The following is a 72,089-nucleotide window of genomic DNA, read 5'->3' on the forward strand; positions in this document are numbered from 1 at the left end:
TCATGAAAAACAAGAGAAGTCTGAAATATGTGCATTCAATTTCTCATTAATAAATATAAAATAAACAGCTTGAAAATGTTTTTTCAGGGCAAAAAGCTAAGTATTACCGGCAATTTTGCTTAAAATTATCTTTGCAGGTTTATGTTCACTTTCTCGTATACGAAGTGTACAAGGATCAAGTATTTCACTTGTCAAAAACCTGACCTCGAAATTTTGCTAAATCTTCAAAGTTTTAAAACCTTTTTTATGAAAAACATGTTTTAAGAATTCTGTCCATTTGCCTGTCTGTTAGAAGGATAAATAAATTGAGTTAGGAATGAAATTTTGTGTCAAGTTCTGATTTATGGGTTTCAGTCAAATTTTCACGAACCAAGACTGGAAGTATTTTTGTCAGTGCATGTTCATATAAGAATGATAATTAAGTAAAAGCAATAAAAATTGCACAAAAGTTAGATAAATAGATATGTCAATGTATATCAAATATGTCAATATCAATGTATATCAAATATGTCAATATCAATGTATATCAAATATGTCAATATCAATGTATATATATATGTCAATATCAATGTATATATATATGTCAATATCAATGTATATATATATGTCAATATCAAATATGTCAAATGGATGACCCCTGCCAAATTATGTAGGGGTAATTATTAAATTCGATAAATAAGTAGAACCAACGACAGAGGGGAAAAAATCGCATGTTGATTTTTAATGCGAATAAAAAATTATTGATTCTTAAAAAAGATTCAACCCATTTGGTTAAAAGGAAGGCGCAGAAAGTTTGTATTCGGTATTCTTCTTTAAATTACGAAATAGAAATTTTTTCACTACGTCGACGTTGATTACGAGAAAGACACTCACTCATATGGATTTATCGAAAATCTGGAGTACATGCTTCTTTCCCCTCAGCGCTACCTTAAGAATACACTCAGGGGATAGCGAGAAGAAAGTGCTTCACTGTCTGAATTTAATAGAAAATAGAGAAGAAGGAAGATACTCTCAGTGGTTTAAAGAAAAGTCTAAGCATTCACAGTTTCAATTATATAGCATACTTTTATTAAATAAAGTGACGGCACTCATCATTAATACATGATGAATAGCGCCTCTTCACTCTCTATATTATCTGATTCTATTCCTAATATATTTTTCAATTAACTGAAAATGCTTTGAATGAGGGTATCTTAACTTGAAAACGACTTGCATTAACAAAAATTTGATTTGTAAAGAAAATTGATTTCATCGAAGTACTTTTCATTTTATGATATATAATTATTATCCTAATATTATTTTATAAATAATCGGATACCACTGAAGTAATTTTTCTACAACATATTTATCCCCAATTTCGCATCACTTTTAATACGAAATTAGGATCACGGTCGCTCGGTAGCAGGTTCCGTCTTTTAGGTTGAGAGTAAGAGGCTCCGAGTTTAAAATCCCAATTTCATCCCGTACAAAGATTCGATGCATTTAAAATCCATTGTCCTAATTGGCCCTTTAAGTTCCATCAGCCAAGGCATCTGCAACATTAGACCCAAATTAGGCTGCCTCACTTCCTCTGCACTAGAGAAATGAGTTAATGTTCACTGTCAACCATGGCCCTTTTTCTACAGGCCTCCATGGATTCCAGTTTAGAACAGATGATTCCTGCTGAGACCGGCTCTTCTCTCGACTACGCAACTAGCTGACCACTAGCAAGAATCTACCATTTCACCAATCCATCACAGCCTAACGAAGTTCAATGGTGGGAAAATATTTTCATCAACTCTGCCTCAAGATCTAAAGCAAGATAAACTTTAAATTCTTAATACAGTATGAAGAGTTGGTTTCTCCCTCTTCTTAATAAGCTTTTTCTACTCTCAAAAGAATAATGAACTAAGAAAATGTTTAATATAAACTCTTCTTTTAAATAGCTCTATAACGAACCGCATCTGATCTTCCACTATATGCTCCATCTTTCGAATATTCTCAAAATATTTATATAAACATGTACTTTTACCTGAACTAAGTGTATTCAGAATGCAAACTTTTCTTAGCTTTCACAATCTCTATACTAAATGTTCTTATAAAATCTCCTTTAACAAAAGTTTTTTTTTATCTTAATATTTTATAAATTTTTAACTATCATATATAATATGCAATGTCTTAAATGCTCCCAAATATTCTCTATCAACAACTGAATTGTAAAACCACCAAAATCATAGCTCATGACACAACATACCAAAGTTTTTTTAGCACAACTGTACTCCATCTATGTGCACTTTATATTGAAAATTCTCGAAACGTAATCTAATCATGTACCTATCACACCTAAAGTTTGCATAAATTCACAATTCACAGTTTATAACTATGTTTTCTGTTTCATTCTTTGAAAAAAAAACTTATTTAGCAAATAACAAATTGCCATCTTGGCACATAATTCCATAACTGTTATGTATATAATGCAAGGTCTAGATATTCCCAGGAAATTATTTCAATAATTAATTAACCAATAAAATCACCAATACTTTTATACAAGAAAAATGGCCCAGAAGTTAATCAGATCGCAACAGTAACCCTGCAATGCACCACATTTGTCATAAAACCACAATCAATTTGCTATCCATATACCACTAGTACCAGTTATAAACTGATCATGAGGAAAGGTCATTTAGATGTCAAAAGGACCACATCTGTTCAACAATGTATCCCATCTGTCACTTAAAGCCATTAATATTCAGAATCACATTGATCATGATTGTAACTATACTTTCGGAATCTGAATAAAGTTGTTCCGCTGGGTGACCGGCTTACGGTTTCATGAGAGTGTTCGTTACTTTTTTTCTACTCATATGATCATTCAAGCTTATGGGAGATCAAGGAGACTTCAATATCGGAAAAAAAGCATTGTGGCATTTCATGTTGGTGCACGATGGAAGTTTGTAGAAGTTGTGTTTGTTTAAATGTCCTCTTTGCCATTTGACCATAGCTGAAAATTAAGAATTCCATTTCACAACGGCCTTTTTATTGCATCGGAGAGGGATTTAATAAATTGAACCTTTAACAATGTGAAACACGACATTGATATCTCATATTTTTATCAAATTATTTGTTGTTGTTATTCAAATAATACGTTCATAAGCCAATTAATAAATTTAATATGTTTTTAAGAATGCTTCACATGATTTGTGAATAAATTTAGGAATCAAAAAAAATATATGTAATTGATGTAATTGAATGTATGTAATTGAAGTATATGTAATTGAATGACTTTGCATGACAAAAATAAACAATTAACCAATGGCAAGCAACCAGGGGATTAAAAATCCTCTTAAAATATTCGACACCAAAATGAAAGAATTTGGACTTAAATTTTAAGGAATGTTAAATTTTAATCAATAACTAAATAGTGCAAATTCTTATGTTTTGTGGTTATTAAATTTTTTTGGTTGATATTTGTAATAGCAGAAGGAAAATTTCTTGAAATAAAAAAGAGCAATTTAAGAATTTCCTATAAATATGAATGCTTACAATATGGCATCTAACGATAACTTTGGTATTGAATCATCAGTGTAAATGACAGTTTTCTTTAGTACATATCTCTTGCAAAGAGATAAGAGGATATGGCTTACAAAGAGATAAAGGGATCAACGATGCTTGTATAATGGCTGGCTCTCGTTCCTCCGAGTATGTACATAAAATAGGGTCGAGTAACCTCTATTTCCATGACAGGGCGTGCATTTTATGGAAAGGATTGTATCGTTGTTTTAACGGTATTTGGCTTTAAATTTAATTGCATTTTTAGCGTAATCAAGACGATGATCATTCCATTGCTATAAGTAGGAGTATTTCAGACGAGAGCTCACATAAAATTGCTTAATACGTTTTTATAATTGCTATGTTCCAACTTTCCATTCTATATGTCCTTTTCCATATTATTCAAATTAAATTTAAAGAGTCAAGTTATATTATTAAAATTTGCTGTTTTTATATCTCCATTTTGTTCCTATATATTTATTCAAACAACATATATAATTCTTAAATATAAAATAGGAGATAATAAATATTCTAATTAAAATGAATCTGAGCTCTGAATCCGGATTATAAAGCTGTATGTAATGTCAGTGGCTACTGCATGATTCACTGAACAAAATATTACTCATTTAAATAACATGGCTGGTGTTACAAATTATTTCACATCAGTAGTTATTAGAAATGCTGCCAGAATCCTAAAATTCACTCAGTATACGCACTTGTTAATCCAGTTTCAAAGCTATAAGGGTTCACACGCCTCTGAATGAGATACAGCGAGGTTGCATGTTATTTTAGATATTACTAATAAATTAATTTCGATTCAAAGCCTTAGAAATCATTTTATAAAGTAGATTCATAATACTAATGTATCTGAAATTTCTAGAATATAATAAAATCTCGTATATATCTGTATATATTAAAATATATTTCAATATTATTCTAAAACTTGGCAATTTCATTATTGTCAAAGATAAGAATATTTATAAGGAAAAGTCAATTTTTCAATATTGATAAAATATTTCTAATATAGGACTGTATTTCATTTTTTCCTCAGAACTGCAATAATGCTTCCATTTTAAAATGAATAACTTATTTGTAACAATAAATTTGAGATAAAACAGCATGGAAAAGATAAAAATATTTTATAAAAGCTTTTAAAAAAGAGTATCTGTCAAATAAATATTTCTCGCGAGCATAATAAATTTTCTAACTCGTATATTTTGTTTTATCCCAATATTTTTTCTTAGTACCTTTCGATAGAATTGAAAAGTCAACGACCTTTCAAGGGTACTTCATAAAAGTACCTTTAAAAGGAAATACTTAACTAAACTTATTTATCGCCTTCTTAAACTATATTTTTGCTTGTTGCTGACAATTTCCAAAGTTTACCATATTGAAATGACATCCTAAAATCAAGTATCAGTCATTTAAATTTTTGGCAAAGAATATTTTTACATTTTTAACGTAATTTTACGCATTCACTTAAGCATATTTATTTTTTAAGAATATCATGTATCAATAAATCAGAAATTTCTAATCATGGCAAAATATTGATAGTAACATCAAGCTCATAAATATCAGTCGGTTTAATAAAACATAAAATTTCTAGATATATATAGCGTATAACAACTAGTAATATTTAGAATGAAGCAGAAATATTGATGCGTTGAGTTATTGGTGTTTTATTAGTTATTGTAGTTTATACGGATAGACAGAATTCTATTATTGAAGCTGGCTATCAAATTGAATTGAATCCCAAAATCAAGTAACTGCCGTTTAAATTTTTGACAAATATTTTTTTTTACAGAGCCTTTATTTCGTGAGATGAAATTTGTATCACTTTATGTTAGATGCTAAATTTATTTGTTGGTTTAAATATATGCATTTGAAAAAATTCGATTCCCCAATAAATAAAAATATTTTCTCTCACGGCAAAAATCAAGATCAAAGTTACCCATTAATTTAAAGAAACATATGATTTTTTTTTAAAAAAATATAACGCATGTAGTGACTGATATTTTTCAGAGCATAGAAGAAACTCATGCAATGAATCATTGGTGTTTTATTAGTTACTAATCGCCTTTGACAACCGGCTCGTTCGCTCTAAGATAATTATTTAATTAAAATGAAATTAATTTTTCTTACTCTTTCATAATGTGCTTATATGCTTTTTAAAATTAATTAAAAAAATAAATTTGATGCATAATTAATAGGTTAAAAAATAAATATCATAGAAAAAATTATTTTTTAAACTTTAATATCATGTAAAAATCAGATTTGTATATTGATATTTTCAGAAGTTATAGAGAAAAAACGCCAAAATTGCTATTGATTTTTAATTAATTAATATTATAATTAAAAATCTCTTGGAAGACGCCATGTACACATTCCATCTTCCGAAGTATATATGTACCAAATTTGGCAGCTGTAGGTCAAACGGTCTGGCCTGTAGTGAGCCAAAACACGCAGACATTCATCTTTATTACAGTTGGTTGGTTGTTCGGTTTTTTTGGCTCAAGAGTCATGTTTGGCTATGCTGCGCCAAGCAGATATCATCTTTATTACAATTATAGATATAGATTGTTGCTTATTCAGACATTATAAATGTTTTTGTCTTAGACACTCATACAACTACATTGTTGACTTTATTCCAAATGTCTTATTTAATTGACATAAATTTCTTTTGATTCAGGAGAAAAAAATCAGCAAGCAAAACCTTCCGCATTGAAGCACTAATTCCTTTTAAATAGGACAATTATTTTGGTTGGATCTCATTTTTTGAAAGTGTCTTCATTTCTTTTAATAATTGTTTAAAATTAAAATACACATCTGAAATCAATTGGTATCATTCATTCATTAATATCATTTTGGCATTTTCCATACTATTAAATTATCGATACGTTTTCTACAAACTGACTTCCAAATTAAAAATGTGCATTAATAAAGCATATTTTTGAGAAGAAACTATTCTATTACATTTGAAACATTCACTTTAATAACTATTATGAAAAATATTGTCGCAAAAAGAAAATCTACACATAGTCAGCGAACCTCAGAGGCTAAGTACGCGCTTTGGATGTAGGACTGCAAACTCTCAACCACGGTTTGAGCTCGATATTTTAATTGCTCCTCGGCTTTCTTCTTACATTTCTGCTGATCACCGAAAAGCTAAGCCAGTCCAGTTTTAAATGGTTCCCAAGAATTCAAGGCATCCTCATGGTTAGCAAACTGCTGCTTTGCTGTGGCGACAAGGCAGAAGTAAACATTTGCTAAACACATCATGTCGTCCCATTTGTTAAATTTAGCCACTCTATCCAATTCTTTGAGCCATTTGCTAGGATCTTCTCCAGATTCTCCCAGAAATATTGATGGGATCCTTCCAACTAGTGTTGGTTGCGTTTGCGTCACTTCTTCGGATATTTGCGCTCGTTTTCTTGATTTTGGAAAATACAGTCCAAATTCAGGAGGTAATCCTCTTCAACGATGGCTTAAACGAGTACTATCACCGGAATCCTCGGTTAAATGTTTTTCACCCGACCCCTCCACCAAACGTGTCACGAAGATGCATATAATAACAATTCACAAAGTAACACAATATCAAGTTTATTAGTTTTAAGCAACTCGTAACATGCAGGCGAAGTATTGATTCCAGTGATTGTGGAACTCAGAATTTATGCCTTTACAGAATAATCTAGAGTTATAAAGAAGGTTATAGAAAGTTTTAGAAGCTTCTAGAAATTAAAAAAGGAATAATAAGAAATTCAAAATATAGTTCGCCCTTTAAATTAATGTGACTCGGCTGGGATTCGACCCCTTAACTTAGTGCGTTGGAAGCGCGTACTTTACCTCTGATCCACTCTAACTATGTGCAGTCCTTTTTTTTTGCGACAGTATATTTTGTCAAGAAATATAATTTTCATCGATAAAATTATACAAATTTTAGAGCATGCTGTCAAATTGAATTTAAATTTAAGAGTGTTTAGCTAGAATTCGAAACAGAATAATAAAATCTGCATAATTACAGTTTTAAAAAAGCAAATTACATACAAAAAATTCGGACTGATTATGGAAATATTAAAATTAACTCGCATATATAGGGAAATTGTTACGAATATTTTGAAATTAATTAGAACAAAGGAACTCATTTTTAATAAAAGTTAATTATATTTTGTGTATAAAATTTTGTTAGGGAAATAATAAAGAAAATATCTTCCACTATATCTAAAAGATACATTCAGAACAAAAAATATAGTGCTACAAATTATTTTTCGTATAATTTCCATATAAGAGATTTTTTCAAAAATAAATTTAACAAGCCCAGAATATACAATTGCAAACAAACAAGTACATTTCAGCCCATCTATTCTAGCATGCAGCGTTTCAACTGAAAAAAACTCAATATTGCTCAGTTAAGCTTTATTTAAATTTAAATTTATTTTCTTTATTTAAAAATAATTATTAGTCATTTTTTGTGACAAGTTAATTCATCTGATATATTTACTAACCTGTATGTTATACTATTTACATAGAATAAATGAGTATTCAATATTCCTCTCATAATAGGGCTAAAAAATATCACTTTAAAACTAAAAATAAATTTTTGCAAAAACGATTTTAAAATCTCCATGCATACTTTAAAAACAAAAATATCATTATTAAATATTTTCAGTTAAAAATCGATACATTTTCAGTATTGTATCATCACTGGTAGTATAAACAGCATAAAATCAATAAAATGTTGTTGAAACTTTAGAGATCAATTTATTTTTATCTAATAAGTTTTACTGTCTTTCGAAATTAATTTTAAATGTAGAAAATCAATATTTTTTGTATTGAATCAAATTTTTCAAATCAAAAGAATTTTGTATCGTTTTTTTTTTAAAATGTATACGGTTTCTTATTTATTTATTTATCTTTTGTGTTGAAAGTAGAAAAAACAGAGAAAACAAATTATGCTTTATAGAACGTTAAAATAAGATTTTTAAAAAATTATATATTACTCAAACTAATGCAACTCAGTCATTTATTTTATTCAATTTAAATCTTAACTTATTCCTTATATAAGTAATCGCTACTTGCGCACATGGTCTTTGATCGAAATTTAAATCCGAAAATCCTTTCAATTAAAAAATAAATATGTTAATCTAGTCGCAAAATTCTCTTTACAATAGTATAGTATGTAAAATTGAGGAACAAGTTCTTCATCATCTAGCCAATAAATAAATGCAAAAATAATTTCATTGTGATCTGAAAAGTAAATATTTCCGTGGCATTTAAATATTTTTCATTAAAACAAACAATACTGAAGCTATTGATAACATCGTATCATTTGGAAATTACTTCCAATAATACACTAAAGGAGAAAAATTATTAAATGAAACACAAATATTTGGATTTCTTTTAATTACTTTGCATTTACATTTAAATATTGTGCATCCATCCAAATTTAAATAATTTATTTCATAATCAAATAACCACATACAGTTATCATTTCATAATAACATTTTGAATAGTTTACTGTTATTCCAAAATTTATTTATCCATTTCTTTTCTTTTCGCATTTCATCTTTGTTGCAAAATAAACAAAAATACTTTTTGGCTTTTTTCGCAAAAAATATTTGAAAAATTCTTTTTATTTATTTATTTATTTAATTTGAAATGCAAATTCTTCCTCCGAACTGTGAATGGTATAAAATTAATTATTATCTTGTTATTGTATCTAATTTTAAAAGTAGTCACAATAGTTAGATAATGATGGGAAAATTTGTAAATTTTGAATCAAGATATATACTTTTAGGAAATTCAAATAAATGTAACCCATCACTGAACAGAAATTAAAATCATCGTATAGCTTTGACTTGCTTTTAAATAATTGAAACTTTATATATTTCAATATATATACCGATGCTTATATAATAAGTCTTTATATATTTCAGCGTAAATGAGCATTTCATTCTATTTGAAACATTAATGATATATAATAAAATTATTTAAATCTCCTTAAAATGAATAATAATTATTTAAACATTTATAATAAATATTTCATGTAATTAAAATACAGAAAAAAATTACGCCAGTATTTGAGTTAATTTCAAACAAAATGCTAAATTTCTCAACTTTACTTTTTAAGAGAAATATCAAAGCAGGATTGCTTTTCTTTATAACGGAAACTCTTTTTGAAATAAATATGATGAAGAATGGTGGTAACAAAAAAATTACGCCATAAATTTACGAGAAAGAGCGAAATAAGTTTTTCAAATGTGCTAACATTTTAAACCAAATGACTATTTTTTTTTTTAAATTAGTGCAAGTTCAATCTTTAAACAAATGTATTAAACAAATGTATGATTCCTCTTTTTTCTGACGAAGTTACAAAATAATGTAACGTAATTCTATTTTTTTCCAAAAATAAAATATATTTCAGGTTACCTATATTAAAATCTTTATATATCCTGATATAAATCTTTATATATCTTTATATATTAAAATCTTTATAACCCTTATAAATCTTTTAAAATCTTTACATATTACTATTACTCATAATATTATTCCACACGCTATACAGACAATGAAGCTATTTAAATAGAAGAAATGTTTCGAAACGGCATTTTTTTATATTAAACTATTTGTGATTACGCTTGTTCTAAAAATAATTTTTCTAAACTAAAATTTCTGCATTTCTAAACTATATTTGCTTCCTTTTTTTTTTCAAAATTAATATCTTACTTTTCATTTGATAATATATTTTCATCATATGGATATCAAAGCAGATGAGAATAAATAATAAACTATTATTATTTATGAATATAGAAACTGAATCTTAATATTACATTTTAAAACATCATATTATTAATTGAAATCGTTAAAATTTTTTATGTTCCGAAAATTGAATCGATGTTTGAAAATATCACTGAACTTTTCTAACTGTTGTAAACTTGAACAAACTTTTTAATAGAAAACTTTTAGACGAAATCTTCTTAACAACTTTTAAAGTCGATAAAATTTTCTGAGTTTCACCTACCTGGAGCGTTAGCCGCCTAACATCTTCACCGACAGAAATTCAGCAGCCAGATTTAGCTAGAAGAAGATCAGAAGATGCCAGGTGAGCAAGACAGAAAGTTTCCTATCCGGCATCTCGAGGAATCAGGGTACCAGTGATCCGGTCATGAGCAACAGCTCAATCCTAACTAAAGAGGAAAACGCTTCTACCATTTTTACACACTCTCCGAGAATTCTATAACAGCGCCCTCACTGTGACAGACCCCTATAAGTTGCGAATCTTCCTCCCATTGATGGTTTTCTGAAACTTCGTCATACAGGAGTTCGGCGAGATGAAGTTTACTTTTATTTTCTTTCATGCATTAAAATTTCTATCCGCTTTATCCTGCCGTCAGGGGCTTCATTTTTTTTTCTGTTGTTCCGGTTGCTTTCATTGTAACATTCATCAAAGTGATTAATGAAAAAGATATTTTTAGAACAATTTTAAGAATTTAAGAATAAATTGTTACGCTGAAAGTTTAAAGCTTGTCAATTCACCAGTCTTAAGCAGGATGTGTTATTTAATTTTAAATAGGTATTAAAGGAAAAATTTACCCATTTTTGACGCTGAAAGTGACTAATAGACGTTGCCTGTTTTAGCGAAATTAGACATAAATTTCTAACTAGTTTTGTGCTTTTTTATTATCTGCTCTGATAATTAATGTCCAATTTTTATGAACAAATATTCTCTTCCTAGGCAAAATTAGAGCTTTAAATATTTAGGAACATTTCCTATTAATATTGTTTTTAAAGTAACAGGATAAATATTTCCCACAGTAACGCTCATATGATGATGCTATTCTGAAGAGAACTACTCTATTAATTTTTATCTGAATAATGGGAATATTTTTATAATAACTCCAAAAGTAGCTTATAGCGAGTAGGATTAGTATGAAAATTTCTCCCTAAAATTAATTAACAATGAATATTTATCTTTGACATTATAGTTAACAAAAACACTTAGTTTGAAAAATGTAATTATTACTGTGTACAAGTAAGAGAATAGAGAGAATAAATGCGTTGGTTAATATCACTCACATTTTAATTTAAAATTTGGGTCGTCCAAGATTTTCACACTGAAGTCTTTTAAAATAACAATAATTAATGAGACAATAAGATGATAACAATAATTAAAATAACAATAATTAATGAGAATAATTAAAGAAAATGTAAAAGTATTTTTTCACGTAGTTAATTAATAGATAATACCTATTAAGAAATGTTATTTCATATATTGCGGCATGGCGGGACCTGTTGAAATGATTGATTTTTTTTTTGATTATTTTTTGGATTTTCCTTTTTATTTCATTTTTTTATCTCTTAATAATCCAGATTGTTATTTAATATTTTCTTCATTTCCTCTTTAATATGTAATTATTGATAACATACAATAAATATCGAATCTTTCTTCGTATCGTTTTAAAGTCATTTTTCAGAAACTATGAAAAGCGAACTGCATACTTATCTTATAACGTTCCTTTTATAGACACCATTATTGTTTTTAATAACATAATTCCATTTAAAAGTGTATTAATGATGTATATAATATCAGAAAAAGTTAATTAATTATGAGAAACAATTTATTATTAAAAGAGCATTATTAGTGGGAAATAATCGGAGAAAATACGATGATTATATAGAGAAAATAATCTGAAACAATCAATGGAAATTTGCAACTAAGATACATAAATAGATAATTACAAATACTGATTAAAAAATCTACAACTTAATCGTATAATTAATAATAATATACAATTAAGTAAGATAAATAAGACAGAAAAATTACTTCAATGTGATTCCATACTTCTGAGAAAAAAATGATGCATCTTATGGGAAACCTTCTGTATGTCAATTTAAAACTAACCATTTTTGAGATTAAAAAACAACTCTAAGAAATCAACAGTATTGAATATACTAGATTAATATCCAACTTTATTTAGTAGAAACGCTTTTAGCTATATAAAAATGAAAGATTGGAATTTGTAGAAAATATATGGTGTAATTTCCCATAAAATGGAGTGTAAAAAAACAGAATATCTATAACTGAAAAAATGTTGAATTTTAGAGTCATCTCCTCAAATAGATTGTTATCCTAAACAAAAATAAAATACGAGTCTAAAATAGTTTCAAAAAGAAGTTAGCTTTTACAATAAAATTATGTTTTAAAATTATGAAATAACCACGAATGTAATAACAAATTAAACAGGACATACAAGTAAAGTAGCAAAAAGGATATTTTTTTTAGAAACATTTTAAAAACACCACATATTAAAAAAGTGCAATCCTTTTGGTTTGGTTTACATGTTGGATAGAGCACACACACTAAAAGAAAATTGTTGATTCTAACTCTTGTGACCCAAATTATACTCTTCTCACACAAACTAATTTTAAGGGGTATTTTTTGTGGGGTGGGGGGTGTATTTGGAAAGAATTCATTTAGTATAAAGGGCCATACCAAATATAATAAATCTCATTTAGATCCATTGTCTTTATTGCGTGTGGTGTTCGGCAAATGTTTCCTACCACTAAAAATCATCGAAACGCTGTGCTCTTGAGGCAGCTTCTTATTTTACTATTAATAAAGATAAATCTGATCTTCACATAAGATTTGTCCGTATATCTGAAAAATCTTCAAGTAAGATTGTAGAACATCATTCTTATTTTGTTTACATGTAGCACTAAATTCAACATGGATATAGACTGGTATGCAATTTTGAATCCATCCTCACTTCCCGGATTCCCCAGATGAGAATCAATCTATTGATTAAATCTCGATTCACTGGAGAACAGGAAATGATCCAAATCTTAAAGTACACATAACTTACTTTCATATTTCCACAAAAGTCCTGTTCAAATCTGCAATGTGTTGAGAATGAATCAGCTATTTATTGCTACGTGCATTCTACGCTAAGCATATGTAGTAGTTTGTATCGAAATTGTTTTCCAGATATAGTAGTACTTTCGCATTAATGTTATAACCACATCCTCCATATTGCTCTTGGTATCTGATCTATGTAGATTAAAATTAATCCGTAAAATTTAATTATTTCGATAATGATGTCAGCTGAAATGTAATACTGATTTCAAATGGAATCAAATAATATCTGTTAAAATATGTCTCGGTAGTGGAAACATGTCTACTACAGATAGACTATAATTATAAATAGGCATTATCTATACATAGTTATAAATAAAAAGTTTCATATCTATTTCTAATTTTTAATAACGATTAATTTTCCTAATCATCTTCATTATTGACTTCATTCTTCCGAGCTCTCGTTTGAATTAGGAAAGAGCACATTTCAACAGACAAATTTAACAAGAGAGAAACATATGCTAAATATTAAATCTTCGATAAAAAAAATCAAATGATTTATTCATTAACATGTATTATAGTATAATTTTGTTTGGATTTCAAAAAGATTAATATTAATATTCAGAAATGTGAAAATATAGTTATGAAAAAATTTCAATTACTCAAAGTGCCACGTAAATTTCGTGACTGATGGATTTCTGATTTAGTTACAATTTTATAAAGATTATTTTCAAGCATGACTACGTCATATAAATTGATTTACTAAGCACAAGTTTAAAAGCTAGGAAGATTTATTCAAATTGAAGTATGGAGTTTAAAATTCGACTAAAGAAAAAAATCACATAAATTTAAGTGAGCAATTTACTATATATAAAAAGATTTTTAAATGTTAATTCGCCTTTTGAAGTAGCAAAAAACTGCAATTATTGTACAATGAAAGATTCTAATTTTTTTCATAATATGGGTTATTTAAAAAAATTTCTTGATTACTAAGCATTTATATTTGATTAAATGGCTGGCCTGAAAATTAATAGTGCTTATATTTATATCTCATATACATTCACCAACGCAAATTTCTATGGATTTATAGACAAATAGCTTTTTGAAGAGAAATTCGGCGTCGATATTTCAAGAACAAAAATGTAAAGATGTGTTTTCCTATGTTTTTCTAAATTAATTAGATTTCTGTTTTCTTTAATATACTAACTAATGTTCTTTTCAGATAATTATAGTTCTTTTTATTTCAGGCATAAGCCGTTTATCGAAAGGAATAAAATATGTGTAAGTGTTTCGTTTGCGAGCACTGTATTGAAAATTATTATTAGTAAGGATGAATTCTTTTGAAATAATAAATATTATAATAGTTTATAATAAATAACATAATAATAAACAACACAAAAAATATAATTTTAAATATGAAGTATTTCTTTTTGGTGTGAATTATGAAAGTCATTAAAATGTTTAGGTTATTGGTTCAAGTTTTTTTTTTTTTTTCGTCTATTTTACTGTAATTTACAATTTCATTTGTTGAAAGTTATTATTGTAAATCTAAAAGTAAAAGACTGAATTCATTTTTTTAACGTGCAAATTCTCTCTTTTATATAGAGTTTACCTATAACTAGCAAATTCATATCTATAAAAACACAGCTCACCTTTAATAACAAGGATGCTGTAAAAAGATGTCATAAGCTTCCTGCAATTTTTATCATAGCTCAATATTTATACTAAAAGTATAATTTCGAGGTTTATATCATCCCTACTAATCTATTCTTTTTATGATCAAGAACTAAAATGTTACTTTAAAAAATATTAGCAATGGAAATTCATTTCTTTCTAAGATTATATTTATTTCAATTGATTTACAGTAAGTCAGTTGATGCCTTTATGTAACCCTATACCAAGAGTAACTCAATTGGTACCGGATTACAAAAATATATCTGATTCCGAGTAGAATGAACCAAATTTCTTAAACATTTTGCCATTACTTTTTCTGAATAATCAGACAGAACTTAGTAACTACCTTATAATCAATAACGTTATATACTTAGAAAAAGTTAAGGCCGGCATAGCCTGGTTGGTAGAGAGTCAGATCCGCGCCCCTTAGGTTGTGAGTTCGAACCCCGCCGGCCGAAGATTCCCTGCATGCTTGGTGGCTGACGCACGTTAAATCTGTCGTGGTCACATGTCGTCCTCCATGTCGAGAGTAATACCACTGGGGGTACTGGATCAGGGGTGATCGTTCTCTGATTCAGGTCTAAATTACGATCTGTGGTTGAGTGAATGAAATACGTGAATGAAGTCCGCCCGTAAAAAGGGTTGTGACGTGTGTGTAGCTAAGTCGGTCTCTTGGCCCTAGATAGCGTTATTATAGAAACTAGAGGTGCTCCCCCTCGGGCTTAAATCGGCAGTCTTCGAACAGCGGGCTTGCCCATGGCAAGTGCCATAAGAAACAACAACAACAATTTAGAAAAAGTTAATTCTTAAAACATGCACCAACTTAACCCGTGACTGGAATCAAAGTGACTTCTCTTTATTCATTAGCTCTGATTATCACGTGGTATTTTGCACTTGAATACAATCATCTCCTCAGAACCTTCAAGTTGATCTTTCAGCAGCATGTTGGCAAAAGTCTAAGTATGAACGCCTGTGTATAACTGACAACTGACTTATTCTTTTTCAAAGTTTCTGATGTTATGTATGAAGTCATTGACACCATGTCTATGAAACTGCTTTTAAATTTAATAATGCAAAAAAAAATTATAAAATATAAAATTTTTTTTTATTTCGTTTGTTAAATTGTAACAGTTGTTAACTTTAGCGTAATTCTGTAATATCTCAACGAAGTATATACTCATTAAAAGATTGTTTAGGTTTTTATCTTAACATGTTTCCAACATTTATAGTCTGTGTAATTTCTGTAGGCGTTTCAAGGACACTCGTTTTCCCTACTCTTCATTCTTTCTCCTTTTCCGTTGCCATGATTGCGACAAAGATTTTTTTTTCTTACGCTAGTACGTTTTGGGAATACCTAACCTTCGGAATACCTTAACAGCTGTGTAAAAAAAAAAAAAGAGTGATACTGTTATCTGCATTAGCATTGCGAGGCAGACAACCTGTTACGAGGTAGAAAATGAGACCTTGAACCGCCTACAGAAAATACACAGACTATAATATTATAACACTTAATATTTTTAATACTTAATATTTTTTATATATATTTGGTAACTACATGATTTCCAGAATGAATTTTGTTTCATATAAATTGCAACGCTGTTTACAAAAGACACATAAGGACTCAGCTTCGGGAAGAGATGCTTTCAGGTTCGAGACCAGATTCCACGGAAATACCGTCGTGTAAGCGGTTCTGGTGCAATCCATCGAGGCCAAACGTTCTCCCGCTTTTGTGGTGTAGAAGCTTGGAGAGGAGGGTGTCAGCTCAAGTGGCGTCCTCGTCATCTGACCGATGTTCAAAATTATTACGTCCCCAAATAACCCTATTGTTGCTTTAAAATAGTACATCAACGGAATTAAACCAAACTAAAAGACAAAAGGAAAAATGGAGTCATTTGGACACCATGTCTCTGGCTGTATGAGGAAATTCATGTCTCCATTTACAGGTTAAAGATAATTTATCCTTACAATTGGGATCTCATAAAGTTTCAGTTATCTTTACTGGCAACACTGTTTCCCTGAAATAGCCAAATAGCATTGTCTGTGTGAAATGCTATTGAATAATTAGATCTTTGAATACGTAACAAATATCCGCCTACAAGCCACAAGACGGGTTTAAATTACTCCATTTGTTTCTCTTTTCGTATTATTTATCCTTACTTTTATACTCTTTTACCCTCAAATGAGCACGTAGTGGTCGATGTGTGAAATACTCTTCTTAATGATTAGGCCTTTGCGTACATTTCCAATATCTAATTCTACGCCACGAGAGAGGAATAAATCAAGTTTTATGATTACCCTTCATTAAATTCGCATTGAATTGAAACCTAATAGCTAAAGCCACCACAATGAAACGCTAAAGTTAGATTATGCATGCACTGTTTGCCTTGAACCATTAGAATGCTAGTTTACTTATTATTACTAAGATACATTCTTTATCCTCAGTAAAGTTAATGAATAGATTTTGAACAATTATTTAATCATAAGCATTTCAGAAATTACCATTGTGAAGCATCTACAAGCGTAAAGATGATCTTCCTTTTCTTGTAATAAATATTTATTATTATTTCTTGTATTAAATATTTTCTACTTATTACGGAATATAAATTAAGACCAATTTGAAATGCCATTAATTATAAATAGCTTGAATGTAGAAATATAAATATGTGTAATTTTCCCTAATTCTGCATGTTCAGTTTTGAGCTCGGAAATCAGATAAAGTTTTTTAAAACGATTTTATCGCATCTGCAGAATATAATAATTTGATATTGAAAATGCATAAGAATGATTGAAATTATATATTACATTAGTTGGCATAGTTCCAGGTGCTATGGCAATTACAAACCTAAAAAAAGTATAGTTCATTTAGAAAAATATGAGATACTACTTATAAAAAATTACATTACGTTAATTTCATTAAATTAGAATTATATGAATTTGTTAATTATAATTATGTGTGAAGATGAGCCACACTCTTGAAGAAAATCATTTAATTGTAAAAAATAAATTTTCACGTCTAATTATAATTTGTATCCAATGTTTGAACTTAATTATTCTTTTAATTGATTTATCTTTTTTCATTGGTCAATAAACTTCCTTAATTCTGTAAATACTCAAAGGTTTCAAACACCCGTTCAATCATGATAGGTAAACTCCTGGATAACTGGAAATTTGAAATTCACCCACTATTCATAAAATGTAATCGACTGAGTAACTGAAGTTCATGCTTCGTTCCTTAGATATGCTCGCCCAGATGGGTTTAGTGTACATTGGAGCTTTCCGTTAACTCTTTAAAGCTATATGCTTAGTTGCCATCGAATAGGTGACATCCTCTTCTGAATATCAAGAACACGACCTTTATTGCTGATCACGAGGGGATTTTTTCCATTTTATTTTAGAAAAGAAAGTCAAAGGTTCAGTATTTCGTAGGTTCTAAACTCGAATAATTTTAGGAACAAAAAAACTAAACTCAGTAGGACGACAGCCCATGTGGCCCAAGGCTTACAGTGCCCATGCCTGCTTTCTTGACCGAGGGCCCTGGTGTGCAAGGCATATGTCCTGGTTAAATGGTCAGCCTAACGCGGAACCCCAATTTTTAGTTCCCAAGCACGCCTGGTCTGCAATTTATCGATCCACGGAAGAGATAAAGGGCTGAGTTGACCTTGCCCAGCCCAAGGATCGAGCCTCGTACTTGTGCGTTAGAAGCTCGAAGCGCTACCACTATTCCACCGGGCTACAATCTTAGGAATACCAGTGTTAAAATTTCCTTGCTTAACTTAATTTAGAATATTTATTCTTCTTAAACTCAGATTTAATTAGAATCACCCATAGATCTTTTAAATCAGCTAAGAATAATAAACTTTGTCAGAATAAGCATAGCTTGGACACAGTATAACTGTTAATTTTGTGAAATATGTGTATCGATTTTTTTTTTTTTTTTTGGTTTACAATTCAAGAAAAATTAAGATTTTTTAATGAATTATTTTATAATAAATTTTAAGTAATTCAGAAGAGAAAAAAATATGTCAGTTTTTATCAATAAACATAAAGAATTAAGTTTTTTTTTTTTTTTTTTTTTTTTTTTTTTTTTTAGCTTTGAACGATATGTAAATGAGGCAGAAAATCTTTTTAGGGATTTGTGGAAATAAGAGAAAGAATTTAGACAATAAATAATTTGTCATCACCTAAAATAATTTTTTGTAATCTAATTTTTTTAAGTGTATTATGAAAACATTTATAATTAGAATCGCTTGAAAGCATTATTTTTTTATACTTTACATTGAATAACATTGCAAAGCAAAACGTTCCAAAGTGCACATTCATAGATTCCAGAATGCATTTGTGCTAAATTTTCAATGCCTAAGGAGAGAAAGCATCTTTGTAAGGTGTAAAAAAGAATTAGTCCCATAATTTTCTTTATTAATTATACAGAAAGAGACAAAAAGTAAATCATAAAGTAAACAAACAAAAGTAAAGTCTGTTGATTTTTGTAGGTAGGTAGGATATAAGAGTGATAAATATATATACTTTAGTGGCGAATCTCTTATTTATTCTTTTGGCATCCTACATAAGTTAAAGGAAAAATTCCAATTATTAGATAATGTGCAATTTATTTTTAAATTTAATCTAATCTCAAACTATTCAGCTTAACTTCTAAACTTGAGAACTTTTAACTTCATTATTTTAATGTATTTCTGTAATTTATAAATTCTAATAATTCTCTTTAGTTACTTTATAATCATCGAAACTCATTCAACCAAACTATAAATCAGAATTTTGGCCAAGACTAACCCTTTGTTTAATCAGACTATTTCCAGTAAGTTAATTTGCAAAGTATGGAGTGGTCCGCTGGAAACAATTTTCTGATTGCAAAGCAGAACGAATAAATTGCATTTTAGAGATAGTTACGGTTACATCTATTTTACGAAAAGAGAGAGGAATAAATTATTTTATTCCCTATTTCCAAGGATAACCCAGAATATATTATAATGCATACGTTCTATTTATGAAGAAAAAATGAATTTTCTTCATGGATTTTCATTTGGCCTTCCAATGTAGTGATTTATTCGGTATTAATAGTATGTGAATTTTTCGAATGATTTTCGATTCCTTTTCGTTTTAATTAAAGATGAATTTTGAGAAAATGAATGCTGCATGTCTTTAAATGTGTTCAAATTAGAAAAGTGATATAGTATAGTAATTTTGCAGTATATCGTCATATAAACTAAAGCTATTGGGACAAGGCTTGCTTATATGTACTTATCTTCTCCTAACCGACTGAACCAATTTCTACGGTCACCTGCAGACTTACATGAACTTTTCAAATGCAAAAGTCAATTATGCATTCAAAAATAATTGATTCTGCCGATTTTCCACAGAAATATCAGCAAAAATTATTTTACCAGAGATATTTTATACTATTTTAAAATTAATTCACCTTTTAATGATACTAAATTCCTTTCTATATAGTATTTTATTTCAATTTGTTGTATTATTCTTTTAAAAATTAAAGGGGTGATTCTGGAAAGCAATAATAATAGGATCCAGATTTATACTAACACTATTTTTTTTAAATCACGATTCTATTTCTTTTGTAAAAAATTTTTATAGTGTTTCTTAAAAAAACACTAGAAAAAAATTTTAATATCCATTCATTTTCAAGCGATTTAAAATGTTGAATGTCCTTGAACAATCAATCAATTGATGTAATATAATAAAATAATTTCATATAATAATTTATACAAATTTAGTTTTTATCTTAAAAACATTATTCAGAATAGTATTTACATTCCAAGCAGCTTTGAATATATCAACTAATAACCAAGGTAGCCCAATCAAACCAAAACAGATATGCGAGTAAATTATAAGCTGTCGGCGAAAGCTCTCTCTGGCAGAATAAATCAGACCGATACAATAAAGTTTTTCATACTCACCATATCTTCTAGTAATATGAAGAAGTTTTAATAAAAAAAATTATATGATAAGTAAAAATTTAGAAACTATGAAATATAGAATTCAATATAATTTTAAAAAGATAAAATGCTTAAATTTAAAAAAAAGAAATATCATTTAAAATATTAAAAATTTAAATATTAAAGTAAGAAGAAAAATAAATATAATATAAGATATAAAATAAGAACAATTAAAATATAAATTAAATAAAAGAAATAAAATAATAAAATAAAAGTAAATATAAGCAGATCAGACGATAAAAGTAAAGAATAATATATATGTATAAACAAAAGCTATTTTAAAATAGTATTAATAATAAGAAAATTGAAATGAATGCAATTATTATTTTGAAATAGCAAAACATAATACTACTCGAAACCTCAATATATGAACACTGTATTCTCTAAGCTTTATTATGCAAAGGATGTTTATTATATTTGGAACAATGTTCTAAATTACAATTCTTTTCAGTGTTTTTCTGAAACAATTCCAGAATTCTCATAGTTCCATAACTAGTTTGCAAAAATATTTCCTATTTTTATTTATACTGAGGGAATCCATAAATATTATGGACAATATAAATCTAAATAAATTAACTAGTACAATTATTTCAACTAGTATATTACAATTTAGAACTAATATAACGGTTTGCTATTATTGTCATCTTTTCGAAATATGGTTATATAAAATAAATTTACTTCAATAAAATGAAGATAGGAAAATGTTATTTGTGCAAAAAAGATGAAAAGAAAACCAAACTTTTTGTTATGAAACAAAACAGGTCTTTTTTTTTTTTTTTTTTTTTTACATTTTATAATCTAAATCATAAAATGGCTTTACATCTGTTTTATCGATGTGTTACAAAGAGGTAAATTTAAACCAGAAATTTACAATATTTACAGGGAAATCCACTGCTAGAGAATCGATATACTGTGATTTCGGGCATGAAGTGCCGTTTCATGATGTAATATACATTAAAAAACAAAAAAAATATATGGCCTAGTTGTGAAAAAGATTTTTCTTTTCTAGTTACAGTTGTGTTACAAAATGAAGAGAAATAATTGCTTCCAATAAGTATAAATGAACTTTGAGTAGTTGAAAAGTTTATTTAGAAACATTTCCTTTACATTCGAGCTGCCACTATATTTTAACTAACATGTAAGATCGAGCGTATTTCTTAAATATATTATAATAAAACATAAATTTAAGAATTCATTATTAAAATTAGATTTTAGTTAGGAAAGCATGATGTAATTGAGATTTTTATTTCCTGAAATTTTGTTCACTTCTTTAAAACCTATTTCTGTTTTTCTTTTCAACAATCTTAGTTTTATTTGGCTATATAAAAAATGAGATGCTACTCGGTCAGCGTATTCCTCCATATCAGCTTTTTCAGTTTTTGTAGATATTTATTTCTAAATAGCTTTTCTTTATTATATGTGAAATGATAATGTAGCTATTAATTACAGCTAAATTATTTTTAGAAGAATTATTAGAAGAAGAACATAAAAAATACTGCAAAAATTTATGGTCGCGGGTTAATCTGAAATACAAATAGCTAGCCGAGTTCTATTAAAGCCATGAATTCAAAATATTGATTAAAAATTTCGCAAAAGGAGTTGCAAGAATAACGAAATCCTATTTCCGAAGCGCCCTGTGATAAAAGCTTTTCAAATGGAATTCTCTACTTGTTTACCTCTCATATGCTCACGTATGTTGGAAACATAAAACCGAATTTAATTGATTAAAATTAAAACGAAATTGTGACCTTATATTGCAATATTTTTTTTCAAAAAATACATTTGCACAAAAAGGTTTTAAAACTCAAAAATGCCTGAGAAAATTGTCTCATAATTTGTTAAATGTCTAAAACGTTTTATCATTTGCACCCGTCCCTCGGGGGGGGGCCTCTCGAAATGAGGATGAGATGCTTCCGGCATGGTGGTTGGATCTCGCCACACTGAAGGGTACACTAATAGGTGGGGGATCTGGCTCCTCCCATCGATGACGGGACGTACTTCCTTCGGGGAGGGTTGTACCGTGGCCGGTGGCGGCCCTTAGGACTCAACCACAGTTCCCGCCAATTGCTGTTGCGGCGGTCCGGTCATTCAGTTTTATGGTTTAAATCCGTGTGCCTTAGGACGGGTCGGAGAGTTAGATGGTTGACTTATCATTTGTACCCGTAATTTTCACTGTAATAATGAAATACAAATACATTTCTAATTGTTTCATCCCAGCGTTAAATCACATTATGTTTTTCGTTGTTTATTCTATAATTATTTCAGAAGACAATAACAACTCCATTGCAAAATTCTCCTCTAAATTCTAATTTAATCCCACATTGTTAAATTTAATACATCTTATGATGCAATAAGGAACATTTCTATAAATAATATAATCATCAATTTATTGTTTTAATTCGGCGTCTTAGTTTTGAAATTAAAAATAAAGTTTAAGAATTAATTAACGAAATAAAAATTTTACATAATTTAATAATTGACAAAATCTGACATTTAACTTTTTCTTAATGCATATGATGGAATCGAGACTACAAATATATTTCCATCGATTTTTTTGTTATTGAATTTGGTCATACACAAGCATTAGAATCGATATAGTGAATTTTGAACTGTTTTATTTTGAAGCGATACATAAAAGCAAATATACGCAAATAACTGTTTCAATTTTTATGAAACTTTTGTTTTAATTTAAAAAAGAAGCAATATCAAACTTATAAGAAACTTATTAAGTACGCTATAATAATTCAAAGGCCCAAAAACGCTAATATATCATGGATGAAGTTACCTGCCAAATGTGGATCGTAGCGTGCAGAAAAAAAATTACTTTCTGACTGTTGTGTAAATTAGAACTGTATTCTTCTATATGAATTTAAAAACGATATTGTATTATTCTGATATCTTCCAATGGGTTATTCTGCAATTCACTGTCATATTCATACAGATTTGAAATATTTTGAGATCTGTAGAATTTTTTATTTAAGATATCATTCTTTTAGAATTTATGCTAAATACTTAGTTCCTGAATACCTAATGTTGCGATATCATAGATGAGGAAATAAAGGTTAAGTTCTAATGTCCATCATGTGTGACAGTAAAACCATTCTTAAAGGAGGTGTGTCCTATCATGGACTAACTCGTTTCACGGCTTTAATGCGTCCACCTAGAAATAAAAAACAACAACCATAGCCCAAACAATAGTGTAAAGGATTATTGAAAGATAGTTTTGAAAAAATAAATAAAAAGAAAAACAAGTTTCAATGATGCCATAAATTTTAAAGATCACATCCGTTCCATGTTTGCAACAATGCTTACAATCATCAACTCATTGGATAAATCGCAGAAATTCTAGAAATAATATATATATATATATATATATATATATATATATATATATATATATATATATATACCCCTCTCTCTATATATATATAAAAAATTCAAAAATAATTACGGAAAACGTATGGTTATAACTGGTTCTGGCGGTTATCTGGTATCTCAATATAATTACTTCAAATAGCAAGCGAAACAAAGAAACTGAAGCAAGTAAAAAGAAAACTTCTTTGATCATTCAGTGTGTCTAGACACTGCTGTTAATCTCTTGTCATTTTCTGGAATTAAAAAAGAATCTTAATTTCGCGCTTTGATAAAAATAAATTACAGCAGACCAATTTTCAAGTAAAGCTCACTTCTGAACTTTTTGCCATGTGTAACCGAATATCGCAAGGGCTGCAATCAGAAAGGCTTTGTATTGATCCAATCAAAGTATCCCTTTTTTACTGGCACCTTTTTCTTTTCTTTTCTTTTTCTTTCATTTTCCTTTCCGATTTTCTTACTTCCTAATGTTGATACTTCTGAATCATTTATCCTACGATTTCTTTTTCTGGCTACATTTCATCGTTTTAAAACTGCTTCAATGACTTCTTATCGGAAAAAATTTCTCGATCTTATAATTTTATTTCTCCGAAAAGAAAATTGCTCCAAGAAAAGAAGAGAACTTATGAAAACAGCTTTAAAAAATAGAAAGTCCTTCCTTAATTTCGATCTTCTAGAGATTAATCATATTTTAAAGCGGATGTTTCTGAAAAAACTATCATTTTGTTATTTCTTTTAGAATAACTATACTTTAAGATGGGATAAATTGAACAACCAGGATGTCGTGAAATTTCGACTATATTTCATTTAGCAGCATAAAAAAAAAAATTTTGTTTTCCAGATCTTTAAAAAAAGAGAAATCTATTAATAGTTTTCTTACGTATCGCCTTAATTGTTAATAACCTTAATAGAAATTTAAGAAAAAAAGCAGATCTTTTTAAAATATTAGGATTATATTATTTAAAATGCATTTTAAATAAAAATACATTAAGTTCTCCAAAATCAGTTACAATTGTGAAAAATGTCACTGATTTAAATATCTTCTACATATGGTAAAGTGCATTGAAAATGCTACATGCTGGCTTTGGAATTCTTAAATATATGAGTAGAAGATCCCACATTATCAACAAATGGATTATGTATATGTGTATATATATATATATATATATATATATATATATATATATATATATATATATATATATATATATATATATATATATATATATATATATATATATATATATATATATATATATATATATATATATATATATATATATATATATATATATATATGGAAAATTTTGCTGAATGAACGTATCGAAAATGCATTATACAAAATGTTGTTAATATTAAAGTGGTTAAAAACTGAACTATAAGAAATGAACTATATTTAGTGCCAAACATATCGAATATATATATAGAATTTTTGTCTCTTTTATACTTGTGAACGGACTTCAATTTTATCATTATAATTTTCTGTCTATCCAGAATGTCTATATATTTATCTATCTATCTGTTTAGTTAGATGGATGAATGGATTGATATATAGATAGATCTATGTGGTATGTATTTGTTAAATAGTTTTAATCCATTAGTACTGTGCAAGTTGATGTTCGAACTCGCAATGTTAGGGTTCATAGTCGAGTAACAAAGCCACTAGACAAAAGTGTACACTCTTCTCCGGAAGTTGTTATCTGGCTTATGATGTTACCACTACAATAGTCCCCCACAAGTCAGTCGGTAGAGTTTATCGCGCCAGTTATGGCGAGCGACGAACGTGATTATCGCGCCAAGTGTTACTGCGGGCGATGGCGAGCGTATGTGAGTGGTTGCTGCCGGTAGATGGAACCACGGCAGCTCAATGAAGGATACGGTTGTTCAGAACCAGGGTCACCAATGTGCGGGTTGAGGTTTGAACTCGCAACGTTTGGGTTCATAGCCGAGTAAGAAAGCCACTAGACAAAAGTGTACACTCTTCTCCGGAAGTTGTTATCTGGCTTATGATGTTACCACTACAGTACTTCCAATGAAGAAAGTTATTTTTATGGTCTCCTTCGGTCAAGTTAAGCTAACTTCATTCATTGTTTCAACTCAACAAATTTATGAGCGTGTGATGAATTTCATACATTTTAGGGTTATCGATTTTTTCAGGATAATTATAAGAGGGATTAAGAGAGTCCAGAGAGCAGAGAGCAGCATTATATTTCTGTCTTTCCCGCCGTTAAAAAAATATGATGTCAATAATTTGCACAAATACTAAGACCAGGATTAAAATTTGGTCTATCTTTAAAAACGCACCTAATTATTTATAGCTTAAGGAAAATATTTCTTATTAAATAAAGTAATGCATTAAAAAGTAATTCTTAAAATGAAGTAAACGCCTTTTGTCAAAATGTACTTTCTGTTTATAATGTGCTATCAGAAACACTAGGAAACTGAATTGATGTCGATTCTTAAATCTAATCTCCGTGGTTAAATTGCGATATAAATTATATTTTCGGATTTACTTTCTTTACATAAATTTCTCACGATTACTCTATCGATGATGACTAATTTCCTATAAATATCCATCATTTCCTGGCTGCCTTATGATTTTGTTCGGGAATAATCAGTGGCAGATTCAAATTAGACAGAATGTGCAGTTAGTTGTCTAAGTACGTTAGACTAGGATACCGATGCAAGAGGGTCGACATAATAACTTAGATAATTACAGGCTTATTAAAATAAGCACAGCATAATAATATGCATTACCTAAGGCTACAAAATGCTCTAACTTAAGCAATCGGAATATTTGAATTATTAATATATGATTTCGGTCTGTCTAGATTTAACATTTAAGTAAATATTGTTTTAGAGAAAACTTTATTTTCCGAACCATCTAATAAATTTTTAAATGCTCAGCTTTTATAAATTATAAAATACTAGATTAATATTAACACTTTATCAAGTTTAATGTGTCAGCTTCTTATTTATACATGGTACTTACAAAAGAAACGAAACAATTTTTAATTTTAGATACGAAATTGAGTGAGCAAGAACTTAATATCATCTTGCAAGAAACTAAAACGTCCACCTATCATTTCTAGGATTAATTCACCTAGAAATCTGAAATAAAAGACAATTTAATCATTAATCAGTATTCACACACGTATATCTTTTATTAATTGTAATAAATACTGACGTCACAAAATAATTCCAAATATCAAATTTCCTACAAGCGGGAAAAAAAACTTTTTCACTATTAATGCTTTGTATTTTCTTCGAAAAAAAGATATTCTATTTCAATTATTTAATGACGTTTCTGACTATAAATATCTATTACATAACCATAAGATTAGTACTTTTAGACGCATTTTTTCATGTCACAGGCTGTCATAATATTTTTAGTGTTGGTGGAAAAGTTAAAAAGAAATGTTCACAGATTTCTCATGACATAACCTTTTTAAAAGCTATGATGTAAATTCCAACTCCACTGGAAGACAGCTTAGTAGAAAATCAATATTTTATTTTCGATTTACCACAGGCTTACCCGACGGAACGCTGGATTTAAGCGATAAGCTTTAAATGTATTCGACTTTGATCCGAATGTGATATTCAACTCCATAGAAGCACTTTCGGCGATCAACAACTGGAGTGAAAGATACTTCTTTCTATTTCTCTCTCTTTCTATTTTTGAATAAAATGTAAGTTCTTTTTCCCATACTTGAAAACGATCGAAGAAACTGAAATACTTGATCAGCCATTTTATTTTATAGTATATGAATTATGTAAAGTGATAAAAAAGACAGACGTGAAAAAATCTGGCTACGAGGTTTTGATAAATATTCTACATTTCAGATTTTAGTGAGTCAGTCGAAATTATTTTTGGAATATTGTCTACCTATGTTTGAATATAATTACTTAACACAGGAATGAATTAAAAAGAAAATTTTACGTAGCGCTTTCACTCCAAATTCATTGTGTGAGTTTTTTCACATCTGCTTAACTATTGTGGACAAAATCATTCACAAAGTAGTAATGTCTTTTCCCATAATTCCATTTGTTTATATATGTAAATGATAATTCAGAAACACGTTAAAAGACATATGTAGTGAAATATGATGTTATGACGAAATATTGATTAATGTCCAGCTCAAGATGAAACTCTTTAAAGATTCACGGCCTCTAAATCTCGGTATTCTATAGTAATTGAAAAATATAAATCAAAAATATTTATATTATTATATTATGTAAATTATGCAATAGTTAGGCAAATGTGAAAAAAATGCACACATACATTAATACACGTGTAATTTTTATACCAAAACTATAGATAATATTAATAAGCATCTTTAAGTAATACATGTGTAAATAAGATAACAATTTTATTAACTTTATCAATTATTAACTAATTATTCTATATCATGCATGTGCACTTTATCATTTAAAAAAAGTTCAGCTACTAGTTTCAATGAATATTCTATGTTTTATAACTCCGTGATTCGGCCAAAATTACTTTTGGAATTATGTATATCTATGTTTGAATTAAATAAATTAAAATAGGAATGAATTAAGAGGATACAATTTTATATGTAGGATCCCAAATTTATAGTTTTCATTTCTTTCACAACTGCAAATTATATTATATGTATAACTATTGCAAATTATATGTATCTTTCACAAAGGAGTATTGTCTCTTCCTAAAATTCCATTGTATCTTTGTGTATATAATAGCTTAAAAATACAATTTACAAAGTATATATAGTGAAATATGATGTTTCGATGAATTATTGATCTATTCCGACCTTTGGACGAAATTAGCCAATTTTGCAGCCTTTCGAACTTTGAATTCGGGTTTTTGCGAATAATATAAACCAAACGATATCATATTTAATACATTCATGCATGTGAGTTTTTATATCATAAATATAAGTAATAAGCAAGTTTTTGGCATAAGTAATACTTATATAAAGAAATTCAGCTCATTATAAACTTAATTTTATTTATAAGCTTATTATTTTATATCATTTATTTGCTCTTCTATTTATTTATTTTTGTTATGCTTTTTTATTCTTTTCATGTACATATATTTATAACTAGCCGCCTTTGGCGACCAGCCGGTTCGCCAATCTTAATGCAAGTTAAAATATTAATAATTAAATATTTTATGGAACTCCCATTTTAATTGCTTCTTCTTTAAAATATTTTAAACTTCAAATTTTAATAGCCATATAATTCACTCATAATATTATAAAGGCCTTCAGCCAAAACGTAATATGTATCTCTCTAATTTTCTGTTAGCTCCTGTAGAATTTATGCTTTAAATTAAAGTGGAAATGATTAAACTGTAATAAATATAATATATATATATTACTAAAACGAAGCATTTTTTTAAAAAAAAATATGAGTATTGAAAACTGAGTCGCTGAGTATTTAAACCTTATAGGCGCAAAAGAATATTTTTCTTAATTTATATAATATCTCAAGAAGTTTTCAATAAAATTTTCTCAGATTCATCATGAACAGATCGATTAATTAACAATGTTTAGTTTTAAATCCATAAAGTCCGTAAATCCATCAAGTTTTAAATCCAACCAAGTCCGTATCCGTTGAAAATAGTTGTCAGCAATCAGAACACAATGCACATGCGTGAATTTTCAAAGCCAATTATGGTAACGAAAATGCGTGAATTTTCTACTCCAGTTGTGGTAACGCTATGCGGATTAGAAAATGTTAATTTCCTTTATTCTGTTTTATTTTAATTCAAAAGTACTTCAGAATTACCTGCTACTCTTTCTTTCTAATTAAGAAAAATATACATTTTTATTCATTCAGTTACTTTAAAATCTGCTACTGAATTTTTGTTTTGTGAAATTGCTTTTAATAGGGCTAAGCATTCCAGCTCTTCATGCTGGGGGAAACTTTCACAACCAGGCTTGTTTGATTTTGTGAGGGAATTAAAGTGATAGAATAAGATGGGATTCTTCGGTCTACTGGACCTTTTTCTATTCTGTTGATAGTGGGGGAGGATTTGCTTTGTGGTCACCCATCATACAGAACGGGCTTTGTTTCTGTTTAATAACATAAATGTAGGTAAGGGTCAGGTTTTCAAAAAAAAAATCTATCATCTTATGGAAAGGGATCTGTTCTAAAATACGTATAAATTTATGTTCATTATATATAAAAAGAAATATTAAACCAGGTCACACTGATGAATTGTGCAGAATGAAAACGTCATCAATAGTAAAACACTTCCGCTGATATAAATCCAAATTTATAATCTTATTATATTTTTGATATAAAGTCTCCCAACTTCTACGAAAAAAAGACATATTAAAAATCTTGAATTATTTATAAATACGAATTAGTAAATAAAAGTTTCTATTTATGAAATTGTTTTTTGTCAATATAGCATAAAGGAGGAGCTCCAAAATTTGCTACTTTTTCATGGTTTAGTTATCATTCTCACTTTTAAGATTTTCACTTTTATAAATAAGTAAATTTCTTTTGTGAATATTCATCAACCACATTGTTTTTCCTCAATAATATTTAATGAATTCCAACTGTATGCATCTGTGCCACTCAAGGAATTTCTTTTATTTTTAAATTTTAAAAAATTATCATAAGATTCCATAGTCATCTCTCTTCATTGAAAATATAATTTCTACTTATATATGTTCGTATTATTTTTTCAGGAAAACTTTTTAATATAATTTCTAAGATAGAAGTGCCAAAACAATATAAGAAATTAAGTAAATAAACAATCATCGAAAATATTTCAAGAAATTAGAGAAGTGAAAACAAATTTAAATTTAACTTGTAGACCTTATATTCTAGCATGGAAATAATGGATCATGCTTGTTCTTTATTTCCCCATTTGAGTCTTTACAACTTTCGACACAAATGTGATATTTCAGAAAATTAACTAGAAAAAAATATTATATTCCATTGTTGAATTGTGTTTGACATTCCCTGTTTTTTTGAAAAAGAGTGATTTCCATAAGTGCCATTTTGTTTGCCATGTAAATATCATCAATTAACAATTTTTACAAATCCGCTCATTCCAATGCAGATTATCTCGGCAATAATTAAAAATGGAACACATATAAAAATATCTCTATACATCTCTTTGAGAAGCATCTTGCATTCTTAAATACAATGTGAAACATGTATTATAAAAATCAAATAGTTGAGAAAATATATTTGAAAAACAATTAAAAGGAGGCATGTATTTAAATCTAGGGGCAACTTTTTCTTAACCAACTTTTCACTCTTAATCAACATAGACTTTTAATATACTCAACAGGTTTATTTCACGAACATATACCTCAGTTATCAATTGCATGATTAATAATTCCATTCATTACATCCTGGACCTTCACTTACTGGATTGTATAAAAAGTGTTTAAAAAGGAATATTTTCATTTTTTTCTAAGTCAATATTTTACAGTTAATTAAAGAATTTTAAGAACTCTTTTGCATTTCATTAGCGAAAGTAAAATATTAGTGTGCGATCAGGGCGTAAAAAATACGATCATATTTTGACAAGGAGCTTCTATCCATTGGATTTGGATTCTCATTTTCTTTTCTGATAAATTATATGTATTATTGGATGTCAGAAATTATGGATTGAAAAGAAATATTTGTTGGATAATGATGCAGATGTTTAAAAATAATTCTTGAAAGAATGATGATCAGAAAAAATACTTGTTGATATCTGTGTGATCCATCAGGAAAAATAAAAATAAAAATATTTGTAACTAATGTTTTAAAATTTGAGATTTTGAATTATTTCATGGATTAAATTACTGCACTAAGGAATTATTTTCACTCAAAGTTAAAAAGAAAAACAAATGTTCACAGATTATAATAATTTTTTTTTTAAATTTTCAAATGCTATAAAGTTTTTTTTTCCTCCTTAATACTAACTCTTTCTACAGTTATTAGATATATTTCAGATCTTTCTTATTCCCTCTTAATATAGATAAAATAATAAATGAAACTGTATACAATATTTTGGTTGAAATAAAATTATACCTAAAAATAAAATCAATTATTATTAAAGTATAATATGTTAATTTAGTAACAATTACTCTCATTTTAAAATGTATTCGTAAATATGATACTTTTTTTGCAAATTTGCAGATAATTTTAAAAAACAACAACTGCCTTTTATGAAAATTATATTATCTATTTATTTTTTGTTTTTATTATCTGGTCATGCTATTATTTAGTATATAATTTTGGTTCACTATTCTCACGCTAATTTTTAATTTTGAAGATGGTAATTATAAGTTGAGAATGGGAAATCATGACAGTGAAGCATATTTTAAAAAAGAAATTACTGCTCCACTAATTAAAATATGATACATCAAAATGTAATCAAATTATACTTCTTGATTCAAATTATTATACAACTGTTTAAAAAGAAATTTTCAAGCTTTTGCTTCGTATATAAGAAAATAAAACTAAATCTTCTTTTTCCTTACTAAAAAGAATTAGAAAATATATGATTTATAAAAATTAATTAAGAGAAAATATAAGATTTTGAATGTTAATAAATTCTCTGGATTTATTATTAAATTTTGAATAAAGATAATTTCTTTTCTTGAATTTCAGAGTTTTTATTTGAAGAGAAATATTTTTTTCTTATTGATAATTGTATGTTATTATGCAAATTATAACCTACGGAATTTTTCGTAAAGAAGAGAAAAGTAGATTCACGGTCAGTTGCAACTTTATCAGCTTAACTTATACATAATCTGAACTAATGAGATCGTAAAAGATAGCATTCCAGATTGCCTCATTATTTACTGGACTTTAAAATTCCTCTTTGTCCTGGTAATTTGTTTAAATTACCTTCGCTTTTTCAAACGTTGTTTTTGTCCTATTAGTTCCTTAATAATATACATAGACTTAGTAATCTTTGAAATACATTAAAAATTTTAAATTTTGAGTAAAATTGAAACTTAAGCGCCAACATTGTTTTAAATAAATTCGAATATTAATCTTAATTTCTTTGGAAATATTTTATAATGAATCTATTTATTTGAGATTATTTGCGAAATCCAAAACAACTGTTTTTATCCATAAGTTGGATTATTTTAAATGAATTCATATATATTATTTTGATAGAAAAAAGTTTAAAATTATATTTATTACAAAGTATTTTGATAGTTAAAAGTTTAAAATTATATTTAGTACAGCAATACCTTTATATACAAATATTTTGTTTCCTTAGGATACTGAAAGGAACATTAATAAAATGAAATGAATTCGTAGAAAAGCTGTAATATTTTTAGCTGCGAATGTTAAGCAGAATATTTGCCAATGGAAAATCGAGTATGACATAATTGGTCAACATTCATACATGATGGTAACATTCATTATTGCCATTCATCGATGACCTTGAGCAGTAATCTTGCCAAAAGATATAAATAAAAGGTCAAGATAATAAAGACTAAAAATAATAAAAATTTCTTACTCTGGAAATATGATCACATAATGGAGATGTCATCGTATCCAGAGCGCATAGACCTTTGAAGAAACCTTACCGGGATGCGAAATGCATTTCTTCTGCCCATAATAAGCATAAAAGCTAGCTGTTATCACCAACATATCTGATGAGGAATATTTTAGAATAATCAAATATAGTTGTTTTCATTTGTTTTCAACATCTGGGCATGCTGAAACTGTTACATAACTATGTGAAGAATAAAGCACATAATTTTTTGAATTATAGATTTTGATATACCCAGCATGAATGAATCTCTTATGCATTTACAATGAAATCCTATCGTCAAATACACTTCTGAAAAGGTTAAATATGAATAGAAGTTCCACACAGGACATGATCCCATTGCAACTGGTGATATAACTGTATTTTATTAAACTTTCACCATTTTTTGTAATCAGTTTCTGCTTATAAAGCCCAGTTTTAAATTTAAACTGACGATTTTTAATAAGTGAAAAAAATTGTAAAAAATCGTTTATTATCTAAAAATCCATTTTCATTCACAAACTATTAGTTTTTATATTATTTATTCTTAAAGGAAAAAAAATGGCTTTTGTAGATTTAAAAATGAGATATTTTATGTAAATTATTTTCTAAAAGTTTCATTCTTCATTTTATAAAATATAAAAGATAATTCAACAAACTGAGAACATTCGTTTATTCACTTTATTTTGCAACATGAAAATTTAAAAATACTACGTTTTACATTTTTATCTAAATAAACTTCTATTCATCGAAGAAAATATTTCACCATTTATAAACTATATACGCTTCTAAACTTCATATTGTCAAATATTTATCAGAAATCCCATTTCACTGAACAAAGATCTCATTCATCATTTGGAACTTAAGTAAATATCCTTTGAAATATCCTTATTTAATAATTTATATTAAATATTTACCTAGCATATATTTTATAACATTTTTTACCAATGTATTTTATCATTATTCACAAAATACCATGGTTAAAGCTGAGTACAAGCTAGTGCCAATCAAAGTGGATTTAAAGTAAACCACAATTCAGTTTCATTTTTAAACTTTTTCTAAAAAGCGTTTTTAAATATTTTATTATATAATTTCATTACAGTGTCCTGAACATAAATCTTCTTTTTACTATTTTTCCTTTATATTTTACAACTAATCTTCTACAGCAAGTTCGGTATCATTAAATGCTTTTCAATTTCAAAATGGATTTTTTCTCTATTCTGGTTTTTTTGGTGTTTTACGAAATATTTTCATTTTTATTCTTTGAAAGCTATCTTTTGATCTTTTGTAAGGCATTTTTTTTTCTGTTTCTGTGCAAACATGCCTTCACATAAACGAGAAAACGCAAATTAATGCAACGTAAAAATATCCTAGTTTTTTTTTTAAAAAACAGACTATGTTTAAAATCCTGGTTTAAAAAAACAACGAATTATATCTGTTTTAAATAGGTTAATACTCTTTCCAAAGCTCATCTAGGAAAAAAATCCCCTTTTTTATTATAAAAATAATGTATTCTTGTTTCGCCAAAAAAAGCTACTGTTGTTAAGTTTTTGCTGTAAGTACTACTGTTGATCAAAAGTTTTTTTTTCTTAATTTTTTTATGTATTTGGCTGCTTGGTGGTTGGATATTAAATTTTTTAAAGATAAAAATGTCTATATTTAGTATTATCAAGTATTTCATCTTTCGCATGAAGTTTTAATATCAAAAGTATTTGTGTACATGCATACACAAAAAGGATTAAGGATTTTTCTAGTATAACATTTAAAAAAATTGTAATAACTAGTTTACGAATACGATGTTTATCAAAGATTTTGCTACTTTCAGATGCATCATCAGAATTATTCTAATCACAAATAGTACTAACTGTCTCTAGTAAAGTTTTTCTTTGATAAGTTTATGAAATGTTTATAAGTGAATTCTCAAAACTCATAACGGAATTTAATACTATATTCTAATATATGTTTATTAAAAAAAATTCTAAAAAATGTAGAAATTCTATAGGCCAAATTTTAAGAATTGGCCATTTTTTTAGAATAAGAATGACGGGGGTTTCAGGGATTCCGCCTGAATGTTAAACCATTAAAAGTAATTTATAATTTCTCTTAATTTTTACAATAAAAAAGTTGAATAAATTTTAGTAATATTATGAGCATGTTGTTCTCAACAACAGGATCACGGAAAAACCATAAATAAAATTCAAATATCTTGATATTTCTGAAAGTGAAATTCGGGAGGACTTTGTTTTATAAGATGAGAACTCCCTATGATCATATTATATTTATCAAATGATTCATTATAACTGTTTCTTTTATTTTAAATTTATCTTATCATTTGAATTTTCATGAGGAATTATATTTCATTTATAAGATGCTACTAAAGTATCTAATTTTAACACGTGAATAACATCAAAACTCGAAATGTATGTTAAAATTTACTATTCATTAAATGGGTTAATATCTAGTTATTGTATCTGAGAAATGACTTTCACTAATTTGATTTTCACTTTCATTCCATATTATATATGAAGCACAAAAAATGATCGCTGATTTTCCCCGAGTTCAATGAATTATGAAAAAATATAAAATCTAGGAAAAATTGTGATATTTGTTTAATCTAAGTATACCAATATTGCCATATTTGAAATCCTTCATTTAATACTGAGACACATTTTTAATACTAAGTGTTTAAGGATTCTAATATGTATGTCTACCATTAAAAATATGATTTATGCTAAAGTATGGAATTTAAATTTATATATATCGTTCTTACAATAATTTTTTACAGGCGGAAATATTTTTAAGGTTTATAGAAATTAAATAATGATAGCTATCTTTAGCGACAAGATGTTCGTCCATCATCTGCTCTTCAACTGAACTGGAATTTGGGGGAACTTGAATTGGGAATTTTTCTTTTGAACTGGAATTTTGATCCAACTTCAAAAACTATTCGTAATTCTTGATGAGAAAGGAATTGCTTTGAAAATTGTTAAAAATATTTTGAATTTAATGATAATATCTTAATGCATCTTTCTTATTATAATAACTATCAAATCAATTTTAAAATAAATAATTCTAAAATGATTCTTAATCATCATCATCATCTTAATAATCATCAAAATAGCCATTATTAGGGACTTCCATTAGGTATTAAATACTATGTCCATTGTCGACTAGTCAATTCAGGAAAAAGACGTACTTTAAAATATTTTCCAACTAAAACAATTAAAATGTAATAATTGAAATGTAGATATGCCACTAAATAGTACAAATTTAGTGGCAATTTAGTGTTAGTTTTTTTTTTTCAATTATATTTCAGAGAGTTATTGACACATATTTTTAACCAGTGACTTCTATTTAAAAATATGTCATTTGATCTTTTATCGTTGTACTGTGAAAACGAATTCGGAACTAAATAAAAATTAACAAGAAAAAACAAAGCAAAACAAGTGAAGGAAAACGTGTTGGGAGGAAGTGAAGAACCTCTTTTTTTGGCAGTGAGCAAAGTCTGGTCCTTAACTAAATCAGCCAATCCACGACTAACCACATTAGGTTGCTTCTACCGATATTGGACTAATATTGCATGGTGACTAAATATTCATATCGCCATGAATTGCATTCCGAACAGCTTCAACTTGTATTATTAATCAATTTATTCATTTTTTTGTTTTTTAATTTATTATTTTGTATTTTGTTTGAGGTCAAATAACCAAATAGGTTTAGAAAGGAAAATACTAATTTTTAAGACATTTTCAGCAATTATAAGGCTCTGCTGTTCAAATGGATGAATTTCCTTATATTTACTGTAGCAACTACTTTATATTTATAGCTACCTTATATTTATATTGCTTGGTTTCACAAAAGAGATGAAACAAGTTTTGGTAAAGGTAGATAATTTAAAAGAGAAAAACAAACGTTTTATTTCTTGTAGATCTAGAGTATTCCAGCACTTTTAGGTTATCGAAAAAACGCATGATAAAATCCATTAAAAAAGGCAGAATTGTAATGAAATGGGTGATGAAGGGAGGACAAGATAAACGGAAAGTTTTAGGCGAGGAAGAAAGGTAAAAAGATGGAAACCATTCGTAATTCTTCCCACGCGAGTCACCAGAAAAAAGGAATACGCTCAAAATAATTGGGTAACAAATAAACAAGAATTGTGGTAAGATTTCATAATGTTGTTCTCAAATCTCATCTCCCACAAATCCAAGTTCTTAAAATACTCTTTTTTTTTCTGTAACCACCTTCAAAGCTTGCACAGTTGGATACAAAGTGTCATTTTTTTTCTTTTATCCTCCTTGTCTTGCGTTAGTATTCATACGTGCTCTTTCGAGCTTTTGCAAATCCCGCAGTTGTATTGTGCTTTCCTTTTATTTTAGCAAAAACATTTCGATATAGAGATAGTGATTTGAGGATACAGGGAGCGTATAATCTCACGGATGTGCAGATTTGTTTCAAGGAATAAGTCTTTATTTTCAGTTATTTTCCCATTAGAATTTTTAACTAATATATGATTGGCCCAAAAATATTGCCATTATAATATACTTAAATTCTGACAAAAGGTTTTTTTTTAATTGAAGAAATTAAAAATCAAGTTTGATTATATTAGATATCAATTATAAAAGATATTGTTCCAGAGATCTTTGAAGATGAAAAAAAGCAAATATATATATTTATATAGAAACTTGTGAAAAACGGAATGAATACTTAAGACAAGAAATTACAAGTATAGCATAAATTTTATTATTTAATTCATTATATAAATTAGATGGATGTAGTTATCTTCATTCATACATTGATTAATTATCACATTTAATAGAAATTAATTCAAGATATAATTGAGAACCTAATTTAGTGTACTCTGTTATTTATTTTTAAGGAAATGAAAATTAGAAACATTTAATTTTAATACTTTTTTAAAACCTACAACAAATTATCCTTTATTATATCAATGAGGAGTAGTGGGCCATTTTTTCCAAATCTTTTATTCAATTTATATAATATTAACTCATTCTATTCCTGGATTTCCATTAATTACTTAATTTTTTTCTATTTCTGGATTTTCTTTTAACTTCTTTATCGTATTATATCTGTAGAGCTTTTTAAAGCATAGAATAGGTACTCATTTGACTATTCTATTTTTGTATTACTCAAACAATATGTCGTTCGCATTCCTCAAAGAAAATCGGTCTATATCATTACGAAGATGTAATAAACTATGCTACAGTTCAAATAAATAAGATTTATTAAGAAGAAGTAACTCACAACAGCAGGAGATTGTAAAATTACCCTTAACTGATGGGACTCAGTTTTTATACACATATAGAATGTTCGAGAACAATCCAATTTGAATATTTAAGAAAGATCTAGAAATTTCCAGATCTTAGACAAACAACAGATGACATTTTAAATAAAGAGATTTCAATCTTCGAATAAAAAAAAGAAAAAAAAACTTTTGAACCACCGAATAACCACTAAAAAATGTGATGCTCTTCTACCTGAGTTACGGCGATTGCTAGGCGTTTTGATTGGTTCTGCAATATTTAATTATCTTCATTTTTTTAAAGTTTATTTTTATGGAATTTATAGCTTATTCTAACCATTTTTTTTCACATTTTTTTATAATATGATTTTAAATTAACTCTTCCAAGATTTTTTTTCTTTACTTTACTTAGTAAAAGGTATTTAGGTCACATTTAATTTTCTAACCTTTAAGATTTAGATTTTTTATTTTTTTTTTTGCATTATATGGCTTTTTGCAATAAATATGACAATCTATCAGCTTAAAATATCCCATGGGCTCTATAAAATTGATTATAACAGAAACTTCTCTGAACATAATAATTTTACTTTCATATTTATTAAAATATGAGATATTTATTTATTTTCTAGAATCCACTAACAAATCAAACTTAATATTATTAAATATTATTCATAGAACTTATTTTCAACTTACAGTAAAATACGTTGAAAATGATTTTAAATGCATTTATACATTCATTGAAGTATAAAGCTTATTCATTATATTAAAGAATGCAGCTTTACTTCTAACAAATTAAGTTCTAGATAATTCACAGGATTACGTAGATTAATGAAAATAAAACATAATGGTATATATGTTTAATTAAGCTGTATGAAGTTTTCTAAAAATTCATAATTAAACGCAATCTGATCCAATTCCAATCACATATAAGATTTATAAGTCGCAGAGATTGGAATGGAGATAAAGTAAATACTGATTCCAGAATTCAATAACTACTTCAAATAAATATTTAAAAATTAATTCCAAGAATTTAATTAAATTCATTTTAGGATACAATATGCCTTCACCAATGATTATTATTATCTAAATTATATCTATTTACTCAGTTCTAAAGGGAAATGAATGCAGTGAATTTTAGAGACAATCGTTTAGTAACATATTTATTTAAAAGTAGTCTAGAAATAATAAATGTTTCATTGAAATGAAATTTAAAAGAAATGATGATATTTTTTTATTAACTTATATTACTGTTAGACAAAATGTAGAAAATGCGAACTGAAAATAATATTACCTGGTATATACTAGGAATATATAAATTCGTAGTTTTGAGTAGCTAACATTCTTTTAAATGATACTTTTAACGAGCCGGTAAATAACCGAAAACACCCTTTATCTCTATATTTATCATCTAAACAGTTCTATCTGAAAGTGTTGATGTTAAAATATCGCATTAGAAAACTTAAACCAATATAATCTCAAAATTGCTATTTATGGAAAAATTGCATGGACAAATGTCAAGCAGTCTTCATTTTTCTTTTTAGTGGAATTTTTTTCCACTAAATACTTTTTAGTGGTAATACCCTCGATTTTCTTTGGAAATCTCACCCTGATTTGGGCAAGTTGCTTTCCAAAACTCCGCATGTTAAACTTTCTATTTTTTATTTTTTTATAATCATATATAAACATTAGCTACGCTTTTTAGTACTGTACCGTAACTTACATCATTGTTGAGTTTTTACACTTTTAGACATTTGGATTTTGTAGACCTTACATGTGTCGATTTTATTATAAATTGATACGGATATTTTAAATTCCATAAAGGGGGCGTGAGTGTTAAATTCCAAAGGAGGCTTTTTTTTGCCATAAAATACAAAAAATTCAAGCGCTTTTTATCTCTTAGTCACATTTAACAAAAAAATATCTGAATAATGCAGTGAAATGTTCATGAAAATTGATAATGGGCAGTATTTTTTTCCCTCCATGAATGTCGGCTATATGAAAGCGTGAAAATTTTCTCCAAATCATCGATTTAATTTTTATGAACCTCCATTTACTTTATAAAATGTCTTCTTCCCTTTCAGTATTATAATATGTAAGGTAAGATTAAAAACGAGCTACTCCCTCCACGCCAATGATTTATATTGAACTGAATAATCGAGTCGCATTATCAACACTAAAGTAAATGATATTGTTACTCGCATTATGACACAGCACTTGAGCCAGATCTTCACGAAGTAGCAAAAGAGGTTCAACCCAACATCGGTATGGAAGCAGCAATGCACCACACCTTTTCTGTATATATTGGGAAAGCTAGAACATGTTTGTTTATAGGTCATTTTCTCATTCCCATATCTTAGGTACCCTCAGTGTGGTTCACAAGCATTGATATCAGTATTACTACTAATGATAACACAAAAAAATCTAAAAAACAAATCCCTAATTGTAGAAACGAATTTTTTTTTTAATCTCCCGATCCATAAAATTTTATTTTTATGCTTTCTCTTATAAGCCCATGTAATACATTTGTTGCGCGTAAGGAATATTTAATGTTCAGATATAAATAGATAAATAAAACAGACGCAATTTTATTTTCAAATTTTAGATTTATTTTGAAACAAAATTCCTTTAACCTTAAAAAAATAAAGTGCAACAATTATGTAATTGCACTTTATTTAAAATGAATATATATAAAATCATATTATTTTTTATTGTTTCAAATTTCTTATTTATATGACTTTGTAAATCAGATTAAAAAATTAAAATGCTTTTTGGATTCATCTGAGAACTGGATATAGGATATACTGGATATCTTGAGCCATTTACCAACATAAGACGGCTTTCTTTGACAGCCAAACGTTCACTATTTCTTTTCTAACGACAGCCAAACGTTAACTAAAAGATATTTCGTGTATTATATACTGTCTAATTCTTCAAGAGCAAACGTAAACGGTTTGAGGAAAGAATCAAGATTTGTACGTCCCGAATATAGTGTTGCTTTGTGAAAGCGTCGTTGTGTCAAGAAATATACCTCGAAATAAAATATTAATTAAGCATAATATTTTTCAATATATTTAATTAATGCTTTATAATCGGAAATATTTGATTTACTTTTTTTTTCTAAATATATATGTTATTAATTTAAGTGTAAATAATTTACATACAAAAAAAGAGTCGTTATTGCAAAGCGAGTTCAACAAAAGTCAATTTTCTGGTTAACAAGTGAATTTTAATTTGAAACAAATGCAATTTAGCTTCATCATTTTGTAATCTCAAATGGAAATAACGAATCATTTCTCCAGTTAATTGTATCGCTATTATTAAATAATATTGTTTGGACAATGTTTGGAGTATTTCATTACTTCTTGTCTTTATATTATTTATGTATGTATATAAAACAAAAATTTGAAAAAAATATAAAAATATATTTCTGTAATATTTAGAAGAGAGAGCGAGAGAAAATTCCATTGCATAATATACTCATTTTGAATTTTTAAATCTTTTTTTTTTATATATCTTTTTTTTTCAAATATTAATATGTTAATGTTTTTATGTTTTTCATTGCATTTTATAATTATAATATTTTATTCATTAAATAATTATTCCATTTGATTATATTTACTATATGTTAGTCATATCATTTATTTAATAAGAATTTATATTGCGAAAAGATATTAAATTCATAATTCAATAAAAGTTCGAAAAATATTGTGAACTACAAAATATATATATATATCTTGCATCCTTATATAGAGTCTTCTTAATTCCCACTTAATAATGTTAAGCGCATAAGTTCAGGAGATTCTAGAAAAATTGAAATTATCTTTCTTTATAAGAAAAAAAAATATTTCTCAAGAATATACTTTAATTTTCACAGAAAAATAAGTCTTACAGTAAAAGTCTGCTGTTTATTGTCATTCTGCTTGTTTAGAGGTTTTTTTTTTTTTTTTTTACTTATAAGACTGCATCTTTTGCAACTTTTGTTTTATTTAAATAGTTTCTTCAGAATAATTTCAAATTACTCAGATATTTTTCTTCCTCCAAAAATACGTTAACAGAGATTTAAACAACGTTTTTTTTTTTTTTTCTTTTTCTTTTTTTTTTCAACCTTACTTTGAAATGTACCTTTTTAATGTACTTTCTAGAATATTTTTGTTGTTAATCTCAGGTCATAATTATGCCCATGTTCTTGTAATTTTATACCCTTTTTCTCCATTTTCATAAAACTAATGTATCATTTCCATTCTTAGAATCAGTTATCACATTGCATTTGATGAAAAGCAATTGCTATTTTATTGATTTTTCGAAAGACATCACACATTAATATTTCAAATTAGTACAAATAGCTATATGCTATTAAAATTCCATTCTCTATACTATTACAACTCTATTATTTCTATCCATGAAATGTACAGCATACATTATTTTATATAATTTGAAACCATTCATTTGATGACCAGAGTCTTCCTCACAAGGGAGACATAGATTTGTTCCTCTCAAAGAAGGAGAACTGACTAATAAAACGATGAAATTGAAATTTTAATTACTCCTTTATTTTTGTTCATTGAAGGGTTAAATTTTTTTATTTAAGATATTAGTATACATTTTAGTAAATATTATTAATATGAAAAAGGGACTCTAAAAAATCAGATTTTGTTATCTTTTAGTAATTATTTAACTTCAGTACTTATTACCAAATCAACATAAAACACTATTGTTTTGCCATGTAAAGTACTTCTTAAAATGGAACGACATGTCAAATTCGAAAAGTTTATCAATTAGCTACTCAACCTCAATTAGAGTGGACATTCTGTATAACATGCGTTGTCATGTAATTAAAAAAAATTAGTCTGTGTATAAGCTACAATTCTAATAACAGCTTTTCTGTCCTAACTTCTGATTTTTATTATTTCGTTTATTATCATTGATAATTTTAGAAAAATTTTTTTCTATTTGTATATACTGCTTTTCCTTTTCTTATCGCATGCCTTAAGCATACATAAATGTTTGTGTGCGTATGTGTATGTGTGTGTATCTGTAATCAAAATAATTGAATGTATTACTGTACTTTCTACGTCTTTCTATGTCTTCCTAAAATATTTTAAAGATTATTTTATAATCATATTTATGATAGATTAACCTAAAATAACTTATATCATGTATAGTGAATTCAAATAAAAGTATAAAGTATCTAAATTTTCTTTGGAAGTGTGTGACAGAACACAAAGAAAATTAATAAAATGATAAAAAGCTGTCAACATTCATTTCTTTCGAAGTAAATTCAAACACCTTAGAATAAAATTAAATAAATCAAAAGTATTTGCAAAATCATATTAAAAAATGTCTATAAATCTGCCACTCTTTTATGGAAAAATAATATAGTAATGAAAACAGAGTAAATAATACTGTTTAAACGCTTTTTCTGTGAGTAGATTAAAGAGCAAATTTAAGTAAAAGCAATTGCATTTTAAGAATCACATGACAAATTTAATTTCATGTGATTCTTGCTTTTTCAATGTTGGACTTTCATAAATATGATATATAACCAACATATATTTAGACATAATAAGAAAAATATATTTTATTGTTTAAAAAAAAACTGGTATCGAAGAAAAATAACTAAAATTCTTAGGCTGGAAGTTTTGTTGATTACACAATACTAAAGGTTTATTTTGTGTTCTAGCATTTTTATTTTATTGAAACGAGTCCAACAAATGTAATTTCTTTGGAAAATCAAATAACAATTTTAAAAACCAGTCACTTTATATAAGCGTATAGAGAAATTCTTAGTATATTCAATAGTACATTTCAGAACAAATTATCGCTATTCAGAACAAATTTCCCGCCATATAACAAATGGAGAGGAGACATCGTCTGGATGTTATTTCTTATTGAATTACTTCAGAAGGTCGTTGACAATGGGCTTTCATTTTCTTATTGGCGACTACGTGGTCGAATTGCTCCTGTTATGGAGGAATAGCCCCATAAGAGGAGCGATTTCATTTCTCTGGTGTCCATTTGATGTGCTGCTAATGACAATTTAATTTGGATTACTTTGCAGAATTTTGTTATAATGATAATGATAAGTTGATAAGTATAAAATTATTATTTAAGAATCATTTAAATTTTAATATTTCCTGACTTAATTTTTAACTCGGTTGTTTCTCTTAAAGAGATGTAAAAAAAAATAAGAAATTGATTCATGATTTGAAAAATATATTTCATGTTTCCCTGGCAGAATGCTGAATATTATTTCTTGATATTGTTTGCTATTTTTTTATCTTTTTGTATAAAAAGTACGCAACTAGAATATATATAATTGTTGAAGTATTTGTATTCGAGAATGTGAAGCAAATCCTCGTTTCATACCTACATAAAGCTGGAAAACACTTTCTATCTGAGAACACGATTATTCAAAAATCTTTGATCTAGGTGGATGAAATTTTGTATATCATCCCTCATATCAAATATTTAAATTGCTATCAGATTTTGAGCAATCATTCTCAGAAGTTGTATCTGTTCGACTAGTCAAATACAAGAGAATCGAAATTCAACAAAACGTACACAGATGGATATATAAAATTGGGTGAATGTGTTTGTCATCTAAAATTTAATTTTTTTATGATTTTTTTTATCAAATGATTCGAAGCGTTTTAAACTGAAACCCTTCCATAGAATCTTTTTCCTTCGGTCAATTGAATATTCATAAAATTTTTGGTAAATTCATATATCACAAAAACAGTATCTATTGAAAAGGCTTATTAAGAAATTTTTTTATTATTATTATTTTAAAGTTCAGAACAGAAAATTCTGTTTCAAAATCTGTAGAAAAATCTGTTTCATAAACATATCTTGTATTTAGTATTCAATAATAATAATAATAATGCATTTAAATAGTTATTTATAGTTTTTTATGTTTGTTTTCCCTAAACAGTTTATATATTTACTGTATAATATGTTATCAAATTGTCGGCTCCATAGTTGATGATATATTATTATATGATTCTAATTTGTTTTGGTATTATGTAGAAATAAATCAAATGAATTAAATACAATCATTTACAATTTTTCTTTCAGATGTACTGATAGCGTATAATATGATCCGTTACATTCTATATTTTTAGTGTAGCTATTGGCAAACTCGTAGCAAAGAAAATAATCTTTATAATATCTACTTCTTCAAATTATAATTCTTTCCTTGCTTTTGTGCTAAATTTTGCTTTTTAATTAATCATAATTTTAATATTTAAAAAATCTAAATTCTTACTTTGCTTAAGATTTATAATTGATCATTATATAATCACGATTAGCATGAAACTCAACAAATGACTAAACTCTACAACAATTAAATCTCAAAGTTTCTATTTTGCTAATTATTTCATTCGAATCTTCCCTTTCGAGCACTATATCAGAAATTATTCCAATAACATATAATAATGCTAATTAAAAGTGTGTTTCATCAATTCAAAGTATCTGCAAGTTTTTATTAAATATCAAGAATTTGCGTTCATTGATATTTATTTTATGCATATTTGTTTTAACATTTTTTTAAATTCAATTTTAAAGCTCAATTATCTCCGAATTAAGGAATAAAGCAATTTATATAAACATTTAAATGCTTTTCTTTAAAGTTATGTGTATTTTTTTATATATATTTCAAATAATGACAACACTCCCTTTTTGGAATTTATTGTGATATTCATACAATTGAGTCTTTACGTAATGTTTATTTTCCATTTCCTGCAAATATATTACAAAATTATAAGGTGCATGAAATTTTTGCTCACATCTTTAAAATCATACTAAACAAAATCACACAATTCAATGATATATTTTAACACGTTAATTTTATTGACTGTAAATTTTAATAATGTTGAATTTTTATTATTTAATTTTTAATTTGCAACTAAACCATTAATGAAGCTTATAATAATTTTTCTATCATATGAATAATCATGAGGCGCTACTCGTATGGAAATAAAATTCCATTACAATAAATAATTAATTATTTATTATATATTTCTAAAAACGTTTAAAAAGTTTAATTTCATATGGAACACATGAAGGTACAAGGATTAAAAATTTGTGTACGTCGAGAATTCAGGGAAATGTTATTACAATATTCAATTTTTAAGAGCAAGAAACAAATCAAATTAAATTAAAATGAATGTAAATAATTCTAAGATTTATATATGATAACCAATAGCATAATTTATCGCATAACCAATAGCATAATTTAAAAATACTCTTCTTCATTCTTGATTTTACAATTCTATTATTTCATAAAGGATTTCTTCCGTAAATATTTTTTAGGAATTTCATTTGTTCAAAATCATTAAAGAAGATAAACATTATAATCGTCATTAAACAAAAATCATAATTTTATTTACAATTATCTCTGCTAAAAATGAGTAAAATAAAAACATGTTAACTCATTTTAATCTAAGTTAGTCTATAATTACAATTTATTTTTATCTAGCACTGTCCCTTAACTATAGAGATAATTGACCCAAAAATGAAAACGTTCTTATATTTTAGTTCCATGCATATCTTACAATTATATTTATTGTCTAAATCAATGTATTAGATATATTTTAAAATCATATATAAAATATTAATTTTATAATAAGATTATCTACAATAATTCGTCACAATTGCCAACATTTAAAACATGCGTATCGAAAAAAAAACATATCTGCGTTTCAATTTCTAAATGACATCTTTACATGCTTATGTCCTTTTTTCCTGACAAAAAGGAATATAAGTGGAAAATCAAATCATAGAAAAAGATCTTTCATTTGCTTTAGTTTATTCTTCCGTCATTTTTGATTTCCCAAAAGCTTTTTGTTTGATATAAAGAAAATAAAATAATGTGTTCTGAGATGGTTGAAGAATATCTTGTAAAAATTTTTGAGTCGTTTTCAATTTCTGCTGCAATACCGGAATATCATAGAATAAACTTAAGTAAATTAACTTTTCACTGATGTCAAAAATGTTTGTTTTTCGAATTGTATGGGTTAGAATGTGACAACAGTGAGTGAAAGTGAGATGGCTTTACGATAGAAATATTGGTCAAGAAAAGATTTTTCAAGATCTAACTTTATATGCAATGGCAAAATAAAGGATTTTCCAAAAAAATATACCATTTAAAAGATTAAAACATAAAATATTATGGTACAAATTTATTATTCTATTTATTCTGATTATTATTCAGCTTATAAGGTTATAAGCCTTTTATTTTTGATATAAAAATCAAAAAGAAATTATTCAAATTCAATAATGTTTTCTCATTTATATCTTAAGCAATATTTATTTGTTTATCTTATTTATAAGTTAGTAAAGTTAAAATTATATTTATTTAACTATTTCTTTATATTTTAGTATGGATTTTGCTGTCTTGTTTGTTTAAATATGAACTTAAAATTTATTTTGAAACATTATTGAAATTTATCATCAATTTAATAAAATACTTTTAATAAATTATTAATTTTTAATTAAATTAAAACCAAATCTAACATTCAATTTTAAGAATGAAAAAAATCAGTTTCTTTTTTTATAATTTAGGATATATTATGGTTTTTTATTATATTCTTCATGTAAAGTTTTATAAAAATTCAAGTATTTAAATAATTATTTCCAAAAAATATTATTCATTTACACATTGATTAGATAAATATCAAATTCTTTGTATTTTTGCAATAGCTTTCAAATGTTTCACCACTGAAATGTTTTAAATTATATGAGTAGTACAAGGTAGATGAAGTAAGAAATATAAACATTTCGCTCAAAGTGATACTTTTTTTTTGTTTGTTTGTTTCTTGTATGGAAATGTAAAAAATGTTTGAACTCACTATAGTATTTTTCATAAATTCTTATCTTATCTTATCTATCCACATGCATTTTTATGAAAGAAAAGAAGAAAATGGCCACTATTTTTAGCCTTTAATTGGTCAATGGAATCTTAATAAATATATTTTGGCTAAAATTTATGGCATTATATATATATATATATATATATATATATATATTACATTATTTGGTTTCCAAAATTAAAATAAAACGCTCGTAAGTTTGATGTAACAAGAATAGTTGACTAAGGATTCTAAACCACTTTTAAACTCATCAAGGATAGATATTCATCAACATAGATTCAAGTTATAAAAAGGCAAGTTTCAAAAATAGTGATTATGACTATTAGAATTGTTTTAACCTCAAAAATATTTTAAACATTAAATTATTGTCAAATATATAAGAAATGTATTGAGATTTCCCAAAATCTGATATCCCCTTTCTTTCCACGTAAGGCAATGTGAATATTCTTTATTTCCTTCTTCATAATTTCAAATTTTAAATTAATCATCTCATATGAATAATGCATAAAAGAATAAAGTGAATTTTTGGATATTTAGCAAACATACAAATTAGATATGACATGAGAGTGAAAGAAAAATTGTAAATTAGGCGACATATGTAGCAGCTTGTTCGAAATAAAAAAAAAAAGTATTCGTATATCTCTAAGCTGTTTAGAAGGTTAAGCAAGTCATAATAGCATCATTCTTGAAACTAAAAGTAACGTATTTTGGGACTAAATTGGTGATTTTTAACCATTGTCCGATAACGACCGACGCTGGAGCCTGAGTCACAATGTCCTCCTTCCCTCCAAATGTAGACCTTTTGTCCCTCATCATAATTATAGGGCATCTGCGTTGTGTCTATGACATATCTCCTATGAAATCGAACCTCGCATATGCAATCGGTGAATCAATGTACTTAAATTCCTCCTCGAGACCAATGCAATTCCCATCGGGTAGTTAGAAATGTTAAGAAATAACACTGTACCCTTATCGGAACTGTGGCTATATAAAAGGAAAAATATATCAAATGAATGGTTCAGAGCAAAGGAGTTAGAAATAAATATTGGATTTGCTTTCATGGTGATATTGAGTTTACAGACTAATTTGATTTGTCACTGAAATTCGGTTTACCAAGTACGGTATATGTAGTAAAAATCCATGTGTATATACTTTATAATTGATTATCCAACTGTAAGTTTGGTTGATTGTTCAATACCATAAACGATAATAAAATTTGTTGCCACACGGATATTAAATTGCCCTAGAAAGTGAAGAAGAAATAAAAAGGAAAAAAGTTAAGAAAATAACAATTACTAACTCCTATGTATACCGACAATTTATTTTAGAAATGTTTAGATCTATCAAATAAATTGTTCAGAAAAGAATAATCACAAAAATAATGTGTTTACCTTATAGAGACTTTGTGTTCCGAGACAAGTCAGATTTGCCATCAACAAAGGGTTTAACAGGATAAGTTATGATATGCACCATATACTTCATATTTGAATATTAAATCATTATTTCTTTGATTATTTGCGCAACGGCTTATATTATTAAAAGCATTATTATCGTATCAGGTCTGATAGTGTTTCAGAAATTGTTTCTTGTCTCTAAACGGAATATTTATGTGCAACTACGCTATTGCATGTTGGAAAAGTTAATTAAAATAGTTAATATTATATTATTTAATGTTCTTTATTTCTTCGAAAAAAAATCAGGTTTAATCTCTATAGAGTAATGCTTAAATATTTTTTGAGTAATTAAATCGTTTTTAAATATTTATAGCAAAAATGCTCATAAAAATAAATTCGATTTATTTTTAGAAATTCACCTCTTCAAAAGCATTTTTCATGCCAAAAGGAAGAAAAATCTTTGAATTATTAAATTTTTACTATATTAAAATTTATTTAGAACAAATGAACATAATTCTTCATCCAAAAATAATTTATAAAGCAGATTTTCTGTAATGTTAACAGCTTCCTGAAAATATGTTTTTTGGCGCATCTATCAAGGAGACGAGGACATAAATTGATTCATAAATTTTATAAACTAGACAGCACTTTGAAGATGATACTTAATATATACTTTATGAATATGCTTGAATATGTGTTGATTTTTTTCATAAATGTGTGAAGCTTCTTATAACATCCCAGGTCATTTTATCAAATATGGCGAAGAATAATTTTTTAAAATGAAGAAATATAAAGAAGGAAAATTTAGGCTGTTTTATTTCCTTTGGCGTATAACAAATCCTAAAAGAAGAATACTATGTTAATTCAACCATTTTGTTAAGCATTGAAAATATGATGAAAAAACAGTATAGATTGCAATTTGAAAACCTTCTTGAATTACTTTTGATTTAAAAGTTTTTAAATGTAAATGAGAATTTTTACGATGTACATATATGTAACTTATTTGCATTTACTTCAATTACTTTTTTTTCCAGTTTTAAAAACACGAAAGTGGGAATTAGAACACAATTTAATGTTAAATAATTTTCATATATTTAGTAATTAAAATCATTTCAAAGAAATTTTATTTTATTCTTTGAAGCTTCTTTTTTTTGTATTTAATAAGACAAGAAAGCCATTTACTTATGCAACATTACAATAAGTTCACTAATGTGCCACCTCCAGCATGATAGAGGTCTGGTGTTGTTTAGCGAGTGATTGGTTTTGTAATGAATAGCTTATAAGACAGTTAACAGCTGCGCTGTACGAGAAATTTCTTTTGTATTTTCGTCATGTTACTGGGCTGCGAACCGTAAGGTCCAAGGTTCCATCCTCGCTCAATTCAATCCCTTACATTAGTGACCTCGGACGATGAACCTTCAACCTTCGTATAGCTATTGTGGCGCCATCTACCCACAGCAAATCCAAAGTCGGCAGACTCACTTGACGCAATAGCAACCACTCACCCACACACGCTTGCCATAACGCTTAGTGCTACTCAGATGGGTAAAGGCGCATTAGACTCAACAGCTAATATCACCACTCAAGAACCATATCGTTCGTCTCACCTCCGACTCACTGGAGGGAGTGTCTGTAGTGAATAACTTATAAGCCAGTTAACAGCTACGCTGCACGAGCAATTGCTTTTGTATTGTGGTCATGTTACTGGGCTGCGAACCATAAGGTCCCAGGTTCTATCCTCGCTCATAGCAATCTCTCCACAGTATATTCTTTGGAAAATACCTGATATTTCACGAATAGTTATAGCAGCAATTGAGAGTTTCAAATTGATGTCTTCATCAGAGATAATTGGAATCGCACAGATACTACATTTTTCTGTCTTGCTTATACTTACACTCACTTGTTCCGCCTACACTTTTCATTCCCCATATTGCTACACAAAAATTGCCTCTTTGCCTGTATTTTACTTACTCTTGGTCCATGAATTTAGGGACATCTTGTATATCAACGATATAGAAATCACATCAAGGAAATACTTTTGTGTACATTTGAACATTTCGATTTGGAGTCAGGGAATTTTGGTAATTTTAAACTAATGATAGCGTTAACCAAGATCACATAAGAAGCGCCCAAAGTATTAGTAAACAATTAGGATTGTCATGCCAAATAGTCATTAATTTCTTAAGAGTCAAACAACTCGATTTTCCTAGAATCTATAATCACATTTGTATTCTAGAACTTGATTAATAAAGAGAAATTATTAGAAATGCTTTCGTATTGATAGAAGTGCATCTGAAAAGATATATATTTTATTCTAATGATGTTATTCTACTTGGCGAAAGCCTGTTTCTTTGACTCATATACAATCTTTATTTTAAGACTCCATTTAATTCAAATGAAAAGTGGTCCTGTTGATTGGAATTTGCAGAACATAAAGGGAGGGTGCTTAAGATATCAGATTGTGATACTTCAAAATAATGAGTTCCAGACCTCTAAAACATCTGCCCAGAGAAAATAAGGACATTTGAGAAATACCTGAACACTTACACGTCCACTTGTGAAGGATCTATGGAAACCTCAATTTTAATAGCTCTTGAAGAATCTGATAATATTAAGATTACTATTTCTAATCATGAAAGAAATGTAAACCATTGCATACATCAGGATGCATAAAGAAGATATTGAAATTCAGTGCAAAAATCACAGATGTTGAAATCAAATGACCATTTACTTTGTAGTATCTAGAATTATCCTCCTTTTCTCAATTCTTTATTCGAAACTGGAATTTTAAATGTAGAATTTTTCAGATCATTATTGATGGAAATACAATCTATACTAAAAGAATTCAGACCATTACCTCTACCTTTTTAACACTCCATTACCTTTAACGTCTTTATCTAATTAATTAAAAGAAAAGTGATAAAAAACTCTAATTTATTTTTATTTGAAAACAGTAGAAGAATTCACGAAACAAATTCCAAAAGAAGGGTTTAATCAGATTCTCTTTTTTTTTCCTCCAAAAAGTGCATTTTCTTCCATGTTTCCATAATTCTTTCATGGAGATTTTGCTTTAATTCATTTACTTCAGGATGAGAAACCACATGTAAAACTTCCTGTAAAAATCAATTAGCTACCTTTCCTATTTTTATAGTTGGGCATTTTAGTTTCATACATATTCTTCTGAAATTTTTAAAATACCTTTCAATGTTATTTAATTCCTTCTTGAAATAGCATAACAGTATTTAAATTAAATAAATTTTAGTAGCCTATGGTTTTTTAAAAATTTATAATTGAAATTGTAAAATGATATATGCAAATGTGAATACTGGACAGCACTTTATTGTGGTTGGATTTTAAAAATTATTTAGTCACATTTAACTCAAAAGATATAACTTTGCCTATAAATAAAACTCCTGATTTAACGATGAACATTGCGTTGAAAGTCATATCTAAGTTTTATTATCTATCAGTAAGTGTCCAAGAAATTTCAATTATTTCTGCTACTTTTGTTATTATTATTATTTTTAACAATAATCTAAATAAATATGAAATTAAAATAATTTATATATTGCTACGAAATTTCCCGTGTTCGTTTGGATAGTGGAAGTTATATGGTGTGGAGAACGCTCAATCAGCAGGTGGCAGTAGAAAAAAAAAACAACGACGTTTATTTATACGAAGACAGAACAAGACAGCACAAACACGACAACTTTATACAGCATAGGGAAGACAATTATTTTCAGCCGAGACGTGCACACAACAAGACTCTACTGCAGACTGTAGCGCACAGTTTAGTTCAGCACTAGCTTGACTCCGTCGCTGCTCTGCTAAAATCTCTGGAAGACCAGTTGTTTACCGTCGATTCCGACTACTACCGGCAGCTGCAGACTGCCTCCTTTTATAGGTCTCAGGAGGCGGGGCTAAAAGCCTCTAAACCCTCAGGAACTTTCGAGGCGTTTCTCGGTTCCTGCTGGACGGGTCGGGAAAATTCTCGATGTTTCGGGTTTAATCTATTTTGGCGTCAAATTCTTCGCCAAGTCGAGAAGCTCTGGGACCTCCAACGCGACACCCGGACTTCGTCCAATACAGATAACTGTAAAACGGTCTTTCTGATGATGGAACCAACTATGCTGGGAAGCAGCATTACATATGCGTAACAATATAAAAGCAAGTCTCAACTTTTTCCTACTTACGCTTTTCATGTACTATAACGCACTATCAGCTAGAAAATGTTTGATTCATTCCATGCATTTTTGAATCTAATGATAAATCAAAGGAAAAAATAAAATTGTGTATATTGTGGTAAGTGTTTCTGTAAATTGGATTGCTGAATCTTAGAGATGACTTAAAATATGGGAGTATCAAATTAAAACAAAAAAAATCGTAATTGCTTTTCAAGAAGTTTTAATTAAAATACGAGCTGAAAAAAAGTAAATTGTCCTTAAATGCAACATATTTTTTCTACAATTTTTCTGTACTTTTCTTTTTAGTCTTGGTGCAATTTCTTTAAAAATATGTACGCTCGCTGGGAGCAACTTCAGAATATTAACGATATTTTAAAAATCAAATTATACTATCTGTGAACCAAAGTGTATTCTTTATACGAGAGTAGAAACAAACATTTTCTTAATCTTAAGATAAATTATGCAATGTTATTTTAATCTTCCTCAAAACTAATTTGGTGGAAGTGTCGGGATTAGTTCCCCTTTCTAACCCCAGATGGCAGCACATTCCTATTGTCTTGAAAGTCATGAAGAAAGGATTTCTTGTTTACTTGGCAGTAAAGAAAAGTAGACGTTCACGTGCAGTGTCAGCGATCAGTAGCTTGCGGGGAAAAACAGAGTAAATTTATTTTAACGATCACGCGGAAACCCAACGAGTTTCTTGTGAAATTAGCAGTTTATGAAGAAAATAATTTTTATTGTCTTCAAGAAATATTCGTAACCGTGGTATGGAATTGCTTATTGAAAATTAAATAAAAATAAGGAGTAGCTCGATATGAATAAATGGAGGACTAATCATGAAAACTGTTTCCTGATTTTCTTGTGAAGAATATTTTATTTTTTGCAAACGGGAACACAGGGTATGTGCGCACGAATAGTGCAGAAATTCTTCGTTAGGGAAATGTCTCCTATATCGACATTTAGAATGAATCACAATTTGCAAGACTTCACTAAAATTTATTTTTATGTTTTACATTGCTATATGATTGCTTGTATTGAAAATGATAAATTGGATTTTGGTATAATTTACAATTTAATTGATTATTTTTGCAATTTTTTTCGTATGAATTTTATAATAGAATTCAAACACATATTTCAATGATTTTTACTACTTTATTTTTATGTGTATTATTAATCTTGTACTTAATTAAATTGCATATATTTAAATTAACATTGATTACAGGTATACAATTTTTATTTATTTTTTCAAAATGGCTTCTTATTTGCTATAAATATTGAAATTTTATTCGCCTAAATATATGAATACTTAACACAATTATATTAGAAATGCTCTAAAATGAATATTTTTTTATGAAAATATCTATAAAAATGACAGTGAATTAAAAGTGTATTCATTTTATGTAGATAAAAATCAGCAATAAATTTAAATCTTTTTCTTATCATTATTTTTACATTTGAATAAAAATAAGTGAGATGTATTCTAAATATTAATATCTTAATTTCTATTGATTATAGTTCTTAGAAACTTTTAAGAAATCGATCTAATTTTAAACATCATTAAATCTTAATCGATTACGTTTAGGTGGAATTACGTTCAGAAACGAATCAAAAGGGAGTCTAAAGGGATTCATTTCTGAAATACCGTTTAGAAATTTCATTCTCTTAAGCCTTCAAAGTTGGAGATATGAACAAATAGTTATTTTTTTTTCACAGTAACTATTCAAGAGCTTAATTCACTCTACTGCGAACCCTTGTTCCTTGTGACGCAAAAGTGTTTTGAAACAGATGGCTTCAATTTCATCTAAATTTCTAAAGTCCCCTTAACTCCATTTATCATTGTCACGCTCTTGGAAATCCATTTAATTATTCAAAACTAATCGTATGGTGACAAAAGTAGTTTAATTTTGAGTACTTCATTTCGACTCCTTTAAACTTATGCCTGTCATATGTCCGCACCTTGAACAACAACTGCATGGCAACAGTTCAATAAACCGAAGAACAGTTTCAGAGAAATTTGTATGATGTTGTAAAATATATCCATAACCACATAAAAGAATTTGAATTAAGAATATTTACGTTTATTCTAGGGAATGAAAGCTCCATTCTGTATTTTATTAGTTGCTGTGTAGATTTTACTTAATGTTAATGCAAGTAAAATTCTGGCATTTAAAATGAATAGCAATCAAAAATTAACAAATATGCAAAACGCGAAACAGGAGTTTTCACATTTTTTTAACTATTTGATTGATGCTGGATAGGGAAATAAACATGTGGGTAATAAAATGTGAAAAATATAATCAGAAAAAATGCAAATGCTTTAATATAATCATGCCTATTGATTTAAATTTGTTATATTTCATAAACATGCGGACTGGTTTTATTTTTATGTTTTATTTCATGAGCATGTCAACTAATTTATTTCTATGTTTTATTTCATAAAACTAAAACATTTATGTTTTGAAGAAACTTAATAACAAAAATATGTAATAAACAAAAACTAAAACTTCTATGTTTTAAACAAACATAATTACAAAAAATAATGCTTTATTATGCATAATGCTTTATTTCATAAAACTTCATTTCTTCAGTTAAATATCACTTCATTTCTGTCTCTCACCAGAGGAAGGCACTCTGGATATGAACACCAAAAACTTCACTTTCAGTGGTTCGCTCTAGTTTCTACCTTTTGTATAATAATGTTGTGGAGTCTTGTTATCTCTACTTCAATGGTGAAAGATAATTACTACCGGACGGATAACACTACTTTCAATTTCCGCAATTAGAACTCAATCTTGTTCCCGCCTCTGAGCGCAGCGACAATAGTCATTCATCTTTCTCGTATGCTTATCTAGTAACCAAGTAACCGTATCTAGTAACCTAGTAACCGTAAATCTAGTAACCAAGGGGTTACTAGATTTGTTCTTATTAATGGCGTTTCAAAAATGAGTAGTAAAATGTATGCAACATTTAAAAAAAATTGCTTTATGACATATTTACCTCTTATTTTATTGGAAAGCAGTACAATTTTTTAAAGAATAAGCATAGGTCCAAGTAGAAACTTCCTAAATAATTGGGAAAAAATAATAAATCTGAATAAAGTGACTCTTTTAGGAATGCTTGCTTTTTTACAATTATTTTGAATATTTATAGTATATTTGGTCAGCATATATGTGATTATTTATCTAACTAATAGACACACAAACATTTTTTTATTATTCAAATATTTCGCTTTGAACATCTAGACTAAATAATCGAACACAGATGTTTAATTAATCCAAATTTACTAGTATAATTCTGCATGACACTGTATTTAGCATTTTTCATAATAATCTCACTGGAACATTTGCTATGTGAAAAAAAACTATTAGACTGTGCATTGAAATATTTGCTAGAAAATTAATATAAAAAATGGCAAAATACGCCTTCGGACTATCCAATTACTGGAATGGCGAAAATATTTCTGTATTAAAGGGTATAATCACAGACTTATGAAAAATTATATTTTCAGGAGAATAATTAAATTGCTATAAAAATTTTGCAGTTAGGAAGAGTAGCTATAATTTGATTAACAGCCACTCAATTAGTCATAATCAATTTTATGTTACAGAAAGATTTATCAATTATGTTTTTATAGATGCGATTGCCTACAGCAAGTATTAATGAAAATAATGTATTTCGACGTTTCAAACAAGACTTTGGAATATAAATTAAAGAGCCATGGCAATTGTTAACTCATGAAATAATACACTATGTACTATGATTGGCACTAATATTGCAGAAACAACAAAGACAAATATGCTATTTCTCAGTATAATCTTCATTTATGATCAAATGAATCATTTCTGTGAAGGCTTTTCCACATTTACTATGAAAGGAACAATTATAATCGCAGCCACGTCAAATAGTTTCCTTACAGGGTATTTATTCAGAATTATTCGATTAATATATTAATAATCAAGAAGTTGCTTACATGTTTAATTGTTTGTTTGTTTGTTTGTTTCTTATGGCACTTGCCACTGACAAGCCCGCTGTTACGAAGACAGCGATTTAAGCCTGAGGGGGACGTCTCTTATTTTTTATAGCAGCGCCAACTAGGGCCAAGAGTACGACTTTGCCACTCACGCATCATTCATTCGCTTGCACAACCCCTTTTTACAGGAGGGCACATTCACACATCTCACAGATAGAACCACAGAAGAACAACCTTGCCCAAACCGGGACTCGAACCCGGGACGCCCAGATCACGGGGAAGACGCGCTACCCCTATGCCAGGACGCCGGCTGTTTAACTGTATAAATACAAATAACAGAAAAAAAACATGTAAAATCGGGGATTGTTTTGCAAATTTGACAATTTGCAAAACTATTTTATTTTATTTTTTGTTTTTATTAAAGAAAAATTTCATAGTAAATATGTATAAAATTTTAAAAAAAGTCTTAAAAATCTTAAACATTATTTGATTTAGAAATCATTTTAATGCAAAATTATTGTAAATAATTCAGATTCAAAACGAAAGAAAATATTTGTCTGGTCGATTTCCTCGATCACATGTTTAACTGCAACTATATAACTCATGCTTTTGTAATATTTAAGAAAATTATGAAAATTTTGCTTATTCTTTTATGTATTATTTAGCTATTTCCTTTTAAGTATACACTCTTATAATGTAAAAAAAAATATATGTCTACACAAAACGTACTGTTTAATAAAGTATATAATTTTCCAATTTTCTCATATTTAGAATTTTGAATCGAATAGAAAACCATCTTCGATTGGTAAAAGATCGATATTCAGCTTTGTTGCTTAAAACTGCTGAACATTTGCAGAAGCTCATATTACCAAGGAAAGACAAAATCTTTTTTTTTAATTGAACAAAGTCGTTCGAAATTTTATATATAAAAATAAAATATTCAGAAACATGAATTATATTTATATTTAAAATATAAAACATTCTTAGATAAAATGCGAAAAACAGGAAAAACAAACAAGAAAAATATTATTAAAAATTATTAAAAAATTACTTCAATTTATTTTACTTCAATTAAAAATTTCGATTAAAGTTTTAATAACTATTTAAATTAATAATTTTCAGCAATTTCAAATAAAAATTAAATCCTATTTCGAAAAAATAATTTCAATGATTATTTTTATATTAATTAAAAAAATGAACAAAAAGCACCCGATTTAAAAAAAATGTCTGAGAAATAAAAGTTTAATATTTTATATTAAAATAATATAAACGAAAGTTGTAGATATTAAATTTAAACTGCATTATATTTTGAATACTGGCAACAATGCAATAAAAAATATTATTGCTTAAACATTAGTAGTTAAGGAATGATAGGAATATTTATTTACAACAATTTTTAGAATTGTTGAGAAAATTATTTAACACTTCTTTTGTAAAAGTAAACACCCTCTAATTTTCATTTTAAGAAAACTTTTATAACTATTTTCTACTGATTTTTCAACATTATGTTGCAATTCTAGTTTCACAATTCGTAATTTTTCCCTGTGTCTTATATCATATTTTACAGTCTATTGTTGAGAATCTATCATATTTACAGTCTAAGTTGAGATCTATTGTTTGAGTATGAATGAATGAATCTTCCTTTTAATTACTCTTATCGTTGGAAATTTCAGCATTATTTTAATAAATCATTGGAAAATTGATCTGAATAATTCTTTAATTAAAAATAATAAATAATAATAATAATAACATAAGAAGGCTTCTCAATTAAAAAATACATATCGATATGGATAAATATTGCATTTAATAAGATATGTCCACTTCTATTTGTAACAGTATCAACTGATGTGGCATGGATGAGTGACCTTTCTGAACGACATGATTCCTAACCTCTTATCATTTCTAGCTTTAAAAGAAGTTAGTTATACCAAGAAATACCTTATATTTTTAAAGTAAATAAATGGTTAGTATTATTTACTATCAAAATTGGAAAAAGATATAAAATAAATTATATATATATATATATATATATATATATATATATATATATATATATATATATATATATATATATATATATATATATATATATATATATATATATATATATATATATATATATATATATATATATATATATATATATAATAATATTTTTAAGATATACATCGATAATGAGAGACTCTGAATTTAAGAAGAAATAAAAATTAATTGTTGCTAAAATGAATCGATTTAGAGAAGATAAGTAAAGTTTCAGGTGTTTATGTTGTTTTTTTTTCTGTTCCAATATTATTGCTTGAAAAAATTGATCCAACAAGTGCAGTTGCTAAATAAATACATGTGACATGAATTTTTAACAAAAAATTATATTTTGAATTATTTACTAATGTGATGGGGAAAGATATGTAATGAAGGAAGGCAAATAGTCGATTGCAGATTTCCGAAATTTAGCATACATTTTTTTTAATTCAATGAAATTTGGAAAGAATTCAAATGATGAATTTGGAATCAAAGAAGGAGCTAATTAATTTACTTTGTTTTCTACTTTTAATTGTTCTCTTTTTTTATGTGAGATGGGAGTATTATCCTTGTGAAGAGTGTTGTTTTATAGCTTCTTGCGATTTTCAAATGAAAAACATTCCGAGTGAAGTTATGTCTCCTTGTGCTTTCATTTCTGATAAACCATGGCATTTAAATTTGTGAACTAAATGTCGAAAATAGGAGACATTTCCCTAACAAAGTATTTCTACTCTGTTCTTAAGAACATCCCCTCTGTTCATGTTTGCAAAGAATAGAAGATTCTCCGCAGGAAAAATCAGGAAACAGTTTTCTCAACTTATCCATTTATTCACATCGAGCCAATCCTTATTTATTTACAGTTTTAGATAAGTAATTCCATATCACGGTTACGAATATTTCTTAAAGAAATAAAAATTATTTTTTATAAACTATTAATTTCAAAAGGAACTCCCTGGGATTTCGCTGATCGTTAAAATAAATTTTCTTTGCTTTTACTCTGAGATTAGGAAGTTAATCCTCAGCTTTGGAGAGTTTCGAGTTCTTTAAATTTAGCTCTATCAGCGGAACCTAGAAAATTACAAGATATAAAAAAATTCCAAGATATAAAAATGCATTATCTTTTGTAGTAATTATATAATATAACGTATTTAAAGATTCTTCTTTAGCTTAGAAATATTCCTTGGCATAAATTTATTATAAAGGTAAGATAATCTGAAAACACTTATATCATAACGGATTCTTCGAAGGATGATACAATTTCAATGCTTTTTAAAATTAAAATTTTCTATAATTTATAAAAATAATAAAATGTCTACTTTAATTTTGCCTATTTGACAGTTTTATGAATTCTATTTTTTTCTTGTATGTAATAAGATAGAATAATAAAAATGCTTATAAATACGAATTTTTAATATGAAAATAGAAAGAAAGTAGACATGACAATAAATCGGAATTGAGGCATGCCTTCCCATGTTTACTGTGTAGTGCTCTATTTCTTCAAAATAAACTCACATTCTTCAAGTGATTTTTTTTCTAACCAAGATAAAATAATGTAAGGATAAAGAGAAAACTTCTTTGGCAAGCATTTTAAAACAAAATACTGTTTTCGGTAGAAAATTTAATGTAAACACTGTGCTTTGGGAAAACACAACATCGATCAAAAAAAGATTTATGATATACAAGAAAAAAGAATATTTCTTTTTATATTAAACTTAGATATGAAGCCTATTAAGTTTGAAAAACATAAAATAGTTAATGGTAGCTATTATTTTCAGCAAAAAAAAACTTTTATATTTAATTATTACTATAAATTTATTTTTAAAGATTACCTGTATTAACTACCAAATGACGAAAACTAGTTTTTTCTCTAAAATAATATTATGCATTTATGCATATTTAGCAAAAAAATATTAAATAGAAAAGGGCAAATTTAAAATATTTATTTTTAATAAAATCAACAATACACAGAGACCCATTTAGTAGATCATTGTATAGAATGGTGTAAGGTTCAAAATTTTAATACTTGCATTCGAATAATTTGATAAAAATATTATTATTTATTGTTTATAGGAAAATGGCAATGCTTTTGGAAATGTCATTTTATCTGCTGCAGTATTCAAAGAGTGAATCTATTGTTGTATTCCATTGAATCAATTGTTATAACTACAAATCTATTTTTCTTTCCAAAAAGCATGAAAAAAAATGTTTACTTTTTATGATTTTAAATAATGTACTTGCACAAGTGACATAAAACTAGAGATTACAGTCATATGTTATAAATATTTAATTATTATTTATTGTAAACTTAGCTTAGTGGAACTTTCATGGAACATATAAATAAAATTTTGAGATTTATCCAGTTATACATAATTGGAAAATTTCTGGATCAAGATTATTTATATAAAATAGAAGTAAAAGGAGTGTATAACGCATTGAATAGCAAAAGATTAGTATTTCAATATTACCATTAGCACTATTGAAAAGTTTCTATACTATTTGATAAATTTCATTATTCTATTTACTCGTATTAGCAAGTGAAAAATGTTTCCATATTTGAAACAGTTAAAAACATCATCATAAAACTACAAATGAATGAAAGATTATAATGTATATATAAGTTAAGTAAGTATAAGAAAGAAATTTATAAGTATATATAACTAAAGTGATGTAAGATTATAAGTTTATGCAAATTTATGCAATATAAAATAAATAGAATTTAAATCGTTTGTAAAAATACCTTATTTAAGGCAAGAAGCAATTTTTGTGAAGAAATCTAAAAAACTATTTTATAATTAATTTATGTTTCTTATATGAAAGCAGTGAATCAGAAGTGAGTTAGAAGGCACTATCATGTCGCCGAACATTAGTTTTCTTGCGATTTACAAAAAAATAAAATATGCTGTAATTAATCTCATTAACAACTAATCAGTTGTTTTCGATTGTATATTTGAGAAATAATCATATAATTAGAATTTTTCTTTAATTATAATTACTTGTCTTGCTTATATTTTCATCAAATATTATTGTGCAGGAATGTCAATATATATATATTGAGATTCCTGCACAATATATATATATATATATATATATATATATATATATATATATATATATATATATATATATATATATATATATATATATATATATATATATATATATATATATATATATATATATATATATATATATATATATATATATATATATATATATATATGTATATATATATATATATATATATATATATATATATATATATATATATATATATATATATATATATATAGTTTCAATTTTTTTTAGTCCTATAACTTACAATTTTTTCTCTGTAAGATGATGATTCATTATATTCTCCCTTCCATGATCAAATTGAAGGTTGTTATTATATTATTATTATTTTAGTCAAACATTTTTTAAATTTGTATATGGCATTTTTGTTAATATTTATAACACTACTGCATGTCCCTGTAATTATAAACGGAAAGCCATTTAAGCAATGTCGTGCATTTTACTTACTCTAAATTGCAGAATTGAAATTATGATTTTAATTTTATAAATATTATTTCCTTCCCCTGGATCTGAAATTTATTGTAACAAAATATTAAGTGCTTTCACAGAAATTCAGCGCATAATCTTTTGAAAACCCCAATTCAAGGAAACATTTTAGTTAAATTTGCTTACAAAATACAAAATGGACTTGTACTGCAATAAAAATACGTTTCCCATTTGGTTAATATTTTACAATGAAAAAAATAATTATTTTAACCTGTAAATCTTTCCATAAACTGAGTTGTACAAACGATAACAACAATTTTGACAGAACTATTGAATATAATTATTAAAATAATGTAAAACCAATTCTGATTTTTTTTCCTTTTTTTCTTCACTTCAACATAAGAAATCCTCTATATGTTTTATCTATGATAATTTAGCAATTTTATAGTATTAAATACTACCATCTAGTCTTAATAAGAACAATATTTATCTTACTTAGTGAAATATAGCTAAAAATATCCTTCCATAAGTGCAATAATTGTTACAATTCCAAGCAAAAAAATTGAAATTATTGTTACTGAAGCGGTGTTGATTAAAAACAAGTAACATTCAATGGAACTGTTATGATTGTTCATTATTTAGTTTGTGCTTGTAATAGATTTGTATCTATTGTTAGAATTTAGTTATGTACAAACGCAGTAAGAATTTTCTGAAACTTTTATAGTCTAAAATATTGCAAGATATTTTCTTTTTTATATGTAACATTGCATTATGAATGATAAAATAGCGATATAAGCGATTTTATTGATGAAATAATTTATCTCTTATGATAGCTTCTCAAACTTTTATATTTGTTTAGTAGAGTAGGGAAATCTCAGTAATAATAGATATTAAAATGAAAACTATACTTCTTCTTGAGTACAGCCGACTACCCCACCACCACTAAACGATGCCATATCGAGAGGATTTGTTGTGGCCGACTGCTGTCTTTAGCATAATCCATCTATATTACTGACTCATTTTTCAAACTGACATCTTATTCGAGGTGGTTGGCACCCAATCACAAAGTGGTCAATCTCTGACCTTCCTCCTCATCTTCCCCTCAATTTGTCATTCTGTTTACTACGAGCAGCAGGTCAACACTTTGAGAAAGCCTTCTCAAAATTCTCTGTACTCCTCCAAATGTGCGTCCTATAACAGAAGAAAAGCAAACACTTTTCAACGTGGCAAAAAAAGTCACAATTTTCAACTTTTAGATTCTTTCTTAGTCCTTAGACTTCTATACATTCATTTAAATAATGGTAAACAGTACCTATTCCTTCACAGATGCATTTATTTTCCAGAATTTTTCCAAATCTTTGGAAATATTCGGGAAAACTCCCATGTCCGGATATAATGTGGATTATCAGTGAAATGAATACTTTACTAAAACCTTTAATGCTTGATAATTCTAAAAATTAAAACAAAGAATAAAAGAATATGAGATATTCATATAAGCAAATGCGTAATGAAGATTGGGCAATAATAAATGCTAACACATTTTATAGAAATTGCCAAATTTTTATTTCTGGCATTTAAATATTTCAGACATTTTTTAATTGAATTGGCAAATAGAGCTCCTTTTTTTCCCAGTGTACTTATATATTTTATATTACTTTGTTAACGAAGCAAGTGTTGTGATTTCTCTAAATTTCATGTGAAACACATGAGGATATCACAATCACAATTGAACCAAAGTGTTTTAAAAAGTAGAATATTTTTATCGAAATCCACTGCAACTGATTCCTAGGAGCAATATTTATAATTTTATTTATAACATTTAGTTCAATGTTGGTATTCATACAAAATTAATGAAATTGTTTTAACTTAATCTTCTTTCTAAAGAACGAAAGCTTTTTTTTAATCAGAAGTTTTATTAAAACTGGATCATTTTCTTTATTTCTAAAGACCTTTCTTTGATACATTTAAGATTCTTATTAAAAATATATTCTTTCATGGCCGTAAGAACTGAACACATAAAGTGAGCGTTTCTGTTTCCTCATTTATTTTTCATATTATTGCTAGTTTCAAATTTTCAACACCCACATAAGATAAAAGCTTTTCAGTGTTCGTATTAGTCGTTAATTATGCAATATAAATTTCCTAACATTTCTTAGAAGCTCTCAATAAATATGGAATATCTTTAAAAAAGAAGCTAGAAAGGCTTTTTAGAAATAAATAATTAAACTCAAAGATCCAAACTTAAAAAAAGTGGAACCTTACGTGTCTGATATGTATCAAATAAAGCTATGAGTTTATTTAGTATTTAGGGCATGAAAGTGCCTCAAGCTATTTTTATAAATCAATAATAAGCAGGAACACAAAAGAAAAGGGAAAAAATCCAATTAGAAGTACAAGTAGTATATGCTGACAAAAAATTATTTTACATAAATAGCTAGAGTTATATGCAACATCCTTGTTACATCGTAGAATTTTTTATAATTGTAATTAATAGTTTCCCCAAAACTATTTAAAGGATAACATTCTTTTAAATTGAATATTACATTCTTTAAGTGATAAAATTCATAATAAAAAGATGAGTGATCGAGGTCAACAAAAAGGCTTGCTAAAACTGTTGAATGCTGAGAATGTTTATTATAAGATCTCTAAAAATTTGAAATAAAATTTGCTGCGCCTGCTTTTTAATATAAAACACACAGACACAGTAGAAAATTTAAATTAAAGAATAAACTATGCTCTTAATTTAAAAATCCAACAAAACAATCATTTCATCAATTAATGTTTAATAAATAGAAAAATTGTTAGTTGTATCTGATATCTATACTCCCAACAAACAATAGCTGAAAATTCTCTCTACAATCCTAGAAAATTTTCATATTGAACAATAATTTAAAAACTATTTATATATTAATCAACCAATAATGATGATCTTTATGGCAATGGAGATAATATAATCAAATTGCTTAAATACTGAAAATGAATGATATAATCATATTTATAGCCCTCAAGGAATTTAAATTGTTAGCAACCCTCTTCTAAGAGGAATGCATGTCTGTCTATAAAAGGCGATGCAGAACAGAACATTTGCCCTGGATATATGAAAATTGGCGTAAATATATTTTCAAGCGTTCGAATATACAATTATAAGATATAATAAAATATAATTTTTTAAAATATAATTAATAGAAAAATTGCACAGGACTTTGTATATTTTTTCTTGTTAATTTCCGAAAATAGTACTGTTAAAAAATTATATTACATTTTTAGAAATAAAAATATTGAATTTTTAATGGCATCAATAATAATATTTTTGAATTTCCTCATTTTTTAAAAATATTATTTGCATTACAAATTAATTACATTATTATTATCATATTTACTACGTTAAAACTATTATTTAAATTAGTAAGTACATTATATATACTTATTTACTATGTAAATATTATTTACGTATTATTTACATTACATTAAAAATATTACTTACATTATCATTGTATCTCCGAAATAAAATTAAAATTGTTTTTATTGTTTCATGGAAAAATATATTTATACAATTTTCATTTAGTTATGAAAATCAAAAATGCAAATTTTTGCTTGTTATCTGAACAGTTTATATGCGGAATGAAAGAATTAAAGCAATGCGAAAGGACATATGTAATTATACGATAGATTATATAGATATTTGTATTATTAATGTAGCTATAATGTCAAAGTATTCCATAAGGGAGATTCATTTACATAATAAAGAAAACAAGTGTAACACTATCAAAATAACTCGTGTTTATCACATAGTGATAAAAATGCTTTGATGATGGAAACATGAAACCCAAATTATATACAACAAGTTCAATTAATTTATTTAAACCTAATATTCATGGAGAACCACTAGTTACTATAGGATACTGTAAGAAACACAAAATCTATGCATAACATATGCAATAAAGAATAAGTTGAAATATATGTATTTGACATTATTTTAGTTCTTTCTTTAATGCTCAGAGTTGTGAACATTTTATAAATGAGTCAAACATTTAAAATTCTTGATAAATAATTTTACAATATAAGAAGTACTTTTTGTTAAGCAATTACATTTTGCGTGAAAATAATCTAAACTTCGTACAATTTAAGAAAATATTTCAAATATGTATGTTAATTTGAAAGTGTGTCAAAACACACTTCTGTGAAGATTCCGAGCAGCTCGTTAATATGACAAGAAGTTATCATTCCTTATCACTCTTTCAGAAATTTCTTCGAGAAAATGTAACTTTGGAGTCACGAATAATTCGACATATTAATAATTCTGTCACATTTTATATTCGTGGAATGCGAAACATGTCTTGTATTTCGAAGTTTCTCCATCTAATTCTGAAGTTTCAGAGAAAGAATTCAAAACTTTGACATGCACATTAAAAAAAATGTTCTTGCTTCATTTCAATTTTTTGACAGAAAGTCATTTAGTATCTTTAAAATTTCAGATTTCAAATGGAGAGCGAAGAACAACTGTTCAGTCTTGTGACAAATCAAGTATTAAAACTATGGAAAAATATTCATACAATATTCGAATTCATTTTTAATTCATGAAAAATCTGTTTTATTAATCATTAAAAGGAAATTTGAATTCATAATGGAAATACTCGATAAGATGTGAATTTTCAAGGGTTTCGATTTTGCGAAAGTATAATAAAAAAAAATACTATTTCAATTTCTTCAACTTATAAGATAATCAATTCCCTCAATTAATATATAAGAGATATATTACATAACATAAAACTTCATAAAACAATTATATAATTAATTCGAAATCTGAAGACTATTTTTTACCACCCTCCGATGGGTGATAAAAATGTGTTAACTTTAGATATCAGAATTAATCTATGAAATAATCGACGTGAAGATTCATACATTTATGATTTTAATGAACCAAAGCTTCCCCTCTCCTCTTCGAAATCCGTTGGTTTCAGTAATGCGTTTCAACATTCCTTTGAAACTCCTTATCATTCTAGAAGGTCTTTCTATTGTTTCGCAAGGGAAGAATATTAAGCAAAAATGTCTAAATGCAATACACTCTTCTTTCAATGTTGCAATTTTGGCATGTTCACTTGTTTTATCAAATTCCAAGATTTTAAAGTTCTTTTTTCCTAACGGTTTGATTAATTGTTTTAACAGGATTTGTTATTGCTACAGTCTTGTACTCTTGCCTCTCTTCATAGAGAAAGAGGTTTGTGAGCCGTGTGATTTTCGTCTCTTCTTTGAATTGATGAACTGGCTGGGATGGTAAATTATCAATGCATAATAATCAGGAGATTCAAAGAGAAGTTAAGCCATATTTATATCCCACGGGAAGGCTTATCACTCTAGAAGTCTTTCTATTGTCTAGCAAGGGGAAAAAATATTAAACAGACACGTGTGAACATGCATCCTCCCTCCAAAAGTTGCAATTTTGACATGTAGACTGAACACTCGTTGCATCATATCCATCAATATTTTTTTAACGGCTTGATTAATTCTTTTAATGAGATCTGTTGTTGCGACAATCTTGTACTCTTGTCTCTCTTCACGGAGAAAGAGATTTAGAGCCGAATGATTTTCCTCTTTTCTTTCAATTAAAGAACTAGCCAGGATGATAAAATGTCAATTTCATCAATTGAGGAAATTCAAAGGAATTGCAAGCCATATGTCATATTTCTCGCTGCAACGTATTTCGAAGAGGGGATAGGAAAACTTATCAAACATATGACAAACGTCCGAATATTTCAACAAAAACAATTATTTCAACGAAACAATTATTTCAAAAATAACCATGATGGCTTATGAAAAAATTGCCCGTATTTGTTAAGTAGTATTCAGTTTTCGCTTGTATTGTTACATTCATTTAGGTATTCTCCAGTTCAACTATCTAGTACATTTAATTTCTAATAAGATCTTTAAATTCTAAAAAGTGGTCTCCTAGTATTTACACTAACTAGCCTTTATATTAAAATAATATTTTGTTGATTGTAAAGCAACAGAAGATAACTTTTGACAGACTTATTATAATAGATTTCCGAAAAGAATTTTTTTTTTTAAAATTATATTAATATATCAGTTTACTATTTTAAGTTATGTAAATTAAGGTAGATTTTTCGTTAGCTTCGAAGCTTTTATGCGTACTTAAATTGCAAACCACTAATGATACTGTGCAACTTCTAGTAATAATCTCTGAATACCGAAAATATCTTTCCTTTTAATACAAAAACTATTCGTTAATTAATTTATTTTTCAAGAAGGAAATTTGGGCTCTAAAGGAGCAAAATATCTAACATGCCTTTAATAAAGGTTTGAAGTACGCTTATAAATACAACCTAATTAAATTCAAAGAAACTCTTATACAACATTTTTTTTTAGCAGATGATGTTCTGACGCAACGTTCGAATCGGAAAAAAAGCAATCAATGAAATCTTTTGAAAATACTCTTTGAATCATTTTTGAAATCCTTTTTTGAGATGTCTTTGAAAATGGAAGAACGTATTCATTAAAGCAGTTGTAAGGCATCCAATGCCCTATTTATTGAAGATTTTTTTAATACATAAACAGAAATTAAATTATTGTACACTTCTTTTACTACCAAGATTTCATTACCGCCATTTTAACAGAAATAAATATTTAAAGGCTTTTTTATGTATTACATATTAATGAACTGAATGAATAATCAATGCTTATAATATTATTTTTGTTTCATTAATTTATTTATTTGAAACAAATAATAACATAGGATATATTTACTTTTAATTAATATCATTAAAAATATTTTTAAAATGTATATTTAAGTGAATCAAAGCTAAATAATCGTTTAGATTGAAATGCTGATGAATACAAATTATTGACAAGATTAAAGTATCTTAAATTATTACAAAAATGATATAAATATTAATAGAATGAAATTATTATATAATTTTGGAATTCGAACTACTTTCATTTTTATTAAACATATCCTCATTATTTACTCAATAAAAGTAATACCTATTGCTAATAATATTAGTAAATAATAATAATATATTAATAAAATTAATAAAATACTATGCTAATAATATTAATAAAATTAGTAATAGTATTAATAACTCCGCTAAATATTATCTTTCTAAGAAATGTTATAATTTATCAAAGATGTGCAATGTGCAGTTGCCAGTATCATATACATTGTACTTGTCTCGATTTAACACTCTTACGAAAATTCAATTTCAAAAGTTTTATAATCGCCACTGAAAATGTAATAAAATAATAAGAAATTCTTTGATTGACTAATTTTTAGGGCACATAGATTTAAAATAACAGCAAACAATGCATTCAAAAAACAAGCATCAACATTGATTAGATGTCTCCAACAGATGGCGCTGTCGAAGTTTCTTTTTGTCAAGGATTGTAGTTTTAAATTCAGTGTAAGTTGAATATATATCTGAATATTTTTTTATTTAATATTGTAATATAACTATTCTTATTAACGCCTATTGTAACTTTGAGTAAGACAAAATACACTTATTTTAGAAATGTTTTGAATTATCCATTGAGTAAATAAATAATTTCCAATACGCAAATGTCAACTCCTCTCATGACTAGGGAACAGTGATTCTGAAGCCTCCTCCATACTTCTCACCGGATTATACTGGAGAAGTTTGGAGTACACCAATATTTACGAAGTCAAAGTCTTTGTGCAAGAATATTCAAAGTAAACAGGAGGTATTTAGGCACATTCCTAGGCATAAGTATAGGCTGGATTAAAACAATATTTTGAGCACATACATTCTTCAGTATATGATTCCGATTTTAGAAAAAAACATCATATTTTTGTTTATAAGGTAATAAAAGCTCTGGTTTGCAGAGAAAATTTTAAAGGAATCTGCAACATATCTCTTTTAAAACAAAATGTGAATTGCTTATATAATTTATATATAATTATATAATTGCTTATGTAATTCATATTACCTCTTAACAAATACAATTTCAGTATATTTAATTTTCTGCATTCCTTTCTGTTTTTCAGT

Source organism: Argiope bruennichi, chromosome 5 (assembly GCF_947563725.1).
Source record: "Argiope bruennichi chromosome 5, qqArgBrue1.1, whole genome shotgun sequence".
NCBI lineage: Eukaryota > Metazoa > Arthropoda > Arachnida > Araneae > Araneidae > Argiope > Argiope bruennichi.